This window comes from Lactuca virosa, chromosome 5 (genome assembly GCF_052849685.1).
Source record: "Lactuca virosa cultivar CGN04683 chromosome 5, Lactuca_virosa_CGN04683_v6, whole genome shotgun sequence".
In the NCBI taxonomy this organism is placed as follows: domain Eukaryota; kingdom Viridiplantae; phylum Streptophyta; class Magnoliopsida; order Asterales; family Asteraceae; genus Lactuca; species Lactuca virosa.
In genome coordinates, this window is record NC_136430.1 from 29,104,293 (window position 1) to 29,176,381 (window position 72,089).

Sequence of the window (72,089 nt, forward strand, 5' to 3'; positions counted from 1 at the left end):
TGCCTTTGTGTATGATTCAACAAGTAGTAGAACAAGCCATATGAGTCGAAGTTTATCCATTCCTTTTACCTTCGGGATAAAAGCGATATCTGTGGGGCCCTCGATGATTTAAAGATGATACATGTGAGTGCTTGGCCAAGCCAGGACTGATTTGATTTGTTCAATCAGTCAGTCATCATGAATCGGAAATCGGGAAACAACAAATGGACAGAGAGAATGATTGATAATCCATGTCTCAGTCCATATGATATCTAGAATGGAGGAATATATGATCCCTTATCTAATGGACAAGTCATTGACAAAGGTCAGAGTTCATCGACAAGGTCAGAGTTCGACAGAAGCTTTTGAGAGCTACGATTGCTGATCGGTTCCTGAAGTCATACGCAATAATAGTTTTAGACTTATCCAAGTGGGAGACTGTTGGATTAATGTCTAAGTCCATAACTATAATTGGCAAGACTTGACCCGACCCGTATGGTCCATTTGGGTTGCATGGCATCATGCATTTGGATAGACTATAATGAGAGAAATAACACTTAAGGTTGGTTAATATATTATAAGTTCTAATATATTAATAAGGTTATTTAATTAGTATTGATCAAGAATTAATTTGGAATTAATTAAGTGATCAAAAGGAGACTAATTAAATATATGGGTTGATTGTGTAAATCATTCATTCTTATATATGTGGGCTTGTGATCCAAGATTCCTTATGTTGGACTAAGTCCATGGGGTGACCCATGGATACTCCATGGAGGTTAAAATCCATGGAGCATAAGGAATGGGTAAAGTTATGAGTTACATGGTGTAACCCTAATAGCCACCATATAAAAAAGAATCCCATGGCTCAAGAAATCGTGCACTAATGTGTGAGTGTGAGGGCTAGACGATTTCAAGGAGTGTTCAAGTTTCTCTCAAGTTATTCCAAGTGTATTTGGTGTTGTGTGAACCATTTGAGGTGTCACACTTGGGGCACTAGGCACTCAAGCTTCATGAAGACATTCTACATCAAAGAGGTATGTATTCTATCTTGTTATATTTATTATTTTGTATGCTAGATTAGGATAATACCTTGGATGTTCATAATTGTATGTATAATAGAGAAAACATAGATCCAAGGTATTTAGGGTTGCATGTACACTTAGGAGTGTTAGAATGCTCATAACCCAGCAATAATGATATAAGGTTAAGCATTGAAAACCTCGATGCTTTCTTTGACACTGTCCATGATGTTGTGCAACCTTCAACGGAGACAGAAGGAGTTAGTGGTGTTCTCAAAGTGACGTCTCCAACTTTTGATCAGATGGCCGACACCTTTCAACCGATATGGATACGACTTCAAGGATTCATCCCCTTCCAGTTGTCACTCCAACTTCGGTGTCGTCTGAAAGTGATCTTGAACTGACACATGCCTCCCAGCCTCCGTTGAAAAGAAGGCGAGCTGACCCGAGGCCGGAAGTGCCTATTAGAGATCAAGCCCAGCCAACGCAGCCAGCAACTACAGCCACCGCTACACCATCACAGTCAGCCCAAGTTGACATTCAGGAAGGTCCAAGCACTATTTTTGAAACCGGGAGTTCTTCAGCTCCTGGGGATTCCTCCCCTCCAAGGCCTAAGCATGTCGTTGCCTCTGAGAGGCTCGCCAGGTTCTTGGCGGAACATGATGATGATCCTACTCCTCGCGGAAAAGGCATATCTATCGGGGAAGGCAGCTCAGGGGGAGCGGACCCATCTGTCCCAGAGCTAATAGAGGAGATCACTACTCTTAAACAGAAGATCATCGAGAATGACGTTCTGATCGGAAACCTCGATATTCGAGTTTCCAAGATTGAAGAAGAAAAATTTCAGAAGTCTAAACAGATCTCCGATCTCCAGCTTAATCTTGGTGCCCTATCAGCAGGCTACTTTGACTTGAAGAACAAGCTTATTGCAGAATTCGGTGACAAGTTGAAGACCACAGTCGAAGAGCCTAACGCCACTGCAGTGATCAAGTTCCGAGATAGCGATAACGTTATTCGTCTTGTTGATGCTAAGGATCTTCTGTTGTTTAGGGAGCGAGACATACACACCTTCGCTAACCATCAAATATACTACAAAATGGAGCTTATGGAACCGGCTGCCAAGGAGTTCACAAGTATGGTTGCCTAAATCATTGAAAGAAAAATTTTGTTGGGGGCTATGGGAAAATCTGATGTGCTGCTGATCAAGAAGACCTGAGTCCATGCTAGCTCAAACCAAGGGGGAGATTGTTAGGTCACAATTTTTTGGTTTGAGCTAGGCAATTATCTTGTATAGATCATGTTAAGGTTTTGGTCAAAGGTTAGTGTTTGTAGGCTTGCGGTCTTGTGTCCACGGTTGAACAGGTGTTCACGGCCGTGAACCCTTTTGCGGTTGGTTGGTCCCTATATATAGTGTCAGAATGTGTCAGAGTGAGGGATCAGTGTGACGTGAGATAGAAAGACGTGTATGTATTCTTCAAGGTGTACCTGACGTTTGCGGTTATAAACGTGTGCATTGCTTGAGTAATTCCTTCTTCTACTCCATTCTTGTTATTGTTTGATCACTGGTTTGGTTCCTGGATTTGGGACTTTACAATTGGTATCAGAGCCAATCCGGTGTCAAACTTGCTCAAGTTGGTGTTCACGGCTGGATTCTTCTCTTCATTTTCATGGTTGATTCGTGTTTGATTCTTGGATATCTACATTTGTTCAAGTATTCAAGGCTAAAAGGATAAGATTTTTCTCGAAAACTGTTGTTTTTAGTGTTTTACGGTTCATTCTGTTGAAGTGATTACGGCCGTGAACCAGGTGTACGGCCGTGAACCATTCATCCCATTTGACCGTGTTCATCTCGTGACCGTGATCCATTCATTGACCGTGTTCAACTCTTGGACCGTGAATTAACTTGTGTGTACGGCCGTGATCAAGTGTACGGCCGTGAACTCATTTGGTCATTGAACTCTGCACGACCGTGAACTCTCCTGGTTATAATCGTTTACGGTTGCTTTTCTTTACAAACCTTTAATTTCAGAAAATTTTAAAAATGGAACCAAAAAGCTTTCCGGTAAATGAAGTGTCATGCTCTAAATCTTGTGAAACCATTGTTAAATTTTTACGTGAGCAAATTGAATTGATAAAGAGAGAGAACGAAGACCTAAAATATGAGAAGTATACTCTTAAGAAAGACCAGAGACCATTAAAAGAGAAATTAGAGGCCAAGACTAGGGATTTTAGGAAGTTGTAGGAAGATTACAGCAACAAGTGTGAGAATTATAATTACATAAAGAAACAACTTGCTGTTGTCACTGAAGCACTTGACACATTGAAGATACGTTTTGAAAATGCTGATTTTAACTTTAAAAGATTTGATGTGTCAAGTGAAAAAGTGGCAACAATAATTGAAAAAAAAATGAAGTGGAAGGACCAAAAACAAGTAGGTATAGGATATGAGAGTGTCCCTCCCCCATTCAATCACAATTATACTGCTAAACCTTTGACTCAGGAAGAGATAGATCGAGAACCATTTATGGTGTATGGTAAACCAGCTGCACAGGTCACAGAAAGTAGTGCTAGGGAAATAGATACTAACGTTTCTACTTCCCATACAGATCCATCTCTAAGTCAAGGAAAGCAGGAGTCTAGAGAGAATAGTGCTAATAATAATTCTGTTTTGAAAAATGATGTTTCTGTTTCAGACAATACTGTTTATAAAACTGATGATTTGATTGGTGATGATTATGTGTTTAATTCTGATGCTTCAAATGTTGCTTGTGGTGATGTGTCTAATAATTCTGATGTTTCTGTTACTAGCACACCCACTGCACCTACACCTGTCACACAACCTGAATCATGCACTTGTACATGTGCAAAGAGTAAGGGAGTTGATAAGTAATATAAACCAGAGAAGAGCGGTACCAGTTCTTATGCTAAAAAGTAGACATGTTTTAACTGTGGAACTGCTGGACACATCGCACGCAATTGTCCAAATTGGGAATTTGTTCCTTTTCACGCACACAGAAGAGAGAACAAGTCGCGAGGAAGATCTCTCGTGAGAAAATTCTCGAGACCTCGTTCTCGTGATGGTGATTGGAATATTCATAAGGACAGAAAAAGGGCTGAACTTAAAAAGGATAAACAGGTTTTCAATAAAACAGCCACAGGTGCTTTGATGAAATCGAATGCGGCCAAGCCAAGATCGATATCGTCAAAGGCAGCGTCTGGATCCTCGACTAATCCTAGTCAGAAATCCAAACGCTCAAAACAAAAGAAAACTGTTTCCAAATCACCTGTAAAAGTTTCTAAACCTAACTACCAATGGGTACCCAAGAATCTAAATGTCCAATCATCTCAATCTTCTGCTTGTGCATCTGGTGATAAATCAAATTCAAAAATTGAAAAAGGAAAATCCGCTGCTAACAAAGAAAAACTCAGTGTTGTTATGACCTGGGTCCCTAAATCTAATTAATCTCACGCATTGTGCAGGAACAGCTGCGGAGGAATGTCGTCATACCTTAGTACGTCGACAGCGGTTGTTCCAGGCACATGACAGGAGACATCTCCCAACTGCACGTCATTCAGAATTTTAATGGGGGCTATGTTTTCTTCGTGGGAAGAGATGGAGGGAAGATCACACAGAAAGGAACAGTTACAAATGGAGTGCTGAGTTTTGAGAACGTCATCTATGCTCCTGAGTTAAAGTGTAGCTTGTTGAGTGTCTCACAGATCAGCTTATGGACTACGGTTTGAATTTTCTTGAGACCCCTTTTTTTCTGAAAATGATTCGTTTTGAAGACTGATTTTTGTTTTTAGGAAGTTTAAATTTGCGCATTTATTTTTTCTTTTCTCTCCCATGCACAAATTTAGGGGGGGGGGAATAAAACAAAACAAAAAATTGGAAAATTTTCAAAAATCCAAAAACATGAGAAAATCAAAAACAAAAAAAAAATTAGAAAATCAGAAAAACTAAAAATATGTTGTTGATGGAGTGTGGTTGCAGGTGATGTGCTGGGAAGTGATATCAACTCAGTGATAACAGGCAATTTTCATCTGTGTAAGGTACCAAAGTTGAATTGTCTAGGCTCTGTGTTCAATGCGCTGGTAGGCACGAAAGATTTAAGATGGATTTGACTAGGCATAGAAGAACTTAAGGAATCAAATGACTTGACAAATCTTGACCTAGGTAGATCCATTTAGCCTGACAATACGACGCTTGGGTAGGTTGAGCAGGGAGATATACATGGGAATCTACGGATACACTATATAATCTGTATCTAGAACCGTGGTTTAACTTTTCCTCGATGTACGGACTCATGTCCTTAATTCTGGTACTGACGGGGCGACTGGGGAATTCCGATAAAGTAGATATGTAGAAGGTTATTTTCTTACTTTCTTTCTGTCAGTCATATGTTGCCTCCTCTGCGTGATCGAAAGATCCGACCTGTAATGCATCATATGCAATTCTATCTCTCTGCATCTTCTCATCTATGCAATTCTTTCTATCTGTTAGCCATATGCTGTCTCCTTTGCGTGATTGAATTATCCGACCTGGTACACAGCATATGCACCATTCTACTTCTCAATCCCTCTAAATCTGGTTAGTCATATGCTTCACCCTCTGCGTGATTGGAAGAGATCCGACCTGGGTGTACAACATATGCATTCTAAATCTTACTTCTCCCATAATAATTGTCTGCTCATCTAAAGTAAGGAGTATTTTGGAAGTCCTTAATTATTGGGGTATATCAGGAAGCGGGAAACATGTTCTAGTTCATCTAAAATTGAACAATTAATAGGTTGTTTGTAGATCTCGCTGCTCAATTTAGGTAGACAACAATACCTTGGTCGTCGTCAGATGAATGGTCCTTAGGAATTATGTCTAGGAACGTAAGGCACAATGTCTTGTCATCTGTAGTATGTCCTAAATTTGTCACAATCTTTCGTGTTTAAGTGGACCACGATACCGTCGATTGACCAGATCTATTCATGAAGGGGGAGGTACCGATAAACGGATTAAGGCTGTCTAATAACTTTGATCCCAAACTCACAAAATTAATAGTCATGGTGAAAAAGGAAGTAAGTGTTATTTTATTTTTCAAAAAAATCAAAAATTAAAAAAATAGTTTAGTTTAAATTTTTTTTGGTTTATTTTAATATTAATTTTATTTTTTAAGTCTTCAAAATGTATTATTTTTGAAAAATTTGGATGTATTGGGTTTGCAACTCATGGGTTTTGAGCAGGATAATGATATAAGGTTAAGCAGTGAAGACCTCGATGCTTTCTTTGACACTGTCCATGATGTTGTGCAACCTGCAACGGAGATAGAAGGAGTTAGTGGTGTTCTCAAAGTGACGTCTCCAACTTTTGATCAGATGGCCGACACCTTTCAACCGATATGGATACGACTTCAAGGATTCCTCCCCTTCCAATTGTCACTCCAACTCCGGTGTCGTCTGAAAGTGATCTTGTACTGACACATGCCTCCCAGCCTCCGTTGAAAAAAAGGGGAGCTGACCCGAGGCCGAAAGTGCCTATTAGAGATCAAGCCCAGCCAACGCAGCCAGCAACTACAGCCGCCGCTACACCATCACAGTCAGCCCAAGTTGATATTCAGGAAGGTCCAAGCACTGTTTTTGAAATCGGGAGTTCTTCAGCTCCTAGGGGTTCCTCCCCTCCAAGGCCTAAGCATGTCGCTGCCTCTGAGAGGCTCGTCAGGTTCTTGGCGGAACATGATGCTGATCCTACTCCTCGCGGAAAAGGCATATCTATCGGGGAAGGCAGCTCAGGAGGAGCGGGCCCATCTGTCCCAGAGCTAAGAGAGGAGATCACTACTCTTAAACAGAAGATCATCGAGAAAGACGTTCTGATCGGAAACCTCGATATTCGAGTTTCCGAGCTTGAAGAAGAAAACTTTCATAAGTCTAAACAGATCTCCGATCTCCAGCTTAATCTTGGTGCCCTATCAGCAGGGTACTTTGACTTGAAGAACAAGCTTATTGCAGAATTCGGTGACAAGTTCAAGACCACAGTCGAAGATCCTAACGCCACTATAGTGATCAAGTTCCGAGATAGCGATAACGTTATTCGTCTTGTTGATTCTAAGGATCTTATGCGGTTCAGGGAGCGAGACATACACACTTGGCTAACCATCAAATATACTACAAAATGGAGCTTATGGAGCCGACTGCCAAGGAGTTCACAAGTATGGTTGCCAAAATCACTGAAATAAAAATTTGGTTGGGGGCTATGGGAAAATCTGATGTGCTGCTGATCAAGAAGACTTGAGTCCATGCTAGCTCAAACCAAGGGGGAGATTGTTAGGTCACAATTTTGTGGTTTGAGCTAGGCAATTATTTTGTATAGATCATGTTAAGGTTTTGGTCATAGGTTGGTGTTTGTAGGCTTGCGGTCTTGTGTTCACGGTTGAACAGGTGTTCACGGCCGTGAACCCTTTTGCGGTTGGTTGGTCCCTATATATAGTGTCAGAATGTGTCAGAGTGAGGGATCAGTGTGACGTGAGCTAGAAAGATGTGGATGTGTGTTCTTCAAGGTGTACATGACGTTTGCGGTTATAAACGTGTACATTGCTTGAGTAATTCCTTCTTCTACTCCATTCTTGTTATTGTTTGATTGTTCAATGTTTGATCACTGGTTTGGTTCCTGGATTTGGGACTTTACAAAAACCACATGTCGAGAGATGTATACATGGTCAGTTTCTTGATGATAACAAATGTAACCTTTATGTAACGCACTATACCCAAGAAAGATGCAAGGTTTGGATCAAAAATCAATTTTATGAGTATTATAAGGTCGAAGAAATGGAAAACAAAGGCAGCCGAAGGTCTTGAGAAATGGATAATGAAGTGTTTTATTATATAGACGTTGATATGGGGATTCATAATTGAGTAAAGGAGTGATGGTGCGATTATGTAAATAGGTAGCAGTTTTGAAAGCATGCTCCCAAAACAGTTGATGAAGAGAGGATTGAGCCAGCAAGGTGAGACCTTTTTCAACTGTAAGGTCCTGAAAAGGATCTTTACCAATGATCAAGCAACAAACAATCACAGATAGAAGAATAAGAAGAAAAGAAATCGAGCTTGCACACGTTTATATTCAGAAAAACGTCAGGTACAACTCGATGTAACACTCTGTAAACGCAATGGCATCAACAACTACACATATACCTATACCTCCGCTATTTATACTAGACAGGACCGCAAACAGGGTTTACGACCGTAAACAGGGTTTACGGCCGTAAACGTGTTTACGGCCGTAAACTCTGTTTACGGTCGTAAACACACTTTCCAACAGTAAACACCTAAACAACTCTCAAAATGTATTACAGACTCATACTGAACTATTACATTGAAAGCCTAGACCAAACCACATTAATTGGACCTTTCAATCTTCCCCTTGGTTTGGTGCTAGCTTGGACTCAGCTTTTGTCGACCACCAGCACATCAGATTTTCCCATAGCTCTGTTCCACATCTCCTTCTCGATAATCTCAGCAACCATCGAAGTGTATTCCTTTGCAATGGGCTCAAAAATGTCTTCAGCCACCTTGATCTGATGAATGGAGACCTGATGTATGTCCCACTTGCCAAATTGAAGCAAATCCCTCTTGTCATACAAGCGGATACAATCGTCTTTAAGCTTGATGACAGCAGCAGCAGCAGATTCATCAAACACCCAGTATTGCTTGGATGCGAGAGATCCATCTGGATAATTTTGAAGAACGGGAACCTGCTTTACTTGAGCAGTAGCGGGCCACATCACTGATCGAAGTGGCTGACTTGTTTTGGGATCAATGACGCTAGGATAAATCTTTATAATAGACTTTGCAGTCTTCATTGAAGGGAAACCATTAGCTACTTGATCTTCCAAAAATGATTTGAACTGAGTCGCCCTGCGATTGTTTGATGGATTTGAGAAAGGAGCTTTAGACAGCTCTGTAAGATCAATCCTGGTAAAGGAATGAAAATCGTGAGCATCTTTGTATAATTCAGTATTGCCGCTCTTTCTTCTCACCATAAACATATTCATAGTGTCATGGAATCCCTACGAGATGATTCCTGACCTATCACCATAAACGTCTCTGAAACGATGTTCGCCCAGATCCGTAACGGTGATTTTTTGTTGATCCCAGGGGCATTATGATCTGCGCTCCTTTTGAATAGAAGTTGACCCTTTTCAGCTGACTTGGCCAATTTAGCGCGTTTTAATGCCATTATACTTGGAGCCTGAGTCGGTTCTTTCTCAAAGCGATTAACGACGGTGGTCGTCCTTGTAGGTTGTGGAACTATGGGAGTATCTTGATCAGGAAGATAGATCTTTGGCTCGTCAACAGATGACTTGAATTTGTCGCCAAAGTTTTCTTCCAGCTTCTTTTTAAGATCGTAGTAGCTGGCGGTCAACAGGCCGAAATGCGTCTGAAGGTCAATAATTTGCTTCGACTTCAGAGCTTTGTCTTCGATAAGTTCGGCCACTTGAATATTGAGCTTTGTATTCTCAGTCTGAAGGTCTGCGACCTTGATATCCAGCTCAATATTTCTCTGATCTAAATCAACATTTTTCTGATTCAGAGCATCGATCTCTTTCTGGAGTCCAAGAAGTGAAGGATTCTCTTCTCCTGAGCTGCCACCCCCAATAGAAATTCCTTTGCCATGTGAGGGAGGCGTTGTGAGTTGTTCTCTGGCCAAAAACATGGCTAACTTAACCGAGGCAGCATCATGCTCTGGCCTGGGAGGAGAGAAATCCGTGGGAAGGAAGATCCACCAGCTTCATAGAAGGTACTAGGACCTTCACTGATAGGTTCAGATGAGATGATAACTGGAGTTGTTGTTGGTGGAGCTGTAAAACTTTGAAGTGAACTCGAATCAAGAATTCCTTGTCTAGGGTCAAGTCTTCGTCTTTTTGATGGAGGGTGAGAGGCTTGTGTAGTTGTATGATCACTTTCCAATGGCTCAGAAGTAGGTAAAACAACATCAAGGGGAGGAATCCCTGATACTGTCACCATAGGAATTGCTATTTCCGCCGTTGGATTGGTAGGAGGAGGCGTGGCTTCGAGAACGTCTTCTTTTTCCCTTATCTCCGTTGCTGGATGAGCAACTTCATCGATATTTTCAAGCAGTGTGTTGAGATTTACACCAGTTATGAAATCTTCATTGCTACCGAAGTTGAGAGGAATTTCATCGTTATCGAATCTTGTGAGGTCGAGGCCTTCGTACAAATCAGTCTCCGTTCCAGACCCCTCATTGTAATCTCCTTGTACCTGAACAGATGTCAATTCGTGTTCCTCAGCTACTTGAGCATTAGCAGCTGGAGTTTCTTCTTCATCATGATCTGAAACTGTGATGACATCTTCAGAAACAACTCTCTCGGAGGAAGTGGGCTCAGAAGACATCTTGTCAGACGTTCCATGAGATTCGGAAGATTCATCTATTTAAGCAAATTTCCCGAATTTCACGAGAGGATGTAAGCCTTGGAAGACGACTTTGCCCTTTCGATTCTACTTTACGGCCGTAAACATGTTTACGGTTGGCGGAGTTTACGGTCGGCGGTTTACGGTCGCCGGAGTTTACGGTCGGCGGTTTACGGTCGCCGGAGTTTAGGGCCTCGGCTCGGAATTCGGCTCGGTGAACGGCTAGGGTAGCCGGCTCAGCAGCAGCAAGCCTCACATCGCGTCATCGCATCTCGTCCTCGCTTCGCAGCTATCTTCGCAAGCAGCAGCCTCGCTTCGCATTAAAAATAAGGAAACGGATTTGGGGGGTGCCGGGGATCGAACCTGCGACCTCTGGTTCATCAGCAAGGCGCCTTACCAGCTGATCTAGCCTGCTAGATGGAATAACACTTCGAAATTTTATTCAAAACCACTCCCTGCCGCTTCCAAATTTCGCAAATTGACACTTTTAGCCCAAAAATTGATTTTCTTTTAATTTTAAATTCCTTTTTCAACCAAAAATTTTAATTTTTAAATTTTGAATTTTATTTTTGATTTTTTACTTAAAATTTTGACTTTGACTTTTAAAGTTTGACCTTTGACTATAAACTTTGACTTTCTCGTTTGACTTTTAAATTTTCAAATTTAGCTTTTCGGTTTGACTTTTCAAGTTTGACTTTTGAGTTTGACTTTTGAGTTTGACTTTTCAAATTTGACTTTTGAGTTTTTAGTCAAAGGGCATATTTTTTTAAAAACAATGAGTTCTTCAAACGTTCCAGTTAATAAAGTTTCATGTACTCCATCTTGTGAAACTACGATTAAATTTCTTCGGGAACAAATTGATTTATTAAAAAGAGAAGTTGAGGACCTGAGATATGAAAGATATCAACTTAGAAAAGGACAGAAACCCCTAAAGGCCCAGTTAGAAACAAAAATTAAGGACTTTAAAAGAATTCAGACAGAATACAGTGAAAAATGTGAGCTTTATGATTATGTTAAAAGACAAAATGATGAGCTAATTACCGAGCTTGATACATTAAAAAGACAATTTGAAACTGTAAATTTTGATTTTACAAAATTTGATGGATCAAGCGAGGTAGTTGCCAACATGATTGATCACTGCATGCAGTTCAAACGAAATCAGTCAAAGGGTTTAGGATATGATAGTGTACCTCCTCCTTATAATCATACATATCAGTATCAACCCCTATCCAAGGATGAGATTGCCAATGAACCGTTTATGGTTTATGGCAAGCCATCTGGTTTCGTTTCAGGCGGACTTATTAATGTTGAAAGTTCTAACATTTCTACTTCCCCTACAGATCAACCATTAGATCAGGCAAAGCGTGAAGCTGGAGATTCTGTTTCTGTTTCTGATAACAAAATTGAGCCTGAACCTGATGTTTCTGTTTCCAATGAACAACCTTCTGTTTCTGATATTAAAGTTGATGATACATCTTGTGATGCCTTTGATGCTTTTGCATCGGATCATGTTGAGTTAAATTTTTTTGACATATTTGATTATTTGTTTGAAAATACTGATGTTCCTGTTTCTAGCACATCTACTTCATATGCAGGTAAAGTAGTAGAGGATGAGAACAAGGAGAACACCATTGAACAAACCAACATCTCCTTGAACTCTGAATCTGTTGCTTCGAACTCAATTGCTTCTGATCAACCTGTTGTTGAGAAGTACAGGCCACCAAATCAAGTTAAACAGAATGCATGCTGCAACTGTGCGTGTGGGAAAAGCAAGAGACAAGGAAAAGACACGCCACCAGGGGCAGGAAGAAACAACTTCACAGTGAAGAAAAAGGCATGTTTTCACTGTGGAACACCTGGACACATTGCCCGAAATTGTCCTAATCGCGCATACGTTCCCTACTATGCACAAGGCTGGCAGAACGCACCAAGAGCGAGATACTTCAAAAGAAACCCCTCAAGGTCACGTTCAGACCATGGTGACTGGAACGCGCAGAAGGCCAAGAATCAAACCTACAAGGCCAAGAATCCGAATCCCAAGGGCAAGAAGGGAATGCCGGCCAAGAAGCCCAATCCAAGAGATGCTCCAATGAAACAAAGACTGGTTAGGTCAAAGTCATCTCAACGACCGACATCAAGTTCAAAATCAAGTACCGAGCCACCCATCAGATCGAAAAAGAAATGGGTTAAACCCAACTACAAATGGGTTCCAAATGCTCACTCTCCCAAATCTTCTAAAGATTCTAATATTTCTACATCTTCTGTTTGCGATAAGCAGGATATGTCTTGGGAGAGAGTATCGTGCGTTAATGACAAAGGTCGACCCAGTTTCAAAATGGACTGGGTTCCAAAGACCAACTGATCCCGCTCTGTGTCGGAGCAGCTATGGAGGCATATCATCAGACTTCGGTTTGTTGGTAGTGGCTGTTCCTGGCACATGATAGGAGGCATCTCTCAACTGTACAACACTCAGAACATTGTTTGGGAGTATGTGTCCTTTGCGGGAAAGGAAGAAAGGAAGAGATCACAAACGGGGTTAGTGCTTAATGACATGAAGAATTTTTGGATCTGTTCTGAGATTACGCGTGCTGTTCTCAGACCTTCTGGATGCAAATTCAATCGGTGACTTACGGTTTGAGTTTTCTTCTTTATACTCTTGAGTTTTTTTTCTTATGCTGATTCGCTTCAAAGACAAATTTTTGTTTTAGGATAGTTTAAATTTGCGCATTTACTTTCGTTTCTCTCCTATGCACAAATTTAGGGGGAGAAATAAAAACAAAACAAAAATTAGAAAATTAAAAAATAATAATAATAATAATAATAATCCAAAAACATTAGAAAATCAGAAAATCAAAAATATGTTGCTGATAGTTTTTGTTTGTGTATGATGTTTTGGGAAGTGATATAATCATGTGATAACAGGCAATCTGAATCTGTGTAAGGGACTGAATCTGAATTGTCTAGGCTCTGTGTTCGATGCGCTGGTAGGCACGAAAGATTAAAATGGACTTGACTAGGCATTAATGAACTTAAGGAATCTAGAGACTTGAAAAATCTTGACCTAGATAGATCCATTTAGCCTGACAATACGACGCTCAGATAGGTTGAGCAGGGAGATATACATGATAATCCATCGGTCACACTAAAATAATTTGTATCTAGAACTGTGGTTTAACTCTTCCTCGATGTACGGACTTTGTCCTTAATTCCGGTATTGATGGGGCGACTGGGGAATTCCGATAAAGTAGGTCTGTAGAAAATTATTTTCTTGCTTTCTTTCTGTTAGTCATATGTTGCCTTCTCTGCGTGATTGAAATACATCCGACCTGGACTGCAACATATGCAACTCTATTTCTATGCATCTTCTATCTATGCAATTATTCCTGTCTGTTAGCCATATGCTGTCTCCTTTGCGTGATTAACCATCCGACCTGGTACACAGCATATGCATCATTCTACTTCTCAATTCCTCTAAATCTGGTTAGTCATATGTTTCACCCTCTACATGATTGGAAGAGATCCGACCTGGGTGTATAGCATATGCATTCTAAATCTGACTTCTCTCATAATAATTGTCTGCTCACCTAAAGTAAGGAGTACTTTGGAAGTTCCTGATTATTGGGGTATGTCAGGAAGCGGGAAACATGTTCTAGTACATTTAAAATTGAACAATCACTAGGTTGTCTGTAGATCTCGCTGCTCAATTTAGGTGGACAACAATATCTTTGGTCGTCGTCAGCTGAATGGTCCTTAAGGAATATTATCTAGGAACTTAGGATCACATTGTCTTGTCACTTATAGTATGTCCTAATTTTGTCACAATCTCTCGTGTTTAAGTGGACCACAATACCGGCGATTGACCAGATCTATTCATGAAGGGAGAGGTACTGATAAACGGATAAAGGTTGTCTAAAAAACTTTGATCCCAAATCACTCTTAAAGTTAGATATCATTTTTATTTTTGTTAAATTTGTTCATAGTTTTCTTCTAATTTAAATATTATGGGAGAATTAAAAATTTTAAAAACCAAACAAAAATCAGAAAATAAAAAATCCAAAAATAGTGTTATTTCTGTTTTATTTCTTTTTTCAGAAAATATGAAAAATCCAAAAATATTGTGTACTAAGTTTTCTTTTAGTTTTGTTTTGTCTTGAAAAGTGATTTCAGGTGAAGATGAAACTCATGGAGTTTGTGTCGAAGATTTCTGAGCCAAGGCTTCATACGTGATCATCGAAGAATTCTCATTCGAAGGAGCAAGAAATGAAGATTATTCTTTCAACATTCAATCTTTCAACCCCAGAAGCAAGGTGGAGCTGAAATTGAAGATTATGTGACGGATTGCATTGAAGCCTCCTCAATCAGTCTGCTGCTATCTTGTACCTACTAAAGTGATCCAGAAGATTAGTTCTCTCTGATGTTCTCTCTGAAGATTCTCAAACTGAAAGCATTATCTTTCAAGAATCAGTACGTCAAGCCTCCTCACCCAACGAACGTTCAATGTCAAATCTTGAAGAAATGCCCAACTGCTCAAGATGAAGTCAATTATTGAAGATTCATCATGTTCATCTTGAAGTCGTGAAGAATTTGAAGATTAAAACTGAAGCCAAGCTCCCAATGAAGATTATTAAGAAAAGCCAGCTACTTTTTAGGGGGAGCTTGTTGGGTCAATTAAGAAAAGAAAAGAAAGCTATAAACCAAGGGGGAGATTGTTGGGTCAAAAATATGGTTTATACTTTACTTTTCTAGGAAAATGTATTTTTGTGTCTTTGACCGTAAACAGCTTGGTGTTTACGGTCGTATACGTGTTTACGGTTGTGTTTACGGCCGTAAACAGGTTTACGGCCGTAAACCCATTTACGGCCCATGTTCACCAAGCCCATGTTTCTTATGTATATATATAGGGGTGAAGGGTGTGAGGAGTAGAGTGATGAACACTAGAGGAGCTTAAGTGTGTGCATATGAAGGTGTTCTAGAGAGAGAAACTAGAGAGAAGAACAAATGTGTGTTAATGTGTGTGAATCTCATGTAAAGGATCATCATTCTATTCATTAATACATTGAGATTCATATTATTCTTCTTCTCATTCTCTTCTATTTGATCTGACATCATCCGTTTGATTGGGATTCCGCACCATCAAACGGATCTGATTGATACACAAGCAGATTAGGGACTTACATCAACAATAATTCACTTTCGATATTCAACGGCTCTGTTTTGTTCTTGTGTATGTGGACAAGAAACTAGATGGAGAATGCCATGGGTTTGAAGGAAGGTAAAGATGTCTTTGTACTCACCTCCCCAGTCAGTTTGTAACGATTTGATATCACATGATAATTGAGTTTCAATCATAGTTCTAAACTGTATGAAAGTAGAGAATACTTGAGATTTTTTGTGACAAAAAACAAATCCATGTAAACTTAGTGTAATCATTAATAAATAAAACAAAATATCGATGTCCATTCGAAGAAAAAATTGGGGAAGGTCCCCAAACGTCTGAATACACTAATTCAAATGGTTTTGAGGATGCAACATGACTCGTAGGAAGATGTAATCTATGACTCTTTCCAAGTTGACAAGAATCACAAACACTTGGAAATTTATTTAAAGAAACTGGAAGATTAAATGTAGAAATTAAACGGCATAGAAGAGGTTCATGTGGATGAGCTAGTCTTCTATGCCATCCATGAAGAGGGGTTCATATACTAGAGAAAGCAACATGATATTTATTTGGATATGGTAGCCGATACAAGCCTCGACTTTTATCTTATCTTATTAGAGCTTGTCCTTGCAATGTCTTAACAGAACAATGGTTACGCAAAAATTCCAAGTATACATCATTATTTTCTGTTAATTTTGATACACTAAGCAGTTTTTTAGTGAGTTTTGAAACAATTAGCACATTAGGCAATTTAAGATTAGGAAAAAAAGAGGATCCAACATGAGAAATACACAGAGGGTTACCATCTCCTACTTGAATCTTGTCATCTCCTTTGTAGTTTTTTGCAATATTAAGCTTGTTGATATCTGGAGAGACATGATATGTAGCTCCCGTATCAAAATACCATGTTGGATCAATGACTATGGAGGGGTTGTTTTGAGCAATGTGAGCCCGTTTTTGTGAGTTTCTGGGATTTGGCTTTCTAGAGGGAAAGTCAGTTTGATTTTCCCTTTGTCAGCAATCAATAGTTTCATGTCCAGTTTTGTTACACAATTGGCAGAGTGGGCGATGGCGTCGTGTATCAGAATTGCGAGATGATTGAAATGAGTTGAAGGAATTTGTTAGGCGAGGGGTTGAACAATTTACTGTGAGTGCAACTATGGGTGATAGCTGGATAGATGTAAGGAGAGTGTGTTCGTGCTCCAAACAAGCCTCCTCCTGTAATAAGAATCCAGTGAGATCATCAACCGAGAGAGCCTTTAATTTCATCATGAACGTTGTGGTGAAAGGACCATTGGATGAATCAAGTCCTTCAAGAATGTAACTAATGAGATCTTCATCATAAATTGGAGTAAGATTTGCAGCTAAAGTATCAAGAATTGAACATTTGCGTACTCAAGAATTGACATTGACCCTTTAGTAAGATATTGCAATTGGGCCTTGAGCTACATACGGGAAGCCCTAGTTTGGGATTGGAAGGTTTTATCTATAGTTATCCACATTGTGTAAGTAGAATTTGAGCGGGTAACGAGAATAAGGGATTGGTCTGATAAGGTGGACTTCAACCATAGGAGAACGAATCGATCACGTCTTTTGATTTAGGGAGTGATTAGCTTTGATACCGTATAAGTTAAAGAATTGAACTGTATGTTTATATTCAAGAGATACAATGTTTATATACATGAGATAAGAACTAGAAGTGAGATGTTTACTCCTATTTTATAGCTATGACTATCTATACTCTTGACCATTTTACTAGGTAAATTTTACACGTTTTACATTTGCATTCACTGTCATACTATTGTTCTTACACGACTATTGAAAAGTCATGATATCCAATACACTTACAAAGCGACATGACGTCTAAATAGTTATGCATCATATAACGTGCACCACCAACAAAATAAGAAGGTAAGATCAAATGTTGTGTAATTTTGAAAATATATGTATTCCCATGTTTGTGTGCCTTGCATAAATTATCATAAGATTAACATCTAAGAACTTTGCATAAATTATAATAAGATTGACATCTAAGAACTTTTTGTTGGTATCATATGTAATAGTCTCTTAATTTCAATGATCGTATACACATCAACCAAAACCTATTGAAAAAGTCTTTTTAAAGTCATAATTACTGAGAAAACAATATCATGTCTTGAATTCTATAACCTCCAAATAAATTTTAAAAAAAAATAGATGCATACCCCTGTTTTAAGAACTTTGCATAAATTATCATAAGATTGACATATAAGAACTTTTTGTTGGTATCGTATGTAATAATCTCTTAATTTCAATCATCGTATACACATCAACCAAAAATTATTGAAAAAATCTTTTTAAAGTCGTAATTAATGAGAAAACAATATCATGTCTTGAATTATATAACCTCTCTCCCTCTCTCTCTCTATCTATCTATCTATCTATCTATCTATCTATCTATCTATCTATATATATATATATATATATATATATATATATATATATATATATATATATATATATATATATATATACCTCTGTTTGATGCAACTTGTATAGGGCAAAGTTGTTTATTTAATATTCAGAACAATTTAAGAAAATATAATGAAATGCTAAAGGGAAACTACATAAAAAGTTATTACATATTTGACTAATAATCGATTTAGTCATTATATGTTTTTTCATTCAGTTAAGTTTCAAAAAACCGAAAAACCGATAATTGTATTTATTTTGACCCTTTTACACTGTCAAAATATCATATAACTTTCAAAAATAACACTTTTGACCCAAATTTTAAATTTTATTATAAATTTGGTGCAAAATTTTACAATTTTGGCCCAGACTTTAATTTTTTTAAAAATTTGGTCAAAAATTTATACTTTTGGCTAGGATTTATAAATTTTGTTATTAATTCATTCTAAATTTATTTTTTTACATCCATTTTTTTTTAAATTAGTGTTTCGAACATCTTCTTTTTGCTTTATAAAATCATATTCGTACAAAAAAATATATTTTCACATAAAACATTCTTTTATATATATATTTTTTTTTAAAAAAACCTTTTTCTATTCAAAATACCTATTTATAAAAATAGGTATTTATATGAAACACATATTTTCTAAAAATATATACAAACATGTTTTTTAAAAACATTTTGTATACGAAACACATATTTTATAACTAAAAAATTGTTTAAAACATTTTTTAATACGAAACACGTATTTTATAAATACATGTATTTCATATTTTAAAAAGACACGTTTTTCAAAATACTTTTGTATACGAAACATGAAATACCTATTTATAAAAATAAGTATTTATGTGAAACAAATATTTTCTAAAATTCTATACAAACATGTTTTTAAAAACATTTTTATATACGCAACACCTATTTTATATAAAAAAAATTAAAAAACATTTTTTATACGAAACACATATTTAAAAAAACATCTTTGTATACCATTTTATAAAATACGTGTATGTATACCATTTTATAAAAAACGAAATACATGTTTTTATAAAATATGTTTTTTTTGCTTTATAAAAACATATTTATATAAAAAAACATATTTTCACATAAAAAATATTTTTTTATATATAAAAACATTTTTAAAATATTTTTGTATACAAAATATCTATTCATAAAAATAGGTATTTATATGAAACAAGTATTTTCTAAAAATGTATACAAACATGTTTTTAAAAACATTTTTGTATACGAAACACGTATTTTATAAAAAAAATTAATAAACATTTTTATATACGAGACACAAATTTTATAAAAATGTGTTTGTATTACATTTTATAAAATACATATATGTATACCATTCTATAAAATACGAAATATGTGTCGTTGTAATATACGTGTTTTGTATACAAATTTTTTTTAATTATTTTATAAAACACGTGTTTCATATGCAAATATATTTTTAAAAGTATGTTTGATTTTTAGAAAATACGTGTTTTATATAAATACCTATTTTTATAAATTGGAATTTTTGCACAGAAAAATGTTTTAAAAAAAGTTTTTATAGAGAAAAAAAGAAGGTTTTTATGTGAAAATATAATTTTTCATATAAATATGATTTTATAAAGCAAAAAAACATATTTTTTTATAAACATGTATTTCGTTTTTTATAAAATTACATACAAACACATATTTTATAAAATGGAATACAAAGACGTTTTTATAAAATACGTGTTTTGTATACAAAAATGCTTTTTAAGTTTTTTTTTTTATTTATAAAATACGTGCTTCTTATACAAAAATGTTTTTAAAAACATGTTTTTATACATTTTTAGAAAATACTCGTTTCACATAAATACCTATGTTTATAAATAGGTATTTCGTGTTTCGTATACAAAAAATATTTTTTAAAACGTGTCTTTTTAAAATACGAAATACATGTTTCTATAAAATACGTGTTTCATATTCAAAAATGTTTTTAATTTTTTTTTTATAAAATACATGTTTTGTATACAAAAATGTTGTTTCATATAAGTGCCTATTTTTATAAATAGGTATTTTGTATACAAAAGATTTTTTAAAAAAAAATTATAGAAAAAAAAAAGGTTTTTATGTGAGAATATGTAAGAATTTTTATGCAGTTTTTCATCCATTTAAGGATTAGAAATTCATCTTCCAACTCATTTCAGAATAAGCGTTATAGCAAAAGAACAAGAAGAAAACAAAAGACCACACCTATTCGTGAAAAATGATTTACAAATTAGCAACACAACTTTTAAACGCAAAGTGAATTCACTTCTTATTCATGAAGTTCATTGAATTCATTGGAGTTTATGTGATGACTTATAAAATGCGATACTTGCAAAAATATTTGGTTATTGAAATTGTTAAGCGACCGGATACATGATAAGTTTTATTGTCATGCTAATAAATCAAAGGTTGGTTTAATCCCAATAAAGCATATATTAACTCTATGTGGTACATTTTATAATAACATACCCGTACTGAAAATACCGATGATGAATTGATGAAGGAATGACGTTTGTTACAAGGTAGTCTTGAACTAGCATGGAATATACAAATGACGTGTGTTACAAGGTAGTCTTAAATTAGTTTGGAAAATACAAAGAGAATAACATGATTTTCTCTTAATTACTATGTGCGCATTACTGCATACAATTGAATACAGCATGGGCTGGGCCCAATCGTGTATATAAGAGGCTAAGGGGCTATAGCGGATAAAGCCCATAGCGCTCATAAATATAATCATAGATTCATAGTAGATTCACAATTTATACTTTATAGTGTCATTTGCAAAAAGTAGAAAATACATTGAGTTTTATTAGCAACTTAAAAATGATACAGGATTAGTAATCATTAGTAATATCTTTGTATTTCTTTTAACGAGTTTAGTCAACTTTTTATTTCAAAAAATTAGATACTTATTCGCGAAATTTTGAAAGGTATGATGAGTTTCTGGATAATAACCTTAAAATTTACAATAATTCATAACAATGAACTAAGAATGATAATTATTGTTTCTAAAAGACAAAGTTAGCATCCATTCTATCAATTTTATGTTAACAAGTAAAATTTTCGATTTACAAAATCAAAATTGGATTTTATAATACCAAACAAGGTAACAAGATAAATATGAATGGTCGTCTTAAAAGATTAAACGTTTACAAATAGATTATGAGATATTTCACACCAAAACCCAAATGAGTACAAAAAACGTTACCTATGAAAAAAGGAAGAGAAAACAAAAAACGTGGATTCAGTTGCAACCACACGTATGCATTCATATAGAAATAGAATTATAGATAGAAATCTGCATGTCAACAAAACAATCATGGTATCCTACTACTACTCGGTATAATTCTTCGATACCTTTGTAATGTACAACCAAATACCGTTCAAAAAGGATAAAAATAATATCTAAATGAACTTACGATTTTTGTAAAGAATATATTTAAATGATAACAAACTTGCATATAATAGGTAGTTAAAAGCTGTAACTTTTATTTATTATATGACTGTTTGATAAAAATAACTGAAACCTTTTGAAATATATAAAATTACATAAAATAACACTTGTTTAAAAGCTAAATATATGAAACATAATAAATAAAAAGACAATTATGAAGATTGATTAAAAAGATTCAATAACTCTCTTTATCACTAAGTGAATAAGTTTTTTTGATTTGAAATGTTTTTTAAAACTAAAAGGTAAAATTTCATACTTCCAATCTGAATTTTTTGTTCAAATCAAACTTTTTGTTAAGATCTAAAAGTTATAAGCTCCCAAAACCCGCTACCAAACACGCCTATAAATGAAATAAAAATTACTTTTTTGATCGTATTCTCTAATTCGCCTATTTTATAAACTCTAAATGTACAGTTCAAAGTTACTACTCCAATTTTAACCGGAATATATAATCATTTTATTATTTTGACTATAAAAATAAAAACTAGAAAATAAAAACAAAATCTGTTTTACAACACATCAAAAACACCCACTAAAACCAATCATTTCACTCCCATGCTAACTCCAATATACAAAATAAGGCATGGTAGATTCTAAATCGAAATCACATACATGAATTTTATTACCCAATAAATTATCAGAAATACATGAATAAATATAAAATGATTTTTATCTTTGAAAATTGAAAATTGGAATTTGGAAGTATGGTACTTTAAAATTGAAAATTGGAAATGATTGTTTTTTCCTTAGGACCGACTCGTGAACCCAACATGTGCACCTTTTTTGTTTGTCCACCGAAAACCACTACAAATTTGTACCTTCACTTCATCTGATCACAAAAACCACCACACATTTGTACCTTTACTTCATCTTCATCCCAAAAACCACTACACATTTGTACCTTCACTTCATCTTCATCCCAAAATGCATCTTTTGGGTTTTTCCATAAACCAATTCATATTCCATGCCCTGTCTACATAGCATTATATTGGTAATCCCATATTAGTCTCGGGTTGGTCTCAAAACAATTCGGTTTTTTTGAGGTTGGTTTCGAAATGGTCAGGTTTTTTTTCAGACCGTTTTTTTTGGGACCGGTCTCGCGGTCTTTTGTGCGCATTTTTTGGTTCGTTTCCAGGGTTTTTCAATTTGATTTTGGTATTTTCCAGATTTTTAGTTTCGATTTTGATTTTTTCCGTTAACATATGTGATTGACACCAAAATGATAGATTGAGATTTATTAAAAATGCTACACTTAAATTTAATAAAAGAAAAAAGGAAAGAAGTTAGATAATGTTTGATTAAAAATTGTGTAACTAACACAAAAATGTTATGTTTATAAACTTTGGCTACCGGTCTTGGGTCGGTCTCGGAACAGTTTGGTTTTCTTTTGGGATCGTTCTCGTTTTAGACTGATTCAGTTGTGACATCTCCCATTTTTCAGAACCGATTAAAACCTTTTATTTACGTTTTATTTAATTGAGAGACGGAAATTCCCAGTTAATTAAAACATATTGAGATAACAAAAGTTATTTTGTTATATTAAATTCTGAGGATGTCATCGTTCATATCGAAACATACATTACAACATAAATATATAAAAGGTCCTGAAATACTATAACATACACATCTCTTATTTCACTCGGCAACCTAACTAAGCTTCATTAGCCTTACATCCACTACATGTGATGCACATAAAATGAGTGGGTCAGGTTTGAGAAACCTGGTGAGAAGCATAGGGTTTTCAAGCCCATAATAATTTAATGATAATAAATCATAATATCATTTCTGCAAAAACAATCATTGACAAATAATATAGGTATATAAAATCTGACATAAATATCCTTAAAGACATTCTACCTAGCCCAACTGATTCTCACGAATCCTAAGTCAACGACTATCTGGAGGAATCACCATGTCTAATAAACCGTTTGAGGTTTTGGTTGACTACACAGCTAAGGGAGCCCATGGCCAGTGTGATCCATATAAAGGCAACCAATGTTCAGAGTTATTGATAAATGATTTATCTATGTCTGAGGGTTATAAGTCCACACTAGCAAGGTAATTCACTGGACCGCCTAGAATATGCAAGTGTTGTCATCTACTATGGTCAATGACCCAGACATACTTGTCAGTTGTCTGATCCGGACCCATCATTTATGGTCATCTAAGAAAGAGGTGGAATACGACACTCCGCTCTGATCTCACACTCTACCCCAGAATGAAACCTAGTCAATATCCAATTTATTGGGAACTAAACACCTTATACAAGTCCTATTATAACTAATCCATACTTATACTAAAGGCAAATTATGTCCAGTATAGTTCCAAGTATGCAGTACTATTATAGGTATACAAGTAGCACATAGTATAAATAAAATATATAACATTTAATAGATACTTTTACCAAATTATGTTCTTGAAAGTAACTACTCACTCACCTAAGAAAATAGGTGACTCGAGGTTAGGACAGCGCTTCGCCTTAACACTTCTCAAAGACTTAAACATATAAGGTACTAAGTCTTAGTCTAGTTTCATAATCATGACGACTATTTAATGATAGTCTAGATTCCTCAATAATCTCAATGTCTACATCAAGATCTATCAAGTAAGGAATAACCAGGTAGGATCATATTGGAGGTAGGGTCCGTTTGGTATACAGAGTATACTGTTTAGAAATCTCACTTTATACATCTCACTAAATCCATCATAGACATCACTCCCGTAAGTATATCAATCAGTATAATGACTTGGAATCACCAATACTTAATTATAGGTTCATAATAATAACTATGACTATAATTAAACGTTATACTTAAAATAAATAAGCGTAGCTTGACTTACAGAGTAATCTAACGAAAACCGGGAAATATACAGGCAGAAATCTGACCCGAGAGCTTCTATTCTTCGGATATCTGACACCGTAGGGGTTCGCTAAGTAGTCAAGAACTAGAGGGTAAAAGGGCTAAAAAGCTCGAAGAGATTCAAAGAGAATTTAAGTGAGGGGTAAGGATTAAGCTGAAAATCGCGTCAATTTATAGGCAAAAAATGAGTGCACGTCGCGCACTGTGTCGCAATTCGGGTGGTGTGTCAGTGTGCGCCGTGCATTTGGTCGGTGCGCGCCGTTGCGCACAAATTTTCTTGATTTCTTAAAACCCATAACTTGCGCATATGAGTTCCGTTTTCGATAGGTTTTATATCCACGTGTAGCTATCGACGAGATCTACAACTTTCATTTAGACTTTGTCGACTAATTTTGATATTATTTTTAATGTTATATTTTTACAGGTTCTTAGACTATTAAAGTCCGTGTAAATTTTATAACCCTCTCATACGATATCCGTTCTCGACTCTCTTTATATCGACATATATGTATGTACGAGATCTTCAATTCTCATTTAGATTGTGTTTCCTAACAATCAGATTTTCTAAATTTCGATATTAGTGTTCCACATTGCCGCGCTGAAACTTAGAAAAATCATAACTTCCTTATACGAAGTTAGATTTGGACGTTCTCTATATGCACGCTCTCGGTTTAACGACTATTATGGCTTTCGTTTAGATCACTTAGGCTAAAAGGTGTTTAATCAAAATTTTACTTTTTATGATACGCAGAGTCGTGTCGGTTTAATCACGAAACTTCGAAGAGCATAACTTCTTCATACGAAGTCGGATTCGAACGATCTTTATATCCCCGAAATCCTCATTACATATAATACAACTAGGTTAAGATTATTTGTCATAAATAATCTTTTATCTTCGACGCGTATTTTAATCTTATTTATTATATTATTAAATACTTATAAAATTTGCATAAAGTATCGTATAAAATAGGGGTGTGCAATAAACCGCACAAACCGCATAAACCGCCCGCACCGCACCAAACCGCACTGCATAACGCGGTTTAAAACACTTGCGGTGCGGTTTGCGGTTTGTATTTTTGTTAAACCGCATTATGCGGTGCGGTTTACGATTACAAAATTGCGGTTTAAACCGCACCGCATTGATAAAATTAATTAATGATTATATATATATATATATATATATATATATATATATATATATATATATATATATATATATATATATATATATATATATATATTCGAAAATAATTTGATAGGTCCTAAATTAATGGCATTATCTTAAGTTTTTGAAATGTAATCTTAATTAATCCAAAATTTAATGCAAAATTTAATGGAGTGACCATATTTTTTATCTTAATTTTATTTTCAACTAACATTCAGTGACCATTATTTTATGGTCACTATGTTTTCTTAACTTATGTATATTCATAAGTAGTTAATGACCACAATTCTATGACCACCAAATTTTTTAATGACCACTTAGTGAGCCGTTAGTGACGACAATGATAGTATTGTCATTAAATTTAAAGTAAATAATTACTCAAACCGCATGTAAACCGCATAAACCGCCCGCACCAAACCGCACCGCAGAATGCGGTTTTAAACGTTCGCGGTGCGGTTTGCGGTTTCTAAATAACTCAAACCGCATGCGCGGTGCGGTTTGTAGTTTTGGCTCTAAACCGCACCAAACCGCACCGCGCACACCCCTAGTATAAAACACATAAGCACAGAAATACATGAATAATCTTTTCTTATTCATTCATATAAATGTTTCGATAATTGACCGAGATGATTACAAACTATGACTAATCTAGCAGGAAACGCGGAGGTACATCAGTCTCGCTCTTTTTCCGGGTCCGGCTCTTGCCCTCAATGTTTTTTTTATCTATTTTTATTTTGTTTAACTAATTTAGTATTTGTTCACTAACTACTACTTAATATGTTAAGCAACAAATTATATATGCCATTGCAAAAGAGTGTATATTTATTTCATTTTTGTGACATATATTGATGCTAGCTCATTTATTCTTACACGATCAACAAGCATATCTTTAATATATTAAATATCATATAGAGCATTGTATTTTAATGTGCATCGGTCTTATTGTATACACTTCGGATGACCTAATCGATCAAACAGTTTAATTTATTTTGAAAATGAGTGTTTTTTTTTCCTAATAGGCCAAGTGAAATCCAACTAGTCAAATCCGGTTCGATCCGGTCTAGAAATTTACATAAAACCTATTGTTGTCGAACCGTTTTCATCCCCATTTCCGATTGGTTGGTTTGAACCGATTTTTAAAACATTTATATAAGGGTGCAATGGAAAAGCAATGGGCAATGCAATTTGACTCCGTGATGAAGGGGGGTCATTTTCAATGGAAGCTCGGCCATAAAAAAACAAACCAATAAAAAATGGTTGAAGAATCACAAGCCAATCTAGCCCTACCTATCAAATAAAACTAATCCAACCAATTTTAAACATTTATTTCCTTTTTCTTTCTTTCTTTCCAATAAGTAAATGTAGATATGCATGTGAATGCTCAATAATTTCTCATGCAACCAGAGTGGGGTCCTTTAACTCATTAGCCAGCCCTTTCCCTTTTGTTCTCACGCCAGCCTCCAACTCTTCAAAGATTCTCAAACCCCTCCCCCTTCTCCCTCTCTAGAATCCATGTCTCTCCTCCTCCTTTTCTTTCTCTTTTCATTCATTTTATATGCACCTCCGACCACCTACGCAACTATTGCCACCACCGGTGTTGTTCATGGCTATGGCGATAAGCAAGTTTTTGATTTGAAGAAATTCAGGTGGACACGGCAACAAACTGACACACTCAATTGCTTCCATCAAAGATCACGTTAGTACTATAAAATATAAATCACCTGTCTTTTTTGCTTTATACTATTTTTTTCCTGAATATGTCATCCCCAATATGCAAAAATATCACTTTTTCCAGAGGTTAAATTCCAAATTCCAGATCAGAGTACAGTTTTCTATGCGTGACATACAAGTTAGATAGACTCCTTATAATCCATCCATTCCTGTTTGGGTTCCTCAGTAAAAATTACCAAAATAGGAGCCAAATTATCTCTCTTTTAGGAAGTTATCACAACATAATTAAATATACTGGTAGAATGAATCTTGTAAAATTATCTTTTGAGAATACAACAAAATAACCTATTGCTTTGTGAAATTATTGATACTTTTATAAAATATAATATTTTTGCAAAATGTACCTTTTGTAAAATAAACTTTATGAAATTATTTCCGGAAAACCTATTGTTTTGTGAAGTTATTGATATTTTGCAAAAAATATATAATTTGGCAAAACTTTTTATATATTGCAAAAAATATATAATTTGGCAAAACTTTTTATATTTTGCAAAATTATTATATTTTATATAAATATGAAGTATTAGGAAAAATATGAAAATTTTCTTAATTTTTTATTTACGAAGTTATTGATATTTTGCAAAGAGACCTGCTATTTTGCCAAATAAGTAGAGCAACTAAAACGTTTTTTTGTAACAGACTGCATTCATAAAGTAATTTTATTAAATCTATTGTACGAATTAGTATGCCATGTTTTCTACAATGAATGAATTCTATAAAATAAATTCAATAAAACATACTTTTTAAAAAAGTATGTATTTGTTAATAATTTTATATTAAAAAAGTTTCAATTTTCCCATTGAACAATTCAATATTTATCGAACTCCATATTCATTTGAACACCAACGAGTCATTTCATTATGGTTAGAATCTAATCAATTGAATATTAATACCTTATTCGACAATTTCATTGAACTATGCATTGTATTGTAGTTGCTTTAAGACGTGATAATATTGTTTTTTCAGGAACAGAAAAGAGTGCAACTATATTAGAACTGCATCATAGGGATTTCTGTTCTAAACCCATATCAGATTGGAACCAAATCCTCCAAAAACACATACTTTCCGATCAAATCCGAGTCAATTCCCTCCAATCACGAATCAAAACCGCGCTTTCCAACAGTTTCAATCAACAACTTTCACAAGCTGAAATCCCACTCACTTCTGGAGCCAAACTCGAGACCCTAAACTACATCGTGACCGTTGGATTAGGTGGCAGAAACCTAACCGTAATCGTGGATACCGGGAGTGACCTAACATGGGTCCAATGTCAACCTTGCGGTTCATGTTACAATCAACAAGAACCACTTTTCAACCCCTCGGAATCTTTATCATATAAATCGGTCTTATGCAAGTCAACAACTTGTGAAAATCTCGAAGACGCCACCGGTAGTTCAGGCGTCTGTGGGGTTAACTCGTCATCGTGTAACTACTATCTTAGCTATGGAGATGGATCGTATACACGTGGCGATTTAGCTACTGACAACCTCGTACTTGGTACGACACCAGTCAAAGGTTTCGTGTTCGGTTGTGGACGGGTTAATGACGGCTTGTTCGGGGGAGTTTCCGGACTTATGGGGCTCGGAAGAAGTGCTCTTTCTGTAATTTCTCAATCTTACGATGTTTTTGGAGGGATTTTCTCGTATTGTTTACCTTCGGTGACGGATTCGGGTCCCGGTTCATTGATTTTAGGAGGTGAGACTTCGGTTTACAAAAACTCGAGTCCTATTTCGTATACTAACCTCATATCCAACCCAATGATGTCCACCTTTTACTTTCTTAACCTAACCGGAGTTAGCATCGGGGGGGTATTGTTACAAGATCCGAGTTTCGGTAAACGGGATATTCTAATCGACTCGGGAACGGTAATCACACGGCTATTTCCTTCTGTTTACAACGTTGTTAAGTCCGAATTCTTAAAACAATTTTCGGGTTTTCCTAAAGCTCCAGCCTTTTCAATCTTGGATACTTGTTTTGACTTATCTGGCTATGAAGAAGTGGACATACCCACAATTAAATTGCATTTTGGGAAGGAAGCTGAGCTTGAGGTGGATGTAACTGGGGTTTTATATTTTGTAAAGGCTGATGCGACTCAAGTGTGTTTAGCTATTGCGGGGCTTTCGGATGAAGATGAAATTGGTATTATTGGGAATTATCAGCAGAAAAATACAAGGGTTGTGTACAATACGAAGGTGTCTACGCTTGGATTTGCTAAAGAAAAGTGCAGTTCGGATTGAAAACTCAAAAGGGACATGATTCATGATTCGTGATTGTTGTGAATATTATATCATTCAAAGAATATATTGTTGCAATTTTATGGTTTTTGAGTGTTTTGTTTAGATAATACGAATCTTCTGACTCCAAGGAGGGGTATATTTAATATGTTCTATGTTTACCACAAAATACAACCAAGTTAAATGTATATACTATATTTGAGTTCAGAAGTTAACCATGGAAACGATCTTATGAATTGTTTTACTTGATACTGTGATAGATTAATTAATTACATTTGCCACAGGAAAAGGGAATCTTCAGAACTGTTGCATATGTAGTGAAGTACAATGAGAGGGCCCACCTGGAATTTCTTGGTTCGGGAGCTTATGATTCGTTGGCACTATGCAAGAGAACAAGACATAAATTGGAGAAACAATCAGTCTGCATCATTCCCTGTCAATTGGAGTGTAGTGGAAAGTGTTTGAACCTGAGTAAAAATGAACAAGTACTAAGTAGAATATTTGGGGATAGGAAGCCATTTCTGTAAAGGTTAGATGAAAGAATCAGATCTTTTCTAGGCACCAACACCCAGAATGAAAGCCCGAGTGCAAGTGAAAGCTCAGAATTAAAATTATTTTCTTGAACAGTTATAGGTCAAGTTTATATGGTTATTAAATAGAAGCATAAAATGATAAATAGTCCAGTAGAGAATATATATATGTGACTCAGTCAGGAATCTCTGGGTTGAAATTGAGTTTTTGGATCTATTCTCATTCAAGCATTTTCACAAACAGTTGAAAGACAAAGGTTGTTAGTCTATGTGAACGAATACATGATGTCATCTCAAGCATTGTATTATTCGGAAGGAGTAAATAATCTTAACGCCCTGAAATATAAGAAAAATCGTTTCAGCTGTGGTAAGATCACGAATTGACTATCGCATCTGATATCGTACAGCTGAATCGAACTAAATCTCTTCAGTTTACAAGTTTTTGAAGCACGGAGGTCGGTTAGATTTTTTGGTTTTCGTTACTGAACCAAATCGAGAATAATTGTTGTTCGGGAATTCAAATAGGAACTGTTTAAAATGGCGCTGCATTGTAATTCTTCACAGGAATTGAATATCAAACAGAAATTGGTGTTGTGTATACGGAAAATATAAATGATTTTGGTAATGAGTAGATTTTACCGGCAAAAATGAACCAATGTCGCTTCCTTGAACTGGAAAATGGGAAAAACGAGGATCGCCAACAATCAAAAGGAGTTTGAATAGTCCTCGAATGCGCTTTCAGAATCTGTGCATATCTTTCATACAATCATGACGCACAACAAGACTTCTTACACTGCTCGATTCCACAAGCGTCTCAACTCATGATACCAATTTACAGGTCTCCGCATCAAATTCCGAATTCCTTTGTCCGTTCGTTCATCGGCAATCGAATTGTCAGAGACTCACAGCAGTAAATCTGTTCTGAACACTTCAGTATAACGTATTTCTGAAATTGGCTAAACGCACTTAAGTTAAAGACGAAGCTTTTGTCAAAATTGATTTTTTGGGGGTGGTTATAGTTATATTGATTAGGTTACATATTTTAAGGAAAATAGATTCTATTAATTTTAAAAATCTGATTGTATGGATGATAATTCTCCTAATTCAAAAATTTTGACAGAATATGTTTATCAATATATTAAAAAATAACAAATATGATTGAACCATACAAGAATTACACATTCTGACATAATATATATTTTGATTTAATGAACTTCTTTAACAATAACAAAATTTTGGATACAAGTTAAAAAAATTTCATTACATTCTTAGAAAAGAAAAAAAAATTATATACTATTCTATGCGAATGTTACACTGATTAATAACACAAAAAACACAATATATGAATCATTCTACCAGAATATACTATTACATATATTTTTTTTCATTATATTGTATATTATTCTGGTAGAATAATCTATTCTTTTTGGAAGATTGGTGGTCATTGTTCATCTTCATCCCATACAATGTTCATCTTCAAGATTTTATTCTCACAGAATCAGAATTCAAGATTCTATTCCAGTAGAATGTTGTAAGTTTCATATGTACCATGTTTTGCTTTGATATCTCTCGTTTCGTACCTACAAAAATAATGGTATTCAACACTTGATCATTATAACCCAACAATATAAGATAAAATTCAAGCATAAAGAAGCAAACCAAAATAAAGTCACACAAAACCCATTAAAGAGAAATGGATTCGTGATTCCATTCCAACAGAATTAGAATTCATGATTCCATTCCAACAGAATTGGATTCGTGATTTCATACAATTCGTGAACAAATGCCAACAGAATAAGAAATAGAAAACGCACCAATTGTTGCTCAACAACAGCATAAATCAAGTTCATGTAACACAATCACATGATTTCATTATTTCCAGGATCTGGTTTGAGCAAAATATAAATTCAAAATTAAGTTACCTGATAGAAATCAAGTAACCGATCAGAGGCGTGTAAAAAAACATATGTTTGGAACCGCTCTTCTAGCTTATACGACCAGCACTTCCGGCCATCTAGTCTTGTTAGGAGCATGGGTTTCCATTACCCCTGGATTGGAAACAACTGGTATGTCATACAAAAAAGAGCCATCAGTTGAATAGCGAAGAGAATCCCATGGATATGGATGTTCAAGTAAGAGCTTGGAGACGATCTCTTCTTTTTTTCCAAATTGAATACCAATCTCGCATGCCCATTAACAAACAATTCAAAATCGGTGATTTTAAAACTTCAAACTACATAAATAGAAGTAAGCATATCATTATCATTAGTTCATTACGGCCTCCTATGAATTTCAATGACAAAACAACGGGATGAAGGCTAAACACAGTGTGCAGATAAAAAGGGGAAGCATGCATGTATAACCTAAGTTTCTACCTTGAAAACTAATACAATCACCTGGTTTAATCTGAAATTTAACAGAATATGCCTACTTAAAACGATAATTTAATGCCTACCATGGGATTCGAAGAACTACAGTTAAATCTCGGCTTCAGAAGGCCTGGAGGAGGTGTAATTTCATCGATAAGAAGCCTAGAAGCAATTTGCTCGTAGTACGCTGCGTTTGCCGCTGGGATTGTTCGATGATACAGTCTTTGCGATCGAAGATTTGAACGAACAACTTCTCCAACGTCATGTTCACCGACGATGAACCAAATCCATCAAGGACCTCTTTTTTCCTGATTTAATTGTTATTGAAGCGCAGATTTGAACTCAAATTTTTGGATCCGGCGCTGTCCGAGCTTGGCGTGTCTGACCTTGGTGGTGGTGGTGGTGGTGGGGGGGGGGGGGGGGGGGGTTCTCCGGCTGTTCACGACCTTACTAGCGGTAGCAGCACCCGTGAGTTCATCTATCCGACGTCAGTATGGACACAAGGCGGTTACGAGTTGACGAAAGGGGGTAGCGGCGCCGTGATCGGAGGAATAAATGGGTAATGGCGGCTGGAGGGACAAGGGCCAAAACACCCCTTTAAATCGTCATATTGGTTTAAAAAAGGGATGGAAAAAACCTAGGCAACTAAGTGAATGGTTACCATAATTATAGGCTATTATTTGTGGAATCTAATTATAAAATTACCTATTTATCCTTATTTATTTATTTAATTATTTATTTTTATTTTAAATTTTGATTGGCCCACATTTATGCATACAATAACACAATACATACTTTAAACAAATGAACCTAGCTCTATACAGTATAACGTATTTGTTAAACCTGAATTCTTGCAAACATAGTGAATTAATTAATATATTGTATGGAAAGTTACACAACATCCAAACCAAACCTTATTTAACACATTATACCTCTAAAATAATTCAAAATAAAATTATTGAATTAAAATATATATTACTGATTTCAAATTGAATTCAGAGAATCGTTAATGTTCGTATCTAGTTGTGCTTGGTAGGCACTAATCGAATAGAGAATTGAATAAAAGCATTACAGCATTACAGGGAATTGAAAAAAAAAATCATGTTTCATACACAAGGCCTTTTAGGTGAAAAAACATACAAGTATTCAGTGTTCACAGTTCACACATACATCATCTTAGAAGAAACGTGTATTTTCAACAACCTTTTCCCTAAATTACATATATATTAAAACACCAGATAAACAATTATCGATCCAATTTTATACAGTAACTATTAATTTCAATACAGTAAAAAAGCAACACTAATTTAGTACTACGAACACAATCTAGTTTCTTCACAGTTTTCAGCTGCAAATCACCAAAAAACCAATAGTTTCTCCTTTCCCTTTTCTTTCTGAATACTAATAAAGACACATAATAAATAACACATAAACCTCTCACTACATAAACTTGAGTTTTCCTTTAGCTATGGAGTCTTTTGCAAGTTGAACCTGACACAATGCCTTTTGTGATCCAGTCAAACCCATACAGACATCAGCAGCCCCTAAAGTAATGGCAAAGTATAGATAAATGGTGCATAGGAAAGCAAGGAGTGCAAGGGCAGTTAATAGGAACCGGTGTCGCCTGACCACTGTTGAGAAGCTGCCCAATTCGTTTCCACTTGTGTAGTTTTTTCTGGATGAATTTGAAGAAAATGCAGTTTGAGTCCTCCTGTGAGGTGAAGTAATTACACCGTCTAGAGCCATCGATTTTATTTATGGAACCCACAATTCAACGGCACATAATCTGCAGCCACTTTATTCACAAAGGGTAAGATGGTCATTTACTCTCACATTCAAACAAATCATTCCGTTCAAAAAAGATACACGCTCTTTATGCATACAACAACTCAACACTTACTCAAGACAGGCATCTTTTTATCAATTCAGCACTTAATGAGTTGATGGGAAAAAAAAAGAAGCAAACCCTTAGTCGGGTATGCTGTATGTATATGATGAGTGTTTTCTTTTTAACCTGATTGATATCAATATGCAAGCAATAAAGCCACCTAAAGAACCTTTTAAACAACCACTATGATATTGAACCTACACCATAGATGGATAATACTAATACAAAATAATAACGAAAGGGTCTATGTCAAGACAAACCAAACAGATTTGATGAAACAAGTGGGTGTTTGGATGTGCCTTTAAAAGTGATTAGTGATGTTAATACTCAGACATAATAAAACAGGTGGCAAGAAAATAGTATTTATTAGACTGCTTGAAGTTGTAAAGGAGTTGAGTGTTGGATAAATTCTGATTATTTAAGGAAGTAGGAGAAAATAACCAAAATCACAAAATTCTGACATATTCTTCTTTCCCCCTTTTCGAATACTGAAACCCCTTTCGATTTCCATTTGGAAGAAGACGATTTCACTTTTTTGAGAATCAATTTTTGTTGCTGCTACTATTGAATGGTTTCTTAGTAATAGTGTTTGACCCCTAAATGGTCATATAACATCTTACATTACCCAATCGTTAGAAACCTGTTATCACAACTTGAAGTAGCAAAAATCACCCAAAACGCGCATCCAAACACCCCCAAAGGCAGATTATATAGACTGCGATACAAGTTCAGAGAGTAACACCGTTGTCGATTATCATAATGCATATAGATCTCAAAGATTTACGTTTCTCAGACACAAATAAGACAATTATTACAAATTAAGAACAAATCTTAGATCAGTCTACATTCATTAATCCTATACTCGATCATACGCACATATGGCCCGCGAGTATCAGATGGATCAGCCAAAAAAACATAAAATCGAGTGCCAAAATTTGCATATTCAATCACAATGCACAATCACATCAATTAATAACAAGAAGCGAAAACTAAATCGGGGTTGCATCAAATCACAACGAATATCGATCTAACAAACGTTTCCATGTTAAAATCATCGCATATATATTTAAGAAGGGGTCGAATTAAGCTAAAAACAAGAAGAAAAATGGGGAGAAATTGACATACCAGAATCAGAAAATGGTGCCGCCGACCACGACGGATCGCAATAAAATATAAAATTTATGGTATATATTGCATACACCTCCAAACGGAGATGGAGATGATATTTAACGATTTGCCCTGATGGCATCCACCGAAAAGGCGAAAACGGGGATTTCTTCTTACACAACAAGGATTCTTATTTTCAGAGCCAAGAAGCAAGTATGTGTATGTACATTATGTTTTAGGAGTTGTAAATTTCTCTGAACTTTAAGATCCCATCGCTGGCTATTGAACAAATAACTAGTTTTCAGTATATTCCAAAATTAGTTTATAATATGTGAGAATCACGGTTATAAAATTAATTAAAAATTTATAATTATTGATTAATTATTTTAAATGATTCATTTTAAAATAATTATTAATTAAGAGATATATCAAATTTTTATAATAAAAATTTATAATTATTGATCAATTATTTTAAATAATTTATTTTAAATAAATTATTAATTAAGAGATATATCAAATTTTTAAAGTTATTATAACTTCAAATTTAACATATAATTAAAAAATATAAATTTGAATTTTGAAATGAGTTGTCATATATATCTACATGACACATGACATAATATTAATAAGGAGTTATATTAAAGTGACATTTGTCAAAAGGATATTAAAACTATTCATTTATTAGAATAGATTATTAGAATAGATACATACCTCAAAATTAATTAATTGTTTAATAAAACAAAATTTTATCATGTAAAATATAAATAATCAATTTCTTATTTGATAATTAGCTTTTAATTGTTAATTTTTTTTTATCTATTCTTTAGGTATATTCCAAAATACCTGCCTCAAAAGTCAAAACGAATTGTTTAATAAAATAAAATTTTATCATGTTTCTTATATCAAACTTCTCTTGTAATTCGACTTGAGATTTTTTCTTCAAGACTTTTATTTTTCTAATACTAATCTCATTAATCTTATTCTTATGATCGCCCTTCAAAAAAATGTAAAATATTAATAATCAATTTCTTATTTGATATATAGCTTTTAATTATTATTATTTTTATTTAAGACTTTAAAAGTTTGTTTCAAATAGCAATTCACTAGAAATCTATTCTTTAGGTGTCATAAATTTTTGGGGTTATCTTTAGTGACCGTGATGCTTTAAAGTTTGTTCATTTGCATTGACGATCACATATTATACGAATTTTACAAATTAATTTTAAACAAAATTACATAAATGGTCCTTGTGGTTGACAAAATAGATCAGTTTTAGTCCTTATGACGAATTGTTTGCATAGATGGTCATTGTGGTTTCAAAATATTGTAAAGATGGTCCTTTTAACTAACGGTGTTAACTTTTCCGGTTAAGTTCATTGTGAAATGACAAATATGTCCTTCCTGTATGGGGACTGTTTATGTAATTTGTTCATGCCACAAGGATCAATTATGTAACTTTGTCTATTATTTATTATCTTCTTATTTTATTTTATTTGTATTTTTATGAATTAAAGTTTTTTGACATTTTGTTCAAATATAATGTTTATTTTTTTTATATATTTTTTTCGTTTATATTTGTTGATGTTTTTGCTCAAATAATTTCCTTTAATTTTTGGGCTAATGTCATAAAAACCCTTAAGTTTTAAGGGTTTTGTCGGTTTTGTCCAAAGTTGAATTTTATGTCCGTTTTTACCCTAACATTTTCCAAAAAATGTTCGATTTTACCCTTTTACCGGTGATAACAGGTTACCATCATATTAACTTCGCAAAAAACCTTTAAGTTTACAGTTTTTTTATGTTTTTACCCTTCAGTTTATAATTTTTTTTTACACTTTTACCCTATGTATTTTTTTTCATATTATACGTATTCATACAGAAAAATCATATTTATATACGAAATTTTTTTAATTAAATATTGTATTTATATTTTTTATTGTTATTTCTTTATATATATATATATATATATATATATATATATATATATATATATATATATATATATATATATATATCTGTGTGTGTAGGTTTTTTTCTTAGATAAACCATTTAAGATGTAAAAAAATAAATTAATATGTTTTTAGAACTACAAATACGTATTTTTATGTATTTAAAAATATACATATCAATAAGAAAAAAACTTGTTCAACCATAAACATGTTTATATAAGTATATACATATATTTTTAGAAGTGTAAATATGTATTTATACTTCTAAAAACTATATCTATAAAACACGTATTCATAATTCTAAAAATATTTATAACCTTGCAAAAACACACACACACACAAACATATATATATATATATATATATAATTAAAAAAAAAAATCGTATATAAATACGATTTTTCTGCATGAATACGTATATTATGAAAAAAAATACTTAGGGTAAAAGTGTAAAAAAATTTATAAACTTAAGGGTAAAAACGCAAAAAAAAATGTTAAACTTAAGAGTTTTTTTGCGAATTTAATATAAAGGTAACCTGGAAAACCTGTTATCACCGGTAAAAGGGTAAAACCGAACATTTTTTCGAAAATGTTAGGGTAAAAACGGACATAAAATTCAACTTTGGGCAAAACCGACAAAACCTTGAAAACTTGAGGGTTTTTATGACATTAACCCTTAATTTTTTGACGTTTTATTCGAGAACATTTATTAACGTTTTTTTTCATGTTTTATTCAAATAAATTTTTTGACGTTTTAGTCGAATACATTTTTAATGTTTTTTTTTTTTACTTTTTGTTTTTTATAGGGAAATTGAGTAATCTAACCATTTTTTTTATTGTATTTTAATGTTTTTTTTCTTAAATAACGTGTCAAATCCGGCTCAGTACTATGGTCCCCCAGTCAAAGACATCCATTTTGTACTATGTTTTGGACTTCTCCGTTCCAGGCTACTCCAACTTCAAAAAATATTTTCTACCGGTGAAAAGCTCCAACATTTATGGATATGTGTCAAATGTTTGTATGATTATATGTTCAAAATAAATTTGAAGTGTTTTTTGTATGATTATATGTGATTATTTGGAAATAAATCGTTTTGCTTCGATTTCGGTGGTTAAATGTGATTAATTGGTTATTTTAAAAATGTTAAGTGGTTATTTTTCAAAAAAAAAATTAAAAGTGGTTATTTTAAAAAAAATTACAATACAAAAATGGTTAGATTACTCAATTTCCCTTAAAAAAAATAAAACGTAAAAAAAATATACTAAAAATGTATTCGAACAAAACATCAAAAAAATTTATTCAAACAAAACATAGAAAAACACATTAATACATGTATTTGAATAAAGCGTCAAAAAATTTAAGAAATTTATCTGAACAAAAAAATCAAAAAAATATAAGCGAAAAATAAAAATAAAAAAATTAAACATTATATTCGAAAAAAACATCAAAAAAATTAATTCATAAAAAATATAAATAAATAAATAAAATATAAAGATAATAAATAATAGACAAAATTACATAAATGGTCCATGTGGCTTGAACAAATTACATAAACGATCTCTATGACAGGAAGGGTAAATATGTCATTTCACAAATGATTTAACTGGAAAATTTAACACCGTTAGCCAAAATGACCGTCTTTGCAACATTTTGAAAACCACAAGGACCATCTATGCAAAGAATTCGTCATAAAGACTAAAGTTGGTCTATTCTGTCAACCACAAGGACCGTTTATGTAATTTTGTCTTAATTTTATTAAAAACATAAAAGTTCGGATTTTTGTTAAATATTAAAAATACATTGAAGTCTTATAATGCATTTTTTTCAACCAATACATATATAGTTTTTATTGAAAACAATGCAAAAATATTAACCTGTCTCTGTATTGAGACCAAACAAAAAATTTTGGTCAGTATGTTTTACTCGAGTCTTTTCTCCTGCATATCAAAATATCTTAAATACTTTTTAGTAAAACGTGATTAAAAAACTTGTTAATTACAATTGATCAGTATGCATATAGAGGATTAAATTTTGTTGGATAACACAAAGAATGTATATGCAATTCTTCAAAATAGAGTAAGGAGGTGATTGGTTCCAAGGAATTTAAATTGGAAAGAATTAGAATCTCAATAACATAAAATCTTTAATGCATATGGTTGACAAATGAAATTATTTTTTGTTCTCTGTTTGGTTTTAAAAATCTTTCAAAAAAAATAGAATGCAAATTAAATGACTAAAATACCTTTTATTAAATTTTTGTGTAATTTCTTTTTTATTTTATAATAATAACACAATTACAATTTACAAAAGTACTTCCCTAAATTGGAGACACAGGAACCATGATTCTATCAAGTGAAAGTAAAGGCTAATAAAACTAGGGTTCAATCGAAATTTTAGTGTGAATGCACACCATCACCATGAAGTAGAAAAATGAGAGATGTAAACATGAAATAAAGCAGAGGATGAAGAGCTCGATCATGTGTTTATTCTAAACCAGGAAGGTTATTTTTGTCTTTTTGATTAAGATATAAAATCCAAAAAACAAGGAATTTAATGAAATCCACCAAATTCTCAACCAAACGCCTTACCCAAGGAATTTTCCATTCCAATTCCCCTCTGGATTCCGTCAAAATTCACAAAACAAACAAGCCTTGAATATTGTCTTTTCGGTTAGTTTTCAAATTTACGATTAATCATTACCTAAAGTACTTAAGATTTTATTTATTTTATCCTAATCAGATAATATTTTAGACATTGAGATAATAATTTACTTTTAGTAAAAGAAGTCTCAAATCAACCTTTTTTCTTTATCATCAAAGGAGGTATAACTTTTTTGTATTACCCAATATGATTATCAAACAAAGCTATAAGCAAAGTAATTTTTTCCAAATTTCAATTAGGGCATGCTTATTCCTTCTTTGAACCATTTGGCGATTTCCGGACAAAAAGTTACAAAATTTGATCAAAATAATTGTTCTCTTAAAACTACATAGATACCACTATAACATCATGTAGCATTTTGGTTAGATAAAGGTTATAATTGTTTAACAATATATCATAAGAGTGGCCAAGAATCTAGATGACCAAAATTGTTAGTTAGAATGAACTAAGTTTTACATTATTCTTCAAAAGATAAAAGCCACATGTTGTAGATTACTAAGAAAATGGCTACTAGAATATGGGACCAATATGTTCACCCCACAATCGGCATCACATCTTCAAAAGGTTAAGAAATTTTGTCCTTTTCCTTGTAGGTTAGGATATTTCCATTTTCCCCACAAAAAACTAACCTTAACCAGTTGCTCCATGGCTCACCCCTAAGTCACCATGGTTGAACAAGGAGAAAATATACAAATGGATTATATGAAGTCAACAGCTGGTTGACCTTATCAACTAGGTGGCATAATTCATGTTCTGCAAAAAGGCAAAAGGACACACTCTTCAGCAAATATAAGTTAAACCAACAACTGGTAGAACAGGTAAAACTTAGAAGCAGAAAATACCTCAAAACAAAGAACAAATCGAGTCTCCATCAACTCCAAATCTTCATGTGTATTCTGTGCTAAGTGTTGTGCCTTAAAAATGTTACCACAGCAACTGATAGCATGTCACTTTATTACTTCGATGATGTGCATTGAATTCTTTTACTTTTATGAGTAGTATATTATTGCAAAATATGACGGAACTAAAAACAAGATAAAAGTTACATCATCTTGAAACTACACATTTCTTAAATCTACAGAAACAGAAACATTATAGAAATAAACACAGAAAAGAATTCCAAAACATTAGTGAAATAATTAACTTACTTTAAAGAGGAGAATACTTCATTACAAATAAATTACAGCTACAAAATGTTCTGTTAATATTTGATATTTCAATCAATGCCTAGTGTTGAAAATACATACACAAGAAACCTCAGATTATGCAATTCTCAACTTTTCAATCAAGTAACGAGCTACACAGATTATTCCTGCAAAACTTTTCTAAATTATCTCATCAACTAAATTACACAAGAAGCAGAAAATATGCAGTGAGACATGCTAATCTTACAACAAAGCAACCTTACATTCACATTCAGCTTTTCGCTTTTCGATTTTCCATTTTCAATTTTTGATTCTCTTCTGGTTGGTTTTGGTTGCTGACACATGTGGTGTTTTCCTAAAATACCCCTGGAATCTTGATCACTAAATAGCTTCACACTCAAAGGCCATAGACGGGCCAAAAGGTAATTTAGACACCACAAGCTAAAATAGTACACAGAAAACTTTGACCCCAAATAATTTTATTCCTCAAAAGCATGTGTAGATATCTTCTCAAGAAGTACAGGCCAGTCTTCCCCAAGCTGTTTAGGGTTAAGCTCCATAGCAACCCTAAAGTCTAGCAATGTTACTAGCTGTTTTGACCTCATTTGAGCTGGGTGTTTGACCAAATCGCTTTTCGTTGACTCTTGCATTGACTTAGCTCCATTTAGTTCAATACAAGACCTAATCAAACCCTTCAAGTAAGAATCTAATCCGATGTTCATCACATTTGCACAATCCATTGACACCCGTTGAAGGCCCTGTGCTGTTACAATTTGCTCCATACGTTCCTTCAATGTTGGGGTTTCCAACAAACCGTCAGTGTGCAACACACTGACGGTTTTACTACTACTTGGTAACGCCCGGGCCCCACCTACACTCACGGGGCAAAACGGGACCCCAAGTGGAGCGTGTAATGAAGCCCTATCAGATACAGATACAGATACACCTTTCCCATCTTTTCTAACTAGTGATTCAGTATGCTCTATACGATGTACACCAACAAAATCACCATTTTCTGGTTGTTTCTTGAGTTCTTGATGATGATGATGCACTGCTGCATTTCGAGTATCAGGGGATGAACTTGAATTCCCATTCTCCAAAACAACACTAAAATCACCCGATTGTGGGAAAGATGATGAAATGGATGTGTAATTTGTCTTCCCATTTGGCCCAAGAGCACTTTTACGGTCCACAACTCTCCGTTCACGGGCCCCGCTTCTTGCCTTTCGTGGGGATGGAGGCAGAATATCACCATTGGCTAAAGCTAATGGAATTGTAACTCCTCCATTTTGATGGTAAACTCCATCTAAAGGTTTCTTGTTTCCAACTGTTCTTGAAGGATCATCAGGGATAGATGCTTTTCCTGTACAAGCATTCTTTAAAACTGCACGGATTAACTGATTGTGGAGTCGGATGTTATCTTTTCCAACTGTTCTTAAACAAAGCTTGTCGAACTCAGGCTTGCTTAACTTAAAGCTCAAAAACAGATTCAAATAATCAAGATACTGTTTTGATCTTTCCAGCCCCAGCTTCTTGATTAACTGACCTTTAATTTCCCCAAGATTGATCCATGAATGATGCTGTGGTGGTTGCATTTCTCAACACGTAAATTCCATAAAACACACACACACAACTATTGATTGTCAACTTCACAAAACCAAAACTCAAAGCCCCAAATTTTACCAACTAAATTAGGGTTTTACTCCATCTATAGAATCCCATCTTCCAGAATAAACTTGATCGATTCAATAATGAATAACCAAAACACATCATGTAAAAAACCTAATTTTGGTTTCCGTAAGCAGAAAAGAATCAGATTAGAACTACAGTTCCCAACTAACTCTCCCTCCAAAAGGCAATTTCCCCAAATTATTCAAATTACAACCAAAGGACACATACTCCATAACGATACTGACTTCTAAACCAAACGAAAACCCTTAATTTTGATAGAAGATACGTCCCTCTAATTCCAAGCAAACCCACAAATCACTAAGTTACACAGCTCCCAATTTCATCAATCTTTCAAATTCTCAAACAAGAACTCGAAATGCAATAAAATTACTCGAGATATTGAACTCTTCGCAGAGTTTCCAACAGCAATTTCAAAATGCTCACACGGAATTGGGAATCAAAACAATAGAATGAGAGGATGTAACCTTCCGAAGAACTCTAACAATAAACAACAATTGGCCAGTCTCACCTCATTATAGCTCTCCAAAAGTTGAGATTCAAAAAACTCAAGTGTTTGATTTCACAATCTGCAAAGTCTTTGTTCGTTTGAACCCCCAAGCTAATCACAATAGCTTTGATTTGTTGGTTTCAAATTTTCGATTTTTTCTGAAATTGCTCCGCCGCATTAATGTTTCGCCGCCTGATTATCTATCTGTGCTGCTCGGAATCAGACTCCGACGAGCCCTCTTTCTCTCTCTTTGATCGCGCTCTTCCGATACCCCATACACACTCTCTCTCCTCTTTCTCTCTCTACTTCAGCTTTACGAATCCCGACTCTTTTTTTCGTTTTTGTGTCTGCGAAACGAGGGTAATTTGTGTTGCTAATTACCCCTTGTTCTATACATATATACACAAAACCACCCTAACGTTTATCACCAAGGCTTTACACATTTACACACGTTATCTCGATATGAATATCTTTAAAGACAAAACTTTATATCCATTTTTATTCATACGTTTCGATAATATATATAGGATCCATTCTACGGATTGAACTCAAATCAATACGTTCAAGTAAGTAAAGCTAGTATAAAATTTTCGAGCACATATTGCAGCGATATGAACTTTCTTATTAATGGAGTATCTAGTTAATTAGTAAAATGTCTCGATGCTTAAATCAAGACAAAAGGGTGACATAAATTTCCAAAGCATTGATTGGAGAGAAAAAGTAGGAAAACATATTGATTGGAGGGGAGAATAAATACTCGTTAAGCCTTCGGTATACAAGCCACAAGCTCCTCTCGTGGCTAGGTGGCAGGATGGCCCGGTTGTGCATAGCATACCCAGAGCCACGCCTGTGGCATTTCGCGGTATGTGACACGGATCGCAACGAGTCGATCACTATTCTTCTCTCTTCCTCTATGTGTTCTTCTATGTTGCAACCCTCTTCCTTTCTCTCTTCTTCTTTGTTGGGAGTAACTGGTACCATAGTGGTGGTGTTGTTTACTGACCTGAAAGCTCTCAATGCTCTTTGGTTGTATATTGTGGTGTGTGGTATTTTTGGGGAACTCACTAAGTTTTGGCTTACAGTTGTGGATTTAATGTTTTTCAAGTACACTCGATAATCATAGGAAGACAAAGACATGACTATACACATTCATCAGCAACATTGGAGTTTCGCATTTAACTTATATTATTCCTATTTTCATATAATTGTATTTTGGAATAAATGAGTTTTCTTAACTTGGGTTTTATGAAAATGGTGTTTTACCTAAATTAAAAATGAAAATTTTGTTTGTGAAAATGGGATATTACGCTGGAGATTAAGGGTTAAGAGTTTAATCCATTAAGCTGATTTTGTCAATCACCACGGCGTGGTGGGTGGTTCACCATGGTGCTGCGACATGCTTCATTCACGTTTGTTTTTTCTGGACTTGGCCACGACGTGACCAAAGACTCGTCACGGCACAGTGACCGATAATTTTGTTGATCGTTGACTTTTGTTCACTGTTCGCCGTTGACTTTTGACATGTTCGGCATTGGGTCAAACTTGGAGGTTTTTGGTTGTATACTAAGGTTTGACCTTTATTTGGTGTTAGATTGTAACGCCCGTGTTTCTAGACTAAGCATTATTATAACGATGTAATAGTTATGATCAACAATTGTAACCTATTTTGAAGTAATGAAGAAGAATTATTTGAGTATTATGTGATTTATGTGATTTGTGTGCATTATACTTATTTATAACGACGTAATAAAATAATATTATAATAATAAAAATAAGCGTCAAAAATAAAATAATAGATAGACCTAATATCTATGAAGAAAGTTGAAGTGGTCGTAACAAGGACTTCGGGGATATAAGGAACGTTGAAATCCGACTTATAACGAAGAAGTTATGACATGTCGAAGTTTTGCGGCAAAACCGACACTACACCGGGATTCGTAAAAAGTGAGTTTGCGATAAAATACTTTTTAGTCTTATTGATCTAGACGAAAGTCGTAGTATACGCTAAACTGAGAGCATGCATAAAAAGAAAGTCCAAATCTGAATTCATATGAGGAACTTATGATTTTTCTAAAATTTAGCATAGCAATGCACAGCCCAGAATTCGAATTTTAGATCGACTGATTTTTAGCTGACACAATCTAAACGAGAATTGAAGATCTCGTTACTAAGAACTCAATGATATAAAGACAGACGAAAACGGACGTCGGATGACAAAGTTATAAATTTTTAACGGATTTTAACTGTTTAAGTCTGTTAAAATATAACTTTAGAAATAAAGTCAAAATTAGCCGACGGAGTCTAAACAAAAGTTGTAGATCCCATCGATACCTACGCGTGGATATAAAGAACGTCGAAAACGGAGCTCGTATGCGAAAGTTACGAAATTTATAAGTTTATTAATTTATGGATGGATGCGAAGGTGACACATGTACGCCCTGCGCAGCTGGCATTATGCCCTACGCACTCGCATACACGGTCCCAAATTTCTCCACGTGGCGCCATCTGGACCCTTGCTTTCTCCCTACAGTCTCGCATTCAAATCTCGACAGTTGGCCCTCGTACGCGCAGCGTACTGAGTACGCGTTGCGTACTCCGAAGCTACGCCCAACGTAGACCGAGGAGTCCAGCCTATAAATAGATACGAAGGCACCCTCATTTCTTCACACCTCAACCCTTCTTTCTCTCTCAATACTCCAAAACTATCCCTCCCCTTCCCAAGTACTTCCTAAGTGCTAGAGGCGAGTCCCGGAGCGCCAGAAGGCTCCGAAAAGAAGAGCTTTAGGCTCGGAAGTTCCGCCCCCCACAAAGCCCGGTTCCTAGCTAAACCCCCTTGTAAGTGAGTTATGCTTACCCTACTTTAAGTATAGCTTATGTTTAAGTTTATTATTGTTATTATGAAACTATAAATAATATATGTGCTAAGTATTATAAAATATAAAGTGTTATTATAATATCTTTTAACTACTCACGGTACGGGGAATCTGGTTTGAAGGGTCGCATAGGGTTGTTGGATTTTAGAACAGCTTAAATGCCAAAATGGGCATGCCCTCCGGTTGTAACACCCCGAAATAAGGTATGTATCGATAACCCTTACTTTTTATTGAATTGTCAAAGCTAGACCTTGATTGACAAAAGGTGGCAAATGAGTATGTGGGGCGTACGCGTGTGTACGCTCAACGTACTCATGTGCGTATTATGGACGTGGAGGTCACCTAGTACGCTGGGCGTACCAGAGGATACACTGGGCGTACTAGGCTCAGAGTGAAAACCCTAATTGTGTGTGTAACACCGTAAATTTTCAAACAAAATTTTCATAAAAAAAAACAATTATCTCATTTCCAAAATTGCCAAAATCCCACAAACATCAGGTTATCAAAACACATGTCCCAAAAATGTTTATAACACAAATCCAGGATCCTCCAAAACATATATCCAACTTGGGTGTGTGTACAATCAAGCAGGTGCCTTCCCGTGATCCTGAGAGGTACCTAAAACACATAACACATAACACGGTAAGCACGAAGCTAAGTGAGTTCCCCAAAATACCACACATAACTCATTAGCCTCTCATGGCTATATCTCAAATAAGACCCTCTACTCGATGTGTCTCAGTGGAACCATCTGGTCCCACAACTCGGGTGGACCCTCCGGTCCTAACTCAGTAAAGCTCAGCATAATACACATCATAAATCACAAAGACATAATGTAGGATATCACAATACTCAATATAAGCACACAAGACCATCCGGTCACAAGAAAGTACCACTCAAGGTAAGTATAGTGAGAAGACTCACCTCGTAATCAAGTAAGTAATAACCTCGTACACGACTCTCGAACTAGCCTCCGCCTAACACATAAGATAATAATCTCCAATCAACACTTAAATCACGATTCAAAATAAACTAGGTTAATCTCTCTATCAAACTCATGGAATGGGTAAAAGATCATTTTACCCCTCCATGGTCACCATACTCCCTGCCTTGACCAAACCCTAAAGTCAACAAAAGCCAACACTCGAGTCAACTGTCCATGTTGACCCGACTCGCCGAGTGCATCTATGTGACTCGCCGAGTCCACACTGTTCCTCAGAACATCGCAAAAACCCAACTTAACTCGTCAAGTTGTCTCATCAACTCACCGAGTTACCCATGTCCAGACTCATCGGGGAAAACCCTAGCCGACTCGTCGAGTCAGCTCTTTGACTCGTCGAGTCCCTTAAGTCAAATTATCATTCAGACGTTTTAAGGCAGATCTATCACTCCAAACTCTAGATCTAGCTTCCCAAGGGTCGAATGTCACGTAAAGCTTCGATCTTTACGTTCATGCATGGCATGTTTGCTCCATAATGCTAAATAAAAGCTCTAACCAAGGTGTTTAAGCACAATAAGTCTTATGGATGGATAAAGTTGGGACCTTTGTGTTGGATTAATGTCTAAGTCCATAACTATAATTGGTAAGACTTGACCCGACCCGACATGGTCCATTTGGGTTGCATGGCATCAGAACGCTTGGATAGACCTTTTATGAGAAAAAGATATATTTGTGACATATTAATATATTATAAGTTCTAATATATTAATATGAGATCATGTTATTTAATTAGTATTGATGAAGAATTAATTTGGACTTAATTTAGTGATCAAAAGAGACTAATTAAATATATGGGGATTGATTGTGTAAATCATTCATTCTTATATATGTGGGCCTTTTATCCAAGATTCCTTATGTTGGGTTTAACCGATGTGGTGACCCATGGATACTCCATGGAGGTTAAAAACCCATGGAGCATAAGGAATGGGTAAAGTCATGGGTTACATGGTGTAACCTTAATGTGCACACTATATAAAGACCCCATGAGTTGGTGAAATGGGCACTAGTGCATAATATGGAGGGAAAGCCAATTTCCAAGTCATATATCTTATTCTCATGGTTATTCCAAGAGTTCATGGTGTTGTGTGAGCCATTTGAGGTGTCACACTTGAGGCACTAGGCTCTTGAGCTCCATGGAATCAAGCACCAACAAAGAGGTATGTCATTCTACTAGATTTTATATTACTTGTACTTCATAATATGCTAGTTAGGATAATACCTTGGAAAATTGATATTTGCATGTATAATAGAGAAAACATAGATACAAAGTTTTTAGGGTTGCATGTACACCATATGAGTGTTAGAATGCTCAAAACCCAACACTTTGGACTCTATGGACCTCACAAGGTCCAGATCTAATGTCTCAATGCTTGGCTAGCACAAATCATACAAAATCTCAAGGAAATATGGAAAAAGCCCCAAAAGCTTCTCATTAACAAGATCTAAACAACATGATGAGCAAGGTGATGCCATTTACCTTCCAACAGAAGCTCCAAGTGAATGAATATTGGATCTTACAGCCTTTCCTCGTTCCTTGCTTGAATCTCACTTCTTCTTCTTCTTCCAATGCTTCACCAAAACACTCAAATATTAGCTTTATCACTCTCTCTTAGCTTAATGGCCGATTATGGTTTCTCTCAGGGGAGTAGGGTAGCTGGTGAGGCAGAAAAGAGGACATAAGTTTACTTAAATAGGCCCCAAACCTGGGGATTTAGGGTTTCCTCACACAGCTCCAACTCGGCGAGTCGGCATCTCTGACTTGTCGAGTCAGTTATTTAACCCGCGTGCTCAAATCCTGCTCTACTCGGCGAGTCGAACACACAACTCGCCGAGTCACTCATTAATTCCCAAAAATAGATAAATAAATGAATGTAATACCTGGGAGTCGGGATGTTACAATTCTCCCCCACTAGAATCAGACTTCGCCATCAAAGTCATGCCCCGGAAATAACTCTGGATACTGCTCTCGCATCTCGGACTCCGGCTCCCAAGTCCACTCGGACCCTTTGTTCCTCAGAACCTACACCTTCCGATCCAAAATCGCAACCGGTCTCTCGATGTAATTCAGGCTCGCATCAACCTGAATGTCCTCTAATGGTACCACCGTCGTCTCATCGGCTACACACTTCCTCAAATAAGACACGTGGAAGGTGTTATGAATCTGGCTCAACTCTACAGGTAGCTCCAACCGGTAAGCTACCTTACCCACTCTGGCGGTCACTCTGAAAGGACCGATGTATCTAGGGCCCAGCTTGCCCCGTTTCTTGAATTGGATCACCCCCTTCCACGGGGATACTTTCAGGAGGACAAAATCTCCAACCGGGAGCTCTAGCTCGGATTGTCGCTGGTCTGCATAACTCTTCTAGCGACTCTGGGCTGTCAACAACCTCTGTCTGACCTGCTGAATCTGCTCGGTCGTCTTCAGCATTATCTCAATGCCACCCATCACTCGCTGCCCTACTTCTCCCCAACAGATGGGAGTTTGACACCTCCTCCCATATAGAAGCTCAAAGGGTGGCATGCCAATGCTGGAATGGTGGCTGTTGTTGTATGAAAACTTGGCCAAGGGAAAATAGGTGTCCCAACTTCCTCCGAAGTCCATAACACATGAACGCAACATGTCCTCAAGCGTCTGAATCGTCCATTCACTCTGCTCCTCTGTCTGTGGGTGGTAAGTTGTACTGAAGTGCAGCCGGTTACCCAACTCCTCATGAAACTTCTTCCAAAACTTGGAAGTAAAACGCACCTTTCGATCTGACACTATCGATGTCGGCACCCCATGTCGTCCCACCACCTCTCGAACGTAGATCTCGTCCAATTTCTTTACATAAGATCTCTCACTGATTGCGAGGAAGTGAGCACTCTTCGTCAACCGATCTACAATCACCCATATCGCGTCTACCCCACGTGCGGTCCTCGGTAGCTTGGTGATGAAATCAGTGGTGATCTGTTCCCACTTCCACTGGGGAACCTCTAAAGGCTGCAGCTGACCATGGGGTCGCTGGTGCTCTGCCTTGACCCGACGACAGGTCAAGCATCTCTCGACTACCCAAGACACATCGCTCTTCATACATGGACACCAATAATCCCTCTTCATATCCAAATACATCTTAGTGGCCCCAGGATGGATCAAAAATCTTGATTTATGCGCCTCCTCCATCAATATACGCCGAGCTCCACCTGTATATGGCATCCAAATCCGACCTCGGAAAGTTATAAGTCCCCGACTATTTGACTGAAACTCAGAAACCTGACCGACCACACGCTCTCTCTTGCGGTTCTCCGGTCTCATAGCCTCTACCTGAACCTCTCGGATGGTATCTAATACTGGAGTCATCACCGTCATCCTCATACACACATCTCGGATCGGGGCGCTCTCGGATCTGCGACTCAAGGCATCGGCTACCACATTAGCCTTGTCGGGGTGATATAAGATCTCACAGTTGTAGTCCTTCACTGTCACACCCCGATCCTTGTCGGAATCGATCGAGGCGTGATATATTGTTCAAAGTCTCATGACAACTATGTTATAATATGATTAGATTCAATTAAGTACCAAGTATGCAAACAAGATCCACAACATACAAATACAAATCCAAATACGAACAACATTTATTACATTAAATTTAAATAGTCTTGTGGATTTCTAAGGCACAACCTATTTTTCATCAACTTCATTCTTCAAATCTGCATCATGGGTAAAAACAGGTCAACTACGAGAGTTGGTGAGTAATCTAATTTTAGTAGAGAAAATTGTGAAGTTGAAACCTTTATAATTGGAAATTTGTTTTCTTTTGAAGTCGGCAAACAATTGTATTTGAGATAACGGTTTATAAATCAAAAATTGATTAAAAAATGATAATAACAACAATAAGTCCTCACCCTATATATACATATGTATATATATATATATATATATATATATATATATATATATATATATATATAGGATGGAGCATCTAATCATCATACACACTCAACCACGTGCGATCAATCACCTTAGCGTCCCAAGGCGGGGTGGTCAACCCAATAGCGCTATTATTGTCCATAACGTACCTCAAGAATACGGGCATAGTCATGGAGATTAGACTAAAATGATAATGCACTACAAGTATATGTAGCGTAAACGAACAATAGTTATACAATTAATGACTCACGTATAAATGTCCCAACAATGTCTCAATTGTGATAAAACAATAAAATGAAGTTGGAACATATTAGAACCACATGATACACCCCAAAAGTATTGAAAATTATAAAATATGGGGTAGATTACTCACATTAGTCCCAAAACGAAATGCGTGTGTCGTACGATAGACAGTTCGGGTCAAAATGGCGTAGAACCTAATATAATTAATAGTTTTGGTTTAGGAACTGCTAAACGAGAATAGAGTACTAATACAAATAATTAGACACATATTCTTATATTAGATGAATTAACAATAATTCATTTTGATTATAATATTAAGGTATTCATTTGTTAAATGAATTTTAAATTGAATTAATTACTTTGCATAATTAATTTATATTTTCAATTTAGGCCAGATTTTAATAATTTCTTATTAAAATAATAATTTGCCCAATTATAATTATTTACAGATTTTAACAATTATTTATATGAAATAATCATTAAAATGCATTTTTACATGCTTAAATACTTAGGAAAATGGTTTTAAATAGTACACAGTATTGAAAAATTATGAAATTATTAGGAAATCATTATTTCATACAATATTAATTATTGTAAAATTTTTATATTTTTCTGAACTGTTTTAATATTTATTTAATACTTTAATGATTAAACAACAACAAAATTCGGGAAAACTAATAAATGATTCCCAAAAATTCTGTAAAATTAACCATAGTTTTATAATATGATATAGAGCCCAGTGTATAAGTTTCGGATATGTGTGACTATGGGAAGTATTTTTTATATATTTCATTATTAATTAATCAATAAAATCATAAATAATAGTAAACAGTAATATAAATGCATGAAACTTCATAAATTATGTTTAATCAATATATTGGTCATCCCAGAATTTTCTCAGAATTTATTGAATGCAAAAAGTATTTTATGTGAATTATTGCCCTACTTTATTGCAATAATTATAGTAATTCAATAAAAATAAGTTATTTTCTGAAAATTTCCAGAACTTCTTATTTTATTGATGGGATTCTGAGAAAAATCAGGTTTATGCATAAAATGAGTTTTAGATATTTTGGTGGATTTAATTTGCTTCTTGTATGAATTTGAAATTTTTAACAACATACCTTGATGAATGCTTCAAGAGGGATGAAGATTTGAGTATAATAGATTGTTCTTGGCTGGAATATGAGTATTTATTGGATGAATTTCGAGATTGAGTGTGAGAGAAAGAATAGAGAAGGTTTAAGTGGTGAAGAGAATAATGTGTTGGGAGAAAAAGGAAAGGAAAGTGGAGGGGAGGTGTGAGTGGGAGACCATGGGAATAATCTTTTTGCTTTTGGTGGTCTTCATAATTTCCCACTAACACAAGCATCTTTTACATAATTAATATAAGAGTTTTATAAAATTTAATGTAAAGTTTATAAAAATAGAGTTTTATAAAATTTAATGTAAAGTTTATAAAAATGGAGTTTTATAAAAGATGAGTTATTATTTGATTATAACAATCTACTTTGATTTGAAGTTTAATTATAGCATTCAAGTTTGATTCTTTTAAATTTAATTAGAGCATTATACTTTGATTTGATTTTAATATGGTATCATAATTTAATTTGATTATAGTTATAACGTTGTACTATACTATGTTGCTATTAACGTCAATTTATATCGTAGTGTATGAGTTTTGATCCTATTAGCGTCAAGTAATTTTGAGTAGGGTTTGAATGAGATTGAGAGAGGTTTCGTTTGTGATCTTTTTGAGTGTCCGGCTTCGCAACGCAAGGTCCATAGACCTCGTTAAGCCATGATTTAGTGTCCTACACAATCCCGATGATTGTGCAATAGTGTTTTATCGCTTTGGTTCGTTGTTTAGCACTGTTAAGGCTAAGGAATATCAAACACATGAACTTTCCAAATGATGTTTTCTCATTAAAATAGCGAATTGTACAGTGATTACATAACGTAAACCCTAACATACAAGGGTTAATGGAGTTGACCGGTTTAACTTGTTGACTTTGTTTGACTTTGACTTGACCGAAATTTGATGGTTGTCACATCATCCCCCCGTTAGAGGGAATTTCGTCCCGAAATTTGCATTTTGACTGGGACTGAGTCGATTTAAAAGGAGTTTATTGTTTTGGGATGATAGAGTATTATATGTGTGCTTTTATACTCCCTGTTTTATCCTTGGTATTACCACTATTAATATTTTATAATGTAGTTAGCGAGTTCCGTCATTACTTATGTTTCAACAAATTTTGACGAAATTTGCATTATAAGTCCTACCAGTTCTTTTATAGTAGCTTGGCGTAAACTAGTCGTATATCATTAAGATTGCAAGGGCATTCGGATGGGTGACCCCGCCTTAAGCCCACAACCAAACAAGGAACAGGGAATGAGGCGGAATCACACATTCTAAGTCCATGGAATCTTAATGATATATGACCATAATGTTTACACTAGCCATCATAGATTCCAGGGGCGTAGTATTATTGGGGCCAGGAGGGGCAGTGGCCCCCTCCTGATTTTTGGGCTAGAAGTAGGAATTGTAGTTCAAAATAAAATAGTTATAAGCCTGCTATCTTCAAACTTGGGCTTTGGCCCCTCCCGATTCCTAATCAGAATTGTCCAATACTCCAAATTCTCCAAGTGACCAAGCGGTATCAAGAAATCAAAATCGATTCATCCCCATTTGCCCAATTCGCTGCCTATCTCGCCTGCTGTTCGTTTGTCGTTGTCTCGCCAAGTCAGTCGCCTGGTCTCACTCTCGCCAATCGCCATGGCCAAGTGCCCAAGTCCCCATTCTCACTTCACATAAATCAGGTATGTAATCCCGAGACCCAAATCCTGTTCAGCTGTTCTTTCTTTTCTGATTGTAAGATTGTTGATTGTTGGTGTTGGCGTATTGCACTGCTGCTGCTGTTTTCTGTCAATCTGTTGCCTATTTATGCGTTACTACTGTCTTACTGAGTTTCTTTTTAATTTGGCTGTCATTTGCGATTTGGCGATTTGCCAATTTGATTTATAAGTCATGAACTTATAGATTTGGTTATTGTTGGTGTTGGGTCTTGTACTGTTGCTGCTGTTTTTAGTTTGATTTTTTTTTTATTTTTAGATTTCGTTATTGATTTGGTTATGCTTAACAGCTAGGCAGCTTCAAACAAAACTGAAAAGTGAAAACAAAGATTGATTTGGTTATTGTTAAATGAGTTATTGGTTATTGTTCAAATTTTGATTTTTGATTTTTTTGATTGAATCAATTGTTCCTTCATTTTGATTTTTCTAGATATAATCATGGGAAAGATGAAAACATTGAAAGAGAAATTGCTGTCTGCTTACTAATATATCATTCATAATATGTTTTTAAAGACATTAAAGGCCGTCGGGCTGAGTTGTAATTCTTTTGCTAGGTGTTTTTGGTGTTTATTTGTTGAAAACAATCTGTTATTATTATTTTTTTTTTTTTGTTAATTTCAGTTTATAATATTTTCGCCCCCCCCCCCCCCCAAGTTAATTGTTCAAGCTCCGCCACTGATAGATTTACTAGTAAAAACCCTGAGTTTTTTTTTACATAGATGATAAGACTTATTTGGGTTTTGCCGTGTTCTCAAGATTCATGGTTTATATACTTGAATTGATGCTAGTTTTAGTAATAAAAAGAAATTTAGAATTTAAACGTCGATGTTAGAAGCTTGTACTGATATTTAAGGGGTTAAAAAAAATAAAGTTTTATTAGTTACCTATAGCGACACACAAGTCATAATTTGCATGTGTGAAGACTTGGAGTACTTTCTAATTGGTTTGTGTGTGAAGACTTGGAGTACTTTCTAACTGGTTCATGTGTGAAGACTTGGAGTACTTTCTAATGAAAAGTGTGCTACTGGGGAAATTTGAAACTGGTACGTAGCTTCAAAGTCAAGAACATGCAGTAGGCATGTGATGTATTAAATGCATGAGGCACATAAGTCATAATTTGCGGCAACATATACGTATATGTGTGTGAATTGAAGAAGAAGGTTACAGCTCAAAGACCATATATATTCATTTCTTCTTTATTTGTTATTAATTACTTCTCCCACTTCACTTATATAAATCATCACATTCTTATCGCAACTTTTAACTTCTCCCTCACAAATGGATCCACCTGCAGATCATCAAAACCCCATAGATGACCTTGATTGGTTTCAGTACTTTGATCATCAAGATCTTTTCAGGTATATATAAACGTCACTCATTACCCCATCTTTCGCACAGAAAAGTGATTTTGTCTATATTGATCAAAACATGGTTTGGATTTGTAGTGATCAAAAAGAGTCTTTCATCGTGTTGGATTTGATTATCTTGAGTTTTTTTTTTTTTGGATTTTTGCAGTGGTGACATGCTCGACCATCATGATTACGAGTTGTTGGAAAAATTGCATGAAGTGCTCGATCAGAACGTTTCCACAGTACTTAACAAAGATCAAAACATCATTTCTAGAAATGAGTTTCACGATTTAGATCCCCTTAAAGACATAAGCTTATGGGATTGTTGGGAGGATGGTAATTTACCATTGGTTAGTTTCAGTGAAGACTGTAAATCCGGTGGTGAGGCTACATGTAGTTCTAGTGCTGCCACCACTGATCACGGTGGCCGGAAGGTGGCAAAGAGATTGAGACCATTGGAGTTTGAAGAGATAACGAAGTACTTTGAGATGCCGATAATCATGGCGGCAAAGAAACTAGGGATAGGGTTAACATTGTTGAAGAAAAGATGCAGAGAGCTAAACATAAACAGATGGCCTCATAGAAAACTTACGAGCCTACAATCCTTCATTCAAAATGCCAAGGTAAATTACGATAATAACCTTCTATACATTACTCATGCATGCATGCCTGCACTTGGTAACCAAAGTAGTTTTGGTATTTTCTAAAATTTTAATTATTAGTTTCTTTATAACATAAACAATGGCCCTAGGCATATTCCACATCAATTCAATTGATTTACTACGATTTCCTGATTTATATTTATATAAACTTAACTCATTGTAAATTTTGTGAACTCACACGAAAAATATATTGCATCTACCTTTTTTTTAAAAAAAAAACTAGGAGTTGGGATTAAAGGAGGAGATAGAGACGTTAGAAGGGCACAAGAAGATGATGGAGAAATTGCCAGGTATGGAATTGACAGAAAGAACAAAGAAGCTTAGGCAAGCTTGCTTCAAAGCTATTTATAAGAAGAGAGGACTTAACAATCCTTAGTCCTTACCTTTTCTTTTAGCCATTTTGTTATAATTAGTGGATTTTAATCTACATTGTATGTGTTTTTCTCTTGATAGTTTGATACCCTTTTTAGTTTCATTGTGTTTGTTTGTCTATTGATTTTTTTTTATGCAGAAAATTTTGTATAATTTAGGTATTATAGTTTGTATTATGTATTTAGCCATATTCTAGATTGCCGACACGACTACGCCGACGACTCTATACTAGAGGTCTATATAAATAGACTTATGAATTTAGTAGGAATAACTTGATTATAATCTTGTGATTTGTTCCATGTCTGATCCACTCCTAAGATTCACTCGACATGCCCCCAGTTACGTGTAATTAAAATTTTATTAGACTGTTGATCCTAATGAGTCTACCCTAAGTCCACAACCAAACAAGGAACAAGTCAACTACGAGAAACACGCATATGGACTTGTGAGTTATTTGTAAATTGATTATGGAAATAAAGTTTTTAGACATTGTTGGGTAAAATAATTGTAAAACACTTGTTGGGCCATGGTTAGGAGTGTTGGGCACCTTTCGGGCTTTCCATGGTTACTAAATGTGAAACATGTAGCACTTGCGTGGGCCCCCACAAAACTAAGTTTTCACATTTCTTTCCCACTTCTAGGCCCATTAGGGAACTTAATAGTCCAATGAGTTGGCCATTTTGGAGTGTATCCTTTCGGATACGTTTGATAAGGTCGGGTATTTTGATGGCTCAAAAGTAATGTGAATGACGCGCTTTGGCCTATAGGTTTGGGAACTCTCGCCTTTGGTCCCCAGATAAGCAAACTGGTCCCTCGGTTGATTGGGATGTATACGAATGCTTACCTAGTCAGGACTTTCGGGCTACCGGCACCTCCCCCTTCCAGTTACTACGCGTCCATTACTATGATCCTACCCAACTAGAGTGGATGACTTTGAATTTCCTATGAGCTCTAACGAATACATATATGTATATACATTTTGTTAAACAACTTGAGTATGTGTGTGATTTTCAGAGAAAGTGGAGAATATTCACAAGTGTATGCACACATATAAGTGTCAGGAGTAATACGTATGCACATAAGGGAGCAATTAACACACAAAGGTATTCCTAGGATTTTCTAAGTGCGAATTGCATGCAGTTGTGTGTGCATTTTATAAACTAGCATACGAGAGGACCCTAGAGGCTATAGACTAGGTCAAGGCAATTAACCTAATTCCCTATAGTCAAGGGCTCTGATACCAATCTGTCACACCCCGATCCTTGTCGGAATCGATCGAGGCGTGATATATTGTTCAAAGTCTCATGACAACTATGTTATAATATGATTAGATTCAATTAAGTACCAAGTATGCAAACAAGATCCACAACATACAAATACAAATCCAAATACGAACAACATTTATTACATTAAATTTAAATAGTCTTGTGGATTTCTAAGGCACAACCTATTTTTCATCAACTTCATTCTTCAAATCTGCATCATGGGTAAAAACAGGTCAACTACGAGAGTTGGTGAGTAATCTAATTTTAGTAGAGAAAATTGTGAAGTTGAAACCTTTATAATTGGAAATTTGTTTTCTTTTGAAGTCGGCAAACAATTGTATTTGAGATAACGGTTTATAAATCAAAAATTGATTAAAAAATGATAATAACAACAATAAGTCATCACCCTATATATATATATATATATATATATATATATATATATATATATGATGGAGCATCTAATCATCATACACACTCAACCACGTGCGATCAATCACCTTAGCGTCCCAAGGCGGGGTGGTCAACCCAATAGCGCTATTATTGTCCATAACGTACCTCAAGAATACGGGCATAGTCATGAAGATTAGACTAAAAATGATAATGCACTACAAGTATATGTAGCGTAAACGAACAATAGTTATACAATTAATGACTCACGTATAAATGTCCCAACAATGTCTCAATTGTGATAAAACAATAAAATGAAGTTGGAACATATTAGAACCACATGATACACCCCAAAAGTATTGAAAATTATAAAATATGGGGTAGATTACTCACATTAGTCCCAAAACGAAATGCGTGTGTCGTACGATAGACGGTTCGGGTCAAAATGACGTAGAACCTAATATAATTAATAGTTTTGGTTTAGGAACTGCTAAACGAGAATAGATTACTAATACAAATAATTAGACACATATTCTTATATTAGATGAATTAACAATAATTCATTTTGATTATAATATTAAGGTATTCATTTGTTAAATGAATTTTAAATTGAATTAATTACTTTGCATAATTAATTTATATTTTCAATTTAGGCCAGATTTTAATAATTTCTTATTAAAATAATAATTTGCCCAATTATAATTATTTACAGATTTTAACAATTATTTATATGAAATAATCATTAAAATGCATTTTTACATGCTTAAATACTTAGGAAAATGGTTTTAAATAGTACACAGTATTGAAAAATTATGAAATTATTAGGAAATCATTATTTCATACAATATTAATTATTGTAAAATTTTTATATTTTTCTGAACTGTTTTAATATTTATTTAATACTTTAATGATTAAACAACAACAAAATTCGGGAAAACTAATAAATGATTCCCAAAAATTCTGTAAAATTAACCATAGTTTTATAACATGATATAGAGTCCAGTGTATAAGTTTCGGATATTTGTGACTATGGGAAGTATTTTTTATATATTTCATTATTAATTAATCAATAAAATCATAAATAATAGTAAACAGTAATATAAATGCATGAAACTTCATAAATTATGTTTAATCAATATATTGGTCATCCCAGAATTTTCTCAGAATTTATTGAATGCAAAAAGTGTTTTATGTGAATTATTGCCCTACTTTATTGCAATAATTATAGTAATTCAATAAAAATAAGTTATTTTCTGAAAATTTCCAGAACTTCTTATTTTATTGATGGGATTCTGAGAAAAATCAGGTTTATGCATAAAATGAGTTTTAGATATTTTGGTGGATTTAATTTGTTTCTTGTATGAATTTGAAATTTTTAACAACATACCTTGATGAATGCTTCAAGAGGGATGAAGATTTGAGTATAATAGATTGTTCTTGGCTGGAATATGAGTATTTCTTGGATGAATTTCGAGATTGAGAGTGAGAGAAAGAATAGAGAAGGTTTAAGTGGTGAAGAGAATAATGTGTTGGGAGAAAAAGGAAAGGAAAGTGGATGGGAGGTGTGAGTGGGAGACCATGGGAATAATCTTTTTGCTTTTGGTGGTCTTCATAATTTCCCACTAACACAAGCATCTTTTACATAATTAATATAAGAGTTTTATAAAATTTAATGTAAAGTTTATAAAAATAGAGTTTTATAAAATTTAATGTAAAGTTTATAAAAATGGAGTTTTATAAAAGATGAGTTATTATTTGATTATAACAATCTACTTTGATTTGAAGTTTAATTATAGCATTCAAGTTTGATTCTTTTAAATTTAATTAGAGCATTATACTTTGATTTGATTTTAATATGGTATCATAATTTAATTTGATTATAGTTATAACGTTGTACTATACTATGTTGCTATTAACGTCAATTTATATCGTAGTGTATGAGTTTTGATCTTATTAGCGTCAAGTAATCTTGAGTAGGGTTTGAATGAGATTGAGAGAGGTTTCGTTTGTGATCTTTTTGAGTGTCCGGCTTCGCAACGCAAGGTCCATAGACCTCGTTAAGCCATGATTTAGTGTCCTACACAATCCCGATGATTGTGCAATAGTGTTTTATCGCTTTGGTTCGTTGTTTAGCACTGTTAAGGCTAAGGAATATCAAACACATGAACTTTCCAAATGATGTTTTCTCATTAAAATAGCGAATTGTACAGTGATTACATAACGTAAACCCTAACATACAAGGGTTAATGGAGTTGACCGGTTCTTGACCGTCAGCTTGTTCAACTCCCGGTAATCAATACACATCCGGTGTGAACCATCCTTTTTCTTGACAAAAAGGATCAGCGCTCCCCACGGTGAGCTACTCGGTCTGATAAAACCCTTCCCCAGCAGCTCCTGGAGCTGTGAGGATAACTCTTGCATCTTTGGTGGCGCAAGGCGATAAGGCGCCTTGGCAATAGGTGCCGCTCCAGGAACCAAATCAATCCGGAACTCCACCTGCCTCTCGGGAGGCACACCCAGAAACTCCTCGGGGAAAACATCCAAAAACTTGCACACTATCGGAACCTCGATGGTAGAACTCGACCTCTCTGTGGCAACCTACGTATCTATCACATACGCCAAAAAGCCCCTACATCCCTGTTGTAGACTCTGTCTCACTCTGACAGCAGAGCAGAAAGCCGACCTATATCTGGTACCCTCGCCATACACTGTAAGCACTCCCTCACTAGGGTCTCGTATAGTCACCAATTGATGCTCGCAGTCGATCACTGCTCCAAAACGGCTCAACCAATCCATGCCCACGATGACACAGACATCACCCATCGTTATCGGCACCAGATCTATCGCGAACTCGAAACCAAAAATCTCTAGCATACATCCTCGGAATACATCAGTAGCAAAAATTGCATGCTCTTCAGCTATGGAAACCCTCATAGGTTGACTCAACGTCTCACGTCGGATACTGATGTGACGACTAAAAGCAAAAGACACGAAGGATCGACTCGCACCCGAGTCAAATAACACCAAAGCAGGTACAGAACTCACAAGAAATGTAGCTAAATACAACACAAAATATTCACAATAATTCTCAAAATAAATAAATAAAGAAATACGTACCAGCCACGACATCAGGTGCTGCGCGGACCTCCTCCACTGTTAGCTAAAAAACTCTCCCACGAGCCCTCGGAGCCTCAGCCTTCACCGGCTGACTATCGATAGCACGTAAAGCAGCATGAGTGGAACCCAGGGATGATCCCTGAACAAGCTGAGGGCACTCAGCCTTCCGATGGCCAGTCTGACTGCAGTGAAAGCAAACTGCAAATCCCTTGGGGCAGTCCTTCTCCATATGCCCCTCTTTGCCACATTTGTAGCAAATCCCCGTCCGGCAAGATCCCTCATGACTTTTTCCGCACTTGCCACAAGTGCTGCCCTTCTGGCCTCTTGATCTCGAATCATAGGGCTTAGCCCTCTTCGCTGTCGGCTGCGATTGAGCCGGCCTCCGGTCTCTCCCCTGAGACTCCGCCTCCTCCCTGGCCTGAGTCTCCACCTCGATCTCCCTCCTCCTGGCATTTTCCTGAATCTTGGCAAATGTCCGATAAGACAAGTTCGCCACGAACTCTCGAATATCCCTCCTTAGAATGCTCAAATACCGACTCATGCGTGCCTGCTCAGTAGACACATGCTCAAGGCAGAACAACGCCCTCTCGTGAAACATCCTCGTAATATCTGCCACCGACTCTGTCTTCTGCTTGAGAGACAGAAACTCCTGGGCCAACCGTTCCTTCTCCACCGGGGGAACATACTCATCTCGGAACATCAACATAAACCTCTCCCATGACACTGCAGTATTCTCTTCAGGAGTAAAACTGGTTGTCATAAATTTCCACCAGTCCTTCCCTCTTAAGCGAAGCTGGTTCAGCGCGAAACGAACCCTCAAATGCTCTGGGCATGAACAAGTGTAAAAACATCCCTCAATATCAGAGATCCACCTTATAGCAGCAATCGGATCATGTGTCCCATCAAACTCTGGTGGCTTCGTGTTGTTGAACTCCCAAAATAGCAACGAGTTACCTCCCTGTGGCCTGGCAGCAGCGACAGCTGCGGTGGCTGCAGCAGTAGCCGCCTTAGTAATAGCAACATATCGCTCGTCAAATGTCTCGATCAGGGTGGTCTTAATAGACCCAAACATCTCAGGAATCGCCTCTCGAATGGTTGCATCCACCTCATCATGAATCATCCTGCGAATCTCATCATCGCTAGTCCCACTGCTCTCGGGGTTGTGGCGTGTACCCACCATGATGTCTTTGCAACATAACACAAAAATCATCAGAGACTCGCTCGAGCATACTCACACTCGACCACTCATCTCTACTTGTTCCATAGCATCCTAAGGATTCTTACTTGGATTGCATGCAGATCTGGTGCTTTCAGTAGTACGGGCCCAATACTACCTTCCACACCGAACCTGTAGTCATCCTAAGTCCTTTTCCTAGGATCCTAATTCACAAGTACTCTATCTCTCACAAATATCAGACTACTCTCTCAGTAGGCTACTCATATGCTCATCAAGGTATCTCTCCTAGATTAACCCTCAAGTCAGAACTCCATACATACTCAGGGAAAATAACAAATAACACTGACCAATAGCATCTCCTAGGCTAAGGCATCACAAATCAGGCAACTCTAGCCCTAGAATATGAAATACCTAGCCTATTCTCTAGCATGCATTCCTAATATCTCATGAATATCTCATAACACAAAAAGTAATGGTATTTTGGGAAATCATCGTTCGGGCTCTGGCTGATTATACACACTGCTCCAACTCGTTTTCTCTTAAAACTGTTTCTCATTTTAGAAAAATAATTTCTTTTGAAAACTTTTCTCAAATCCTTAGTTTAAGTCCAGACACCCCCGAAGGTGCATCCGAATCTGTAACGCCCGTTTTTCTAGGCTAAGCATTAGTATAATGATGTAATAGTCAAGTTCAACCATTGTAACTCATTTTGAAGTAATAAAGAGGAATTATATGAATATTATGTGAATTATGTGTGTATATACTTGTTTATAACGATACAATAAATTTAGAATGAAAATAAGCGTCAAAAATAAAATAATAGATAAACCCGATATTTATGAAGAAAGTTTTAGTGGTCGTGACAAGGATTCCGGAGATATAAAGAAAGCCGAAATCTGAGTTATAACGAAGAAGTTATGACCTGTCAAAGTTTTACAGCTAAACCGACACGACACAACGCGACGTAAATAATGAATTTACGATAGAAGACTTTTTGGCCGTAGTGATCTAAACAAAAGTCGTAATATACGTTAAACCGAGAGCGTGCATAAAAAGAACGCCCAAATCTGACTTCGTATGGAGAAGTTATGATTTTTCTAAGATTTGGCATAATAGTGCACAGCCCGAAACTTGAATTTTAGATCGAGCGGTTTTTGGCCAACACGACCTAAATGAGAATTGAAGATCTCATTAATAGGAACTCAACGACAAAAAGACAGTCGAAAACAGAGCTCGTATGCGAAAGATATGGACGAAGCTTAGTCTCTACTTTTCAAGCGCGACAAATTCAATACAGTTTTGTAAATCTGAGATAAAATGAGAATAGCCAACGGGGTCTAAATGAAAGTTGTAGTACTCATAAATAACAACGCATGGATATAAATAACGTCAAAAACGGAGCTCGTATGCGAAAGATATGGACGAAGCTTAGTCTCTACTCTTCGAACACGATAAATACGACACAGTTTTTGTAAATCTGAGATAGAATGAGAATTAGCCGACGGGGTCTAAATGAAATTTGTAGTACTCGTAAATACCAACGCGTGGATATAAAGAACGTAGAAAACGGAGCTCGTACGCGGAAGATACGAACAAAACTTAGGGACTACTCTACGATAAAACTCCTATAAATAAGAGATGAACTCTTCATAATTTCTTCACACCATAAGCCTTTCTTCCTCTCTCTAACGTCTCTCTAGCCTCCCTAAACCCCTCCCAAGTCTATGGGACCTCCCTAGCACGAGAAGGAATCCTCGGAGCGCCCGACGGCTCCGAGAAGAAAACCTTTCGGCTCGGAAACGCTGCTCCAGCGAAGCCCAATTTTTAATAAAAACCGCTGTAAGTGAGATACGCCTATCGTACTTTAAATATAGCTTATATTTAAATATAATATCGTTATTATGAACCTATAAATAAGATTTATCAGTGATTCAAAGTCGTTATACTGATTGATCTACTTATAGGAATGATGTGTAGGCTGTGATTTAGTGAGGTGTTTAAAGTGAGATTTCCAAACAGTATACTTCGTATACCAAACGGACCCTACCTCCGATATGATCCTACCTGGTTGTTCCTTACTTGATAGATCATGAAGTATACTCTGAGTTAATGATGAATCTAGACTAATAATTAGTCGCAATAAATATTAGACTAAAATCTAGTGGTAATGATACTAGGTTTCGTCGAAAGAAAATAAATTAATAGAAGCGAAGCGCTGTCTGAGTTCAGAATCACCACCTTACCAGGTGAGTGCATAGTTACTTTCATCTTACATTAATATAAGCTACGTGCTATGTGTGCATATTGTCTGAATACTTGCTTTCTATGCTGATGAAAGATTTTTATACATGTTTTAGATGATTTAAATTGTATATGTATTTTATATCTACAAAAATGTTGGGGTAAAACATGGGTAGATGTAATAGACAATGTGTGATAAAATGATGAGAGGCCTCGATGTTGTTGTTGTTGATTCTGTCATCTAGCGGAGTATGGATGACGACCACAAACTCTTCTAGACAGTCCAGTGGAATGCTAGCAGGCTCGCAACCTATAGGTGTTTGTGAACAATGTGTTCACCCGTGTACTCCATCCCCCTCATGGTTGCCTTTAGGACATTTATTGCTGAGGAACCCCCTTAGCAGTAGTGTCCATCCCGATGATGATCCTTAGGCTAGGTCCCTCATGATAGGTGTTTAGGGACGTAAAGTGAGGATAACGGGAACGGGTAATCGGGTTATTGTTGGTTGATGAAATTAATAAACTTATTTATTGTGGGTTGAAAACCCTATGTGTTCACCAGGCTCCCAAGCCTGACCCACTCAGTTTCTTGTATTACAGGTAGTGGCGCACGAGCATAGATATGATGTTTGGGATGAGAGATTACGGATATAGGCCTGTAGATATGAATAAATGTAGTAAGGCTTATATTGTACTGTTTATGCTTTTGATCTGTATCGAACATGACATCCCGAGGTTTTTAATGAAATACATTTCTACGGAAATGCTTTGATAAATCTTTATCGTATTTTATTTTGGGAACAAATTCTGCAACACTTTTATTTAAAATGTTACTCTGATTTTTAAACAAAGCATAAACAAAATCGGTCTTTTCTGGCCGTGAAAATGGGGATGTCACAGTTGGTATCAGAGCATTAGTTTAAGCGAACTAGGAATTTGTAGGATTTCTGGACTTAAACTTAGAATTCTAAGCGATGATTGTGAGATGTGAGCATTAGCTTATTTAGGAAAGTATGCCTAATATGCTTTATATGCTAAATGATTTATGCCTTATACGTTGTTATTTGTTCGGATCTATGGTCTGTTGCCGACCGGATCTGGAAACCTTATGTGTTCAGGATTCTAAACGTACGAGCACGATATTAGAACTAACATGTAAACGTTTCAGTGCGATAAGGATGATTTAAACGTCTATCCTAAATAAAGATCTAAATTCACCTTATTCGGTGTATAGATCAAAATGGCAAGAACCTGCAGTGGAGCTGGGAATGTAAATGGGAATAGGAATCAACCCCCAATGATTCAACAAATACATGTTGTAGTAGAAGTTGAACCCGAGCCAATCACCATGGCTGGAGTACAAACCATGATTCGGGCTATGTTAGCAGAACAAAGGGAGGAAATGAGGCAGATGTTGCACAAAAATAGGGACGAACCTACCATGCATATTGAGCAACCCGAGCTGATTCCCGAGCAATCGGAGGAAGGGAACTATAGCCGCCATGTGAGTCAAGTTGGGACTCAAGGAGAACTAAGGAATGACCCTGAGAGGGGAAACGACAAGGATGGGTGGATGTATAAGAATTTCTTGGGTGCCAAGCCACCAAGTCTTTCAGGAAGCCCGAAGCCTGTTGAGATTATGGATTGGATCTCCGAAATAGAGATGGTTTTCGAGAGCTGCAACTGTAGCGAGAAACAGAAGATTGTCTTTGCAGTTAGCCAACTGAAGACCGGAGTCTTGAGCTGGTGGAAGTTATTGGCAGATACGATACCACGAGGAGAAGCCCTGAAGATGTCATCGGAAGAGTTCTTGGAACAAATAAAGATGCAGTACTGTTTAGAGATAGATCTGATTGATTTGAACAACGAGTTCCAAAACTTGAAGAAGGGGAGAATGAGCATTGACGACTATGCTACTGCATTCACTGAGAAGATGAAGTTATTTCCATACCTAGTGCCAACCGAACTCTCCAAAATTGAGAGGTTTGCAAATGGACTGCTAGCCGACTTTGGCCCGACGGTCAAGATAGAAACCACTCTGAAGGCAGCTGTTCGATCAGCTAAGAATGTAGAGACCCAGCTAAGGGAAATGGGTCTATAGAGGGTCGAGGTTGGTGAGAAAAGGAAGTTCGATGGATCCTCGAGGTCCAACAAGAAAAGTAGATTCTCGAAGTTTGGTTCGAGAGGAGGATGAGCAGAAGCGAAGTGGTGTGACAAGTGCAAGAAGAAGCACTCTGGAAAGTGTGACGGAGAAGTCACCTGTTTTAAGTGTGGAAAGCCCGAGCACTATGCCAATGAATGCACCCTCACCAAGAAAGTCTGCTACGGGTGTGGCGAGGAGGGGCACATTTCGAGAGACTGCCTGAAGAAGAAGGAGGCAGCAAGACCCAACATTCCACCGAAGCCGAAGGGGAGATCCTTCTATATGACACTCGAGGCTGCAAAGGAGGCAACAAATGTCGCTTTAGGTACCTTTCTTGTAAATGGTTTACCTGCCAGTATATTGTTTGATTCCGGAGCAAATTACTCCTTTGTATCGCATGGATTTGGTGGGAAACTTGCATTACCTGTAGAAAAACTTGATAATTCCCTAATTGTGGAAGTTGCCAGTGGCAAATTCGTACCTGTTAGTGATCGTATTAGGAACATCGTCATCGACCTAAATGGAAATGAATTCCACGAAGAGCTGTTGCCCATAGAGTTGAACGGTTTTGACATCGTTTTGGGAATGGATTGGCTTAGCGCAAACGATGTTGATATTCTTTGCAGGAAGAAGATAGTAAGGGTGAGCCCACCCGGAAAAGAGTCATTTATGGTGTACGGGGACAAACACAGAGTAAATTATGGAATCATCTCCCTGATGAAAGCCAGAAAATGTTTGTCCAAGGGATGTGCATCATACTTGGCATTTGTTATCGATGCTAAGAAGGAAAAGAAGGAGGTGCAGAATATACCGGTGGTGTGTGATTATCCGGAGGTCTTTCCTGAAGATCTTCCTGGATTACCACCTGATAGACAAGTAGAGTTCAGAATAGACTTGTTACCAGGAACAACGCCGATAGCAAAAGCACCATACCGATTAGCACCGAAAAAGATGAAGGAGCTCATGATGCAACTTCAGGAGTTGTTGGACAATGGTTTCATTAGGCCTAGTTCATCACCCTGGGGAGCTACGGTGCTATTTGTGAAGAAGAAAGATGGAAACATGCGAATGTGCATAGATTCCAGAGAGCTGAATAAGCCAACGGTGAAAAACAAGTACCCATTGCCGATGATTGATGACCTATTCGATCAGCTGCAAGGTTCGAGCTATTTCTCAAAGATCAATCTTAGGTCATGATATCATCAGCTGAAGGTGAGAGAGCAGGATATCGAGAAGACTGCATTCAGAACAAGATATGGACACTATGAGTTCTTGGTTATGTCGTTTGGACTAACCAATGCTCCAACAACGTTCATGGATTTGATGAACAGAGTTTGTAAACCATTCCTCGATAAATCCATGATAGTGTTCATAGATGACATTCTGATTTACTCGAAAAGTCAGGAGGAGCATGGCAAGCATCTATGAGAAGTGTTGGAAGTACCGAATAAGGAGAAGTTGTATGCAAAGTTCTCCAAATGTGATTTTTGGATCCGAGAAGTCCAATTCTTGGGTCATGTGGTTAACCAAGAAGGGATAATGGTTGACCCATCAAAGATCGAAGTTGTGATGAAGTGGGAACGACCGAAAAGTCCCACGGAGATTTGAAGCTTTCTAGGATTAGTCGGATATTACCGATGATTTATCCAAGGCTTTTCTTCGATAGCTGCTCCATTGACAGCTTTAACCCACAAAGGAGCTACATATACATGGAGTGAGAAGCACAAAGAAGCATTCGAGAAACTAAATAAGAAGCTATGTGAAGCGCCGATTCTTTCTCTACCCGATGGAGTTGAAGACTTCGCAGTCTATAGTGACGTATCCGAAGTTAGGTTGGGTTGTGTTCTAACCCAAAGAGAAAATGTGATAGCATACGCATCTCGACAATTGAAGGAGCATGAAAAGAACTACCCCACTCACGATTTGGAGTTGGCAGCGGTAGTTTTCGCTCTAAAGATATGGAGGCATTACCTCTATGGCATGAAGTGCAAACTTTTCACTAATCATAAGAGTCTCCAGTATCTCTTTAATCATAAGGAATTGAATATGAGGCAACGACGCTGGCTAGAGTTACTCAAGGACTATGACTGTGAGATACTTTACCACCCCGGTAAAGCAAATGTTGTCGCTGATGCACTAAGTCGGAAAGTCAATCTTGAAAGGAAAAGGCCAAGAGCGTTGAGAATTGAAGTTGTCTCGACGATTGTGGAAAGTAGAAAGAAAGCTCAAGAAGAAGCTTCAGAGAAGAATGACCGAAAGGAAGAACGTTTGGGCAAAACGTTGGAGTTCGATACAAACAGTCAAGGGCTGAAGGTATTCAATGATCGGATTTGGGTACCTAAGACGGGAGGAATAAGAGATCTTCTGATGGAAGAAGCTCACAAAACCATGTACTCGATTCATCCCGGCAGCACTAAAATGTATAGGGACCTAAAACCCTACTACCAGTGGCCAATGATGAAGCTCGATGCTGCAAATTATGTGGCCGAGTGTGTAACTTGTCCAAGAGTTAAGGCACAACATCAGAAACCGTATGGGAGTTTAGAACCTTTACCTGTGCCCATGGGTAAATGGGAAGACACCACCATGGATTTTGTGACTAAACTGCCCAGAACGAAGAACGGTCACGACATGATTTGGGTAGTCATGGATCGTTTCACTAAGAGTGCACACTTCATAGCAGCCAACGAGAGGTGGTCTATGGATAAGCTCGCAAATGCTTACGTGAAGGAAGTAGTAAGACATCACACTGTTCCTCTAACGATTGTATCAGATCGTGATAGTCGTTTCACGTCAAGGTTCTGGAGAAGTCTACAAGAGGAATTGGGTACAAAATTGTGTTTGAGTACAGCTTACCATCCACAGACTGATGGTCAGAGTGAAAGAATGATTCAAACACTTGAAGATATGTTGAGAGCATGTACCCTAGAATTCCAAGGTAACTGGGATGAGCATTTACCTTTAGTATAATTTTCCTACAACAATAGTTTCCACTCGAGCATCAAGATGGCACCTTACCAAGCTTTCTACGGACAGAAGTGTCGTACGCCGTCTTGTTGGCTTAAGGCTGGGGAAAAGCAGTTTATGGGTCCCGAGATGGTCCATCAGACTGCTGAGAAGTTAAAGGTGATCAGGGAAAGGATGTTAGCAGCTCAGGACCGTCAGAAGAGCTATGCTGACAAGAAAAGATGATCGATGACTTTTGAAGTTGGAGATTCCATTTTGCTTAAAGTCTCACCGTGGAAGGGACTTATAAGATTCGGGAAATGAGGAAAGTTGAGTCCAAGGTTTATTGGACCGTTCAAAGTTCTTCAGAGGATTGGGAACCAAGCCTATAAGCTCGAATTACCCAAAGAACTAGATGGTATTCATAACACCTTCCATGTGTGTTATTTGAGGAAATTCACAGGAGAAGTTCCCGACATAATTCCAATCTCAAAGTTAAGGATGGATGAGAATAAGAGGCTAATCGAAGAGCCCGAGGCAATCATTGACCGTAAGACTAAGAAGTTACGATGCAAGATGGTCGACTTAGTGCTTGTCCGTTGGAAACATACGAATGGGACGAATCTCACCTGGGAAACAAAAAGTGACATGATGAGTCGCTATCCACATCTGTTTGTTGATGCATGTTTCCGGGACGGAATCATCCTAAGGAGGAGAGAATTGTAACGCCCGTGTTTCTAGGCTAAGCATTAGTATAATGATGTAATAGTCAGAATCAACCATTGTAACTCATTTTGAAGTAATAAAGAGGAATTATGTGAATATTATGTGAATTATGTGTGTATATACTTGTTTATAACGATACAATAAATTTAGAATGAAAATAAGCGTCAAAAATAAAATAATAGATAAACCCGATATTTATGAAGAAAGTTTTAGTGGTCGTGACAAGGATTCCGGAGATATAAAGAAAGCCGAAATCTGAGTTATAACGAAGAAGTTATGACCTGTCAAAGTTTTACAGCTAAACCGACACGACACAACGCGACGTAAATAATGAATTTACGATAGAAGACTTTTTGGCCGTAGTGATCTAAACAAAAGTCGTAATATACGTTAAACCGAGAGCGTGCATAAAAAGAACGCCCAAATCTGACTTCGTATGGAGAAGTTATGATTTTTCTAAGATTTGGCATAATAGTGCACAGCCCGAAACTTGAATTTTAGATCGAGCGGTTTTTGGCCAACACGACCTAAATGAGAATTGAAGATCTCATTAATAGGAACTCAACGACAAAAAGACAGTCGAAAACAGAGCTCGTATGCGAAAGATATGGACGAAGCTTAGTCTCTACTTTTCAAGCGCGACAAATTCAATACAGTTTTGTAAATCTGAGATAAAATGAGAATAGCCAACGGGGTCTAAATGAAAGTTGTAGTACTCGTAAATAAAAATGCGTGGATATAAATAACGTCAAAAACGGAGCTCGTATGCGAAAGATACGGAAATGCTTTGATAAATCTTTATCGTATTTTATTTTGGGAACAAATTCCGCAACACTTTTATTTAAAATGTTACTCTGATTTTTAAACAAAGCATAAACAAAATCGGTCTTTTCTGGCCGTGAAAATGGGGATGTCACAGTTGGTATCAGAGCATTAGTTTGTGACCCGACTGTCAACTGTCCATGTTGACCCGACTCTAAAGTCAACAAAAGTCAACACTCGAGTCAACTGTCTATGTTGACCCGGCTCGCCGAGTGCATCTATGTGACTCGCCGAGTCCACACTGTTCCTCAGAACATCGCAAAAACCCAACTTAACTCGTCGAGTTGTCTCATCAACTCACCGAGTTACCCATGTCCAGACTCATCCGGGAAAACCCTAGCCGACTCGTCGAGTCAGCTCTTTGACTCGTCGAGTCCCGTAAGTCAAATTCTCATTCAGACGTTTTAAGGCAGATCTATCAATCCAAACTCTAGATCTAGCTTCGCAAGGGTCGAATGTCACGTAAAGCTTCGATCTTTACGTTCATGCAGGGCATGTTTGCTCCATAATGCTAAATAAAAGCTCTCACCAAGGTGTTTAAGCACAATAAGTCTTATGGATGGATAAAGTTGGGACCTTTGGACTCTATGGACCTCACAAGGTCCAGATCTGATGTCTCAATGCTTGGCTAGCACAAGTCATACCAAATCTCAAGGAAATATGGAAAAAGCCCCAAAA

The 72,089-nt window shown here is 36.1% G+C and overlaps 3 protein-coding genes and 1 long non-coding RNA gene across 5 annotated transcripts; 1 reads left to right on the forward strand and 3 right to left on the reverse strand.

The window, feature by feature from the left end:
* The first annotated feature begins 26,916 nt into the window (after positions 1-26,916).
* On the forward strand, positions 26,917-29,718 carry LOC145114912 (Eukaryotic aspartyl protease family protein). The gene is made up of 2 exons (XM_079051033.1): positions 26,917-27,231; positions 28,233-29,718. Exons 1-2 carry the CDS (start codon positions 27,048-27,050, stop codon positions 29,501-29,503), a joined length of 1,455 nt encoding a protein of 484 aa, XP_078907159.1. The 5' UTR covers positions 26,917-27,047; the 3' UTR covers positions 29,504-29,718.
* On the reverse strand, positions 29,712-31,010 carry LOC145114913 (uncharacterized). The gene is made up of 2 exons (XR_013711332.1): positions 30,670-31,010; positions 29,712-29,967 (listed from the first exon to the last, which is right to left on the reverse strand). It is a non-coding gene; the product is annotated as an uncharacterized LOC145114913 (long non-coding RNA).
* A 2,581-nt stretch (positions 31,011-33,591) lies between these two features.
* LOC145117372 (uncharacterized) lies at positions 33,592-35,567 on the reverse strand. 2 transcript variants are annotated; one of them, XM_079053669.1, is made up of 2 exons: positions 35,413-35,567; positions 33,592-34,194 (listed from the first exon to the last, which is right to left on the reverse strand). In XM_079053669.1, exon 2 carries the CDS (start codon positions 34,143-34,145, stop codon positions 33,840-33,842), a length of 306 nt encoding a protein of 101 aa, XP_078909795.1. In that variant the 5' UTR covers positions 34,146-34,194; positions 35,413-35,567; the 3' UTR covers positions 33,592-33,839. The 2 variants fall into 2 exon arrangements, with proteins under 2 accessions (XP_078909795.1, XP_078909796.1); XM_079053670.1 differs by having other exon boundaries at positions 33,592-34,185; positions 35,413-35,552.
* Positions 35,568-41,625: 6,058 nt separating this feature from the next.
* On the reverse strand, positions 41,626-42,741 carry LOC145111103 (uncharacterized). The gene has a single exon (XM_079047401.1). The coding sequence runs from the start codon at positions 42,739-42,741 to the stop codon at positions 41,626-41,628; it is 1,116 nt and encodes a 371-aa protein (XP_078903527.1).
* Between the last annotated feature and the right edge of the window lie 29,348 nt (positions 42,742-72,089).

Coding starts and splice junctions, on each gene's coding strand:
- LOC145114912 (XM_079051033.1), top strand. CDS start 27,048: ATGTCTCTCCTCCTCCTTTTCTTTCTCTTTTCATTCATTTTATATGCA. Junction 27,232..28,232: donor TTGCTTCCATCAAAGATCAC/GTTAGTACTATA, acceptor TTGTTTTTTCAG/GAACAGAAAAGAGTGCAACT.
- LOC145117372 (XM_079053669.1), bottom strand. CDS start 34,145: ATGGCTCTAGACGGTGTAATTACTTCACCTCACAGGAGGACTCAAACT.
- LOC145111103 (XM_079047401.1), bottom strand. CDS start 42,741: ATGCAACCACCACAGCATCATTCATGGATCAATCTTGGGGAAATTAAA.